This window comes from Oncorhynchus keta, chromosome 25, assembly GCF_023373465.1.
Source record: "Oncorhynchus keta strain PuntledgeMale-10-30-2019 chromosome 25, Oket_V2, whole genome shotgun sequence".
Lineage (NCBI taxonomy): Eukaryota > Metazoa > Chordata > Actinopteri > Salmoniformes > Salmonidae > Oncorhynchus > Oncorhynchus keta.
Genome location: NC_068445.1, coordinates 47,483,192 through 47,555,280, shown reverse-complemented (window position 1 = coordinate 47,555,280; position 72,089 = coordinate 47,483,192).

The window sequence follows — 72,089 nt, the reverse complement described above, 5'->3', positions numbered from 1 at the left end:
CATACCACAGGAACCTCAGGTAGTCACAGGAACCTCAGGTAGTCACGGTGGTCGTTGTCTTCATACCACAGGAACCTCAGGTAGTCACGGTGGTCGTTGTCTTCATACCACAGGAACCTCAGGTAGTCACGGTGGTCGTTGTCTTCATACCACAGGAACCTCAGGTAGTCACGTGGTGGTCAGGTAGTTGTCTTCATACCACAGGAACCTCAGGTAGTCACGGTGGTCGTTGTCTTCATACCACAGGAACCTCAGGTAGTCACGGTGGTCGTTGTCTTCATACCACAGGAACCTCAGGTAGTCACGGTGGTCGTTGTCTTCATACCACAGGAACCTCAGGTAGTCACGGTGGTCGTTGTCTTCATACCACAGGAACCTCAGGTAGTCACGGTGGTCGTTGTCTTCATACCACAGGAACCTCAGGTAGTCACGGTGGTCGTTGTCTTCATACCACAGGAACCTCAGGTAGTCACGGTGGTCGTTGTCTTCATACCACAGGAACCCTCAGGTAGTCACGGTGGTCGTTGTCTTCATACCACAGGAACCTCAGGTAGTCACGGTGGTCGTTGTCTTCATACCACAGGAACCTCAGGTAGTCACGGTGGTCGTTGTCTTCATACCACAGGAACCTCAGGTAGTCACGGTGGTCGTTGTCTTCATACCACAGGAACCTCAGGTAGTCACGGTGGTCGTTGTCTTCATACCACAGGAACCTCAGGTAGTCACGGTGTCACGGTGGTCGTTGTCTTCATACCACAGGAACCTCAGGTAGTCACGGTGGTCGTTGTCTTCATACCACAGGAACCTCAGGTAGTCACGGTGGTCGTTGTCTTCATACCACAGGAACCTCAGGTAGTCACGGTGGTCGTTGTCTTCATACCACAGGAACCTCAGGTAGTCACGGTGGTCGTTGTCTTCATACCACAGGAACCTCAGGTAGTCACGGTGGTCGTTGTCTTCATACCACAGGAACCTCAGGTAGTCACGGTGGTCGTTGTCTTCATACCACAGGAACCTCAGGTAGTCACGGTGGTCGTTGTCTTCATACCACAGGAACCTCAGGTAGTCACGGTGGTCGTTGTCTTCATACCACAGGAACCTCAGGTAGTCACGGTGGTCGTTGTCTTCATACCACAGGAACCTCAGGTAGTCACGGTGGTCGTTGTCTTCATACCACAGGAACCTCAGGTAGTCACGGTGGTCGTTGTCTTCATACCACAGGAACCTCAGGTAGTCACGGTGGTCGTTGTCTTCATACCACAGGAACCTCAGGTAGTCACGGTGGTCGTTGTCTTCATACCACAGGAACCTCAGGTAGTCGGTGGTGGTCAGGTAGTCACGGTGGTCGTTGTCTTCATACCACAGGAACCTCAGGTAGTCACGGTGGTCGTTGTCTTCATACCACAGGAACCTCAGGTAGTCACGGTGGTCGTTGTCTTCATACCACAGGAACCTCAGGTAGTCACGGTGGTCGTTGTCTTCATACCACAGGAACCTCAGGTAGTCACGGTGGTCGTTGTCTTCATACCACAGGAACCTCAGGTAGTCACGGTGGTCGTTGTCTTCATACCACAGGAACCTCAGGTAGTCACGGTGGTCGTTGTCTTCATACCACAGGAACCTCAGGTAGTCACGGTGGTCGTTGTCTTCATACCACAGGAACCTCAGGTAGTCACGGTGGTCGTTGTCTTCATACCACAGGAACCTCAGGTAGTCACGGTGGTCGTTGTCTTCATACCACAGGAACCTCAGGTAGTCACGGTGGTCGTTGTCTTCATACCACAGGAACCTCAGGTAGTCACGGTGGTCGTTGTCTTCATACCACAGGAACCTCAGGTAGTCACGGTGGTCGTTGTCTTCATACCACAGGAACCTCAGGTAGTCACGGTGGTCGTTGTCTTCATACCACAGGAACCTCAGGTAGTCACGGTGGTCGTTGTCTTCATACCACAGGAACCTCAGGTAGTCACGGTGGTCGTTGTCTTCATACCACAGGAGGTAGTCCTCAGGTAGGAACCTCACGGTGGTCGTTGTCTTCATACCACAGGAACCTCAGGTAGTCACGGTGGTCGTTGTCTTCATACCACAGGAACCTCAGGTAGTCACGGTGGTCGTTGTCTTCATACCACAGGAACCTCAGGTAGTCACGGTGGTCGTTGTCTTCATACCACAGGAACCTCAGGTAGTCACGGTGGTCGTTGTCTTCATACCACAGGAACCTCAGGTAGTCACGGTGGTCGTTGTCAGGAACCTCAGGTGGTCGTTGTCTTCATACCACAGGAACCTCAGGTAGTCACGGTGGTCGTTGTCTTCATACCACAGGAACCTCAGGTAGTCACGGTGGTCGTTGTCTTCATACCACAGGAACCTCAGGTAGTCACGGTGGTCGTTGTCTTCATACCACAGGAACCTCAGGTAGTCACGAACCTCAGGTAGTCACGGTGGTCGTTGTCTTCATACCACAGGAACCTCAGGTAGTCACGGTGGTCGTTGTCTTCATACCACAGGAACCTCAGGTAGTCACGGTGGTCGTTGTCTTCATACCACAGGAACCTCAGGTAGTCACGGTGGTCGTTGTCTTCATACCACAGGAACCTCAGGTAGTCACGGTGGTCGTTGTCTTCATACCACAGGAACCTCAGGTAGTCACGGTGGTCGTTGTCTTCATACCACAGGAACCTCAGGTAGTCAGGAACAGGTGGTGGTTGTCTTCATACCACAGGAACCTCAGGTAGTCACGGTGGTCGTTGTCTTCATACCACAGGAACCTCAGGTAGTCACGGTGGTCGTTGTCTTCATACCACAGGAACCTCAGGTAGTCACGGTGGTCGTTGTCTTCATACCACAGGAACCTCAGGTAGTCACGGTGGTCGTTGTCTTCATACCACAGGAACCTCAGGTAGTCACGGTGGTCGTTGTCTTCATACCACAGGAACCTCAGGTAGTCACGGTGGTCGTTGTCTTCATACCACAGGAACCTCAGGTAGTCACTGGTGGTCGTTGTCTTCATACCACAGGAACCTCAGGTAGTCACGGTGGTCGTTGTCTTCATACCACAGGAACCTCAGGTAGTCACGGTGGTCGTTGTCTTCATACCACAGGAACCTCAGGTAGTCACGGTGGTCGTTGTCTTCATACCACAGGAACCTCAGGTAGTCACGGTGGTCGTTGTCTTCATACCACAGGAACCTCAGGTAGTCACGGTGGTCGTTGTCTTCATACCACAGGAACCTCAGGTAGTCACGGTGGTCGTTGTCTTCATACCACAGGAACCTCAGGTAGTCAGGTAGTCACGGTGGTCGTTGTCTTCATACCACAGGAACCTCAGGTAGTCACGGTGGTCGTTGTCTTCATACCACAGGAACCTCAGGTAGTCACGGTGGTCGTTGTCTTCATACCACAGGAACCTCAGGTAGTCACGGTGGTCGTTGTCTTCATACCACAGGAACCTCAGGTAGTCACGGTGGTCGTTGTCTTCATACCACAGGAACCTCAGGTAGTCACGGTGGTCGTTGTCTTCATACCACAGGAACCTCAGGTAGTCACGGTGGTCGTTGTCTTCATACCACAGGAACCTCAGGTAGTCACGGTGGTCGTTGTCTTCATACCACAGGAACCTCAGGTAGTCACGGTGGTCGTTGTCTTCATACCACAGGAACCTCAGGTAGTCACGGTGGTCGTTGTCTTCATACCAGGAACAGGAACCTACCACAGGTAGTCACGGTGGTCGTTGTCTTCATACCACAGGAACCTCAGGTAGTCACGGTGGTCGTTGTCTTCATACCACAGGAACCTCAGGTAGTCACGGTGGTCGTTGTCTTCATACCACAGGAACCTCAGGTAGTCACGGTGGTCGTTGTCTTCATACCACAGGAACCTCAGGTAGTCACGGTGGTCGTTGTCTTCATACCACAGGAACCTCAGGTAGTCACGGTGGTCGTTGTCTTCATACCACAGGAACCTCAGGTAGTCACGGTGGTCGTTGTCTTCTTACCACAGGAACCTCAGGTACCACATACCACAGGAACCTCAGGTAGTCACGGTGGTCGTTGTCTTCATACCACAGGAACCTCAGGTAGTCACGGTGGTCGTTGTCTTCATACCACAGGAACCTCAGGTAGTCACGGTGGTCGTTGTCTTCATACCACAGGAACCTCAGGTAGTCACGGTGGTCGTTGTCTTCATACCACAGGAACCTCAGGTAGTCACGGTGGTCGTTGTCTTCATACCACAGGAACCTCAGGTAGTCACGGTGGTCGTTGTCTTCATACCACAGGAACCTCAGGTAGTCACGGTGGTCGTTGTCTTCATACCACAGGAACCTCAGGTAGTCACGGTGGTCGTTGTCTTCATACCACAGGAACCTCAGGTAGTCACGGTGGTCGTTGTCTTCATACCACAGGAACCTCAGGTAGTCACGGTGGTCGTTGTCTTCATACCACAGGAACCTCAGGTAGGTACCACAGTCACGGTGGTCGTTGTCTTCATACCACAGGAACCTCAGGTAGTCACGGTGGTCGTTGTCTTCATACCACAGGAACCTCAGGTAGTCACGGTGGTCGTTGTCTTCATACCACAGGAACCTCAGGTAGTCACGGTGGTCGTTGTCTTCATACCACAGGAACCTCAGGTAGTCACGGTGGTCGTTGTCTTCATACCACAGGAACCTCAGGTAGTCACGGTGGTCGTTGTCTTCATACCACAGGAACCTCAGGTAGTCACGGTGGTCGTTGTCTTCATACCACAGGAACCTCAGGTAGTCACGGTGGTCAGGTAGTTGTCTTCATACCACAGGAACCTCAGGTAGTCACGGTGGTCGTTGTCTTCATACCACAGGAACCTCAGGTAGTCACGGTGGTCGTTGTCTTCATACCACAGGAACCTCAGGTAGTCACGGTGGTCGTTGTCTTCATACCACAGGAACCTCAGGTAGTCACGGTGGTCGTTGTCTTCATACCACAGGAACCTCAGGTAGTCACGGTGGTCGTTGTCTTCATACCACAGGAACCTCAGGTAGTCACGGTGGTCGTTGTCTTCATACCACAGGAACCTCAGGTAGTCACGGTGGTCGTTGTCTTCATACCACAGGAACCTCAGGTAGTCACGGTGGTCGTTGTCTTCATACCACAGGAACCTCAGGTAGTCACGGTGGTCGTTGTCTTCATACCACAGGAACCTCAGGTAGTCACGGTGGTCGTTGTCTTCATACCACAGGAACCTCAGGTAGTCACGGTGGTCGTTGTCTTCATACCACAGGAACCTCAGGTAGTCACGGTGGTCGTTGTCTTCATACCACAGGAACCTCAGGTAGTCACAGGTGGTCGTTGTCTTCATACCACAGGAACCTCAGGTAGTCACGGTGGTCGTTGTCTTCATACACAGGAACAGGAACCTACCACAGGAACCTCAGGTAGTCACGGTGGTCGTTGTCTTCATACCACAGGAACCTCAGGTAGTCACGGTGGGTGGTCAGGTTGTCTTCATACCACAGGAACCTCAGGTAGTCACGGTGGTCGTTGTCTTCATACCACAGGAACCTCAGGTAGTCACGGTGGTCGTTGTCTTCATACCACAGGAACCTCAGGTAGTCACGGTGGTCGTTGTCTTCATACCACAGGAACCTCAGGTAGTCACGGTGGTCGTTGTCTTCATACCACAGGAAACAGGTAGTCAGGTAGTCACGGTGGTCGTTGTCTTCATACCACAGGAACCTCAGGTAGTCACGGTGGTCGTTGTCTTCATACCACAGGAACCTCAGGTAGTCACGGTGGTCGTTGTCTTCATACCACAGGAACCTCAGGTAGTCACGGTGGTCGTTGTCTTCATACCACAGGAACCTCAGGTAGTCACGGTGGTCGTTGTCTTCATACCACAGGAACCTCAGGTAGTCACGGTGGTCGTTGTCTTCATACCACAGGAACCTCAGGTAGTCACGGTGGTCGTTGTCTTCATACCACAGGAACCTCAGGTAGTCACGGTGGTCGTTGTCTTCATACCACAGGAACCTCAGGTAGTCACGGTGGTCGTTGTCTTCATACCACAGGAACCTCAGGTAGTCACGGTGGTCGTTGTCTTCATACCACAGGAACCTCAGGTAGTCACGGTGGTCGTTGTCTTCATACCACAGGAACCTCAGGTAGTCACGGTGGTGGTCGTTGTCTGGTCGTTGTCTTCATACCACAGGAACATACCACAGGAACCTCAGGTAGTCACGGTGGTCGTTGTCTTCATACAGGAACAGGAACCTCAGGTAGTCTTCATACCACAGGAACCTCAGGTCACGGTGTTGTCTTCATACCACAGGAACCTCAGGTAGTCACGGTGGTCGTTGTCTTCATACCACAGGAACCTCAGGTAGTCACGGTGGTCGTTGTCTTCATACCACAGGAACCTCAGGTAGTCACGGTGGTCGTTGTCTTCATACCACAGGAACCTCAGGTAGTCACGGTGGTCGTTGTCTTCATACCACAGGAACCTCAGGTAGTCACGGTGGTCGTTGTCTTCATACCACAGGAACCTCAGGTAGTCACGGTGGTCGTTGTCTTCATACCACAGGAACCTCAGGTAGTCACGGTGGTCGTTGTCTTCATACCACAGGAACCTCAGGTAGTCACGGTGGTCGTTGTCTTCATACCACAGGAACCTCAGGTAGTCACGGTGGTCGTTGTCTTCATACCACAGGAACCTCAGGTAGTCACAGTGGTAGTCACGGTGGTGTGTCTTCATACCACAGGAACCTCAGGTAGTCAGGTCTTCATACCACAGGAACCTCAGGTAGTGGTGGTCGTTGTCTTCATACCACAGGAACCTCAGGTAGTCACGGTGGTCGTTGTCTTCATACCACAGGAACCTCAGGTAGTCACGGTGGTCGTTGTCTTCATACCACAGGAACCTCAGGTAGTCACGGTGGTCGTTGTCTTCATACCACAGGAACCTCAGGTAGTCACGGTGGTCGTTGTCTTCATACCACAGGAACCTCAGGTAGTCACGGTGGTCGTTGTCTTCATACCACAGGAACCTCAGGTAGTCACGGTGGTCGTTGTCTTCATACCACAGGAACCTCAGGTAGTCACGGTGGTCGTTGTCTTCATACCACAGGAACCTCAGGTAGTCACGGTGGTCGTTGTCTTCATACCACAGGAACCTCAGGTAGTCACGGTGGTCGTTGTCTTCATACCACAGGAACCTCAGGTAGTCACGGTGGTCGTTGTCTTCATACCACAGGAACCTCAGGTAGTCACGGTGGTCGTTGTCTTCATACCACAGGAACCTCAGGTAGTCACGGTGGTCGTTGTCTTCATACCACAGGAACCTCAGGTAGTCACGGTGGTCGGTGGTTGTCTTCATACCACAGGAACCTCAGGTAGTCACGGTGGTCGTTGTCTTCATACCACAGGAACCTCAGGTAGTCACGGTGGTCGTTGTCTTCATACCACAGGAACCTCAGGTAGTCACGGTGGTCGTTGTCTTCATACCACAGGAACCTCAGGTAGTCACGGTGGTCGTTGTCTTCATACCACAGGAACCTCAGGTAGTCACGGTGGTCGTTGTCTTCATACCACAGGAACCTCAGGTAGTCACGGTGGTCGTTGTCTTCATACCACAGGAACCTCAGGTAGTCACGGTGGTCGTTGTCTTCATACCACAGGAACCTCAGGTAGTCACGGTGGTCGTTGTCTTCATACCACAGGAACCTCAGGTAGTCACGGTGGTCGTTGTCTTCATACCACAGGAACCTCAGGTAGTCACGGTGGTCGTTGTCTTCATACCACAGGAACCTCAGGTAGTCACGGTGGTCGTTGTCTTCATACCACAGGAACCTTCGGTGGTCGTTGTCTTCATACCACAGGAACCTCAGGTAGTCACGGTGGTCGTTGTCTTCATACCACAGGAACCTCAGGTAGTCACGGTGGTCGTTGTCTTCATACCACAGGAACCTCAGGTAGTCACGGTGGTCGTTGTCTTCATACCACAGGAACCTCAGGTCACGGTGGTCTGTCTTCATACCACAGGAACCTCAGGTAGTCACGGTGGTCGTTGTCTTCATACCACAGGAACCTCAGGTAGTCACGGTGGTCGTTGTCTTCATACCACAGGAACCTCAGGTAGTCACGGTGGTCGTTGTCTTCATACCACAGGAACCTCAGGTAGTCACGGTGGTCGTTGTCTTCATACCACAGGAACCTCAGGTAGTCACGGTGGTCGTTGTCTTCATACCACAGGAACCTCAGGTAGTCACGGTGGTCGTTGTCTTCATACCACAGGAACCTCAGGTAGTCACGGTGGTCGTTGTCTTCATACCACAGGAACCTCAGGTAGTCACGGTGGTCGTTGTCTTCATACCACAGGAACCTCAGGTAGTCACGGTGGTCGTTGTCTTCATACCACAGGAACCTCAGGTAGTCACGGTGGTCGTTGTCTTCATACCACAGGAACCTCAGGTAGTCACGGTGGTCGTTGTCTACCACAGGAACCTCAGGTAGTCACGGTGGTCGTTGTCTTCATACCACAGGAACCTCAGGTAGTCACGGTGGTCGTTGTCTTCATACCACAGGAACCTCAGGTAGTCACGGTGGTCGTTGTCTTCATACCACAGGAACCTCAGGTAGTCACGGTGGTCGTTGTCTTCATACCACAGGAACCTCAGGTAGTCACGGTGGTCGTTGTCTTCATACCACAGGAACCTCAGGTAGTCACGGTGGTCGTTGTCTTCATACCACAGGAACCTCAGGTAGTCACGGTGGTCGTTGTCTTCATACCACAGGAACCTCAGGTAGTCACGGTGGTCGTTGTCTTCATACCACAGGAACCTCAGGTAGTCACGGTGGTCGTTGTCTTCATACCACAGGAACCTCAGGTAGTCACGGTGGTCGTTGTCTTCATACCACAGGAACCTCAGGTAGTCACGGTGGTCGTTGTCTTCATACCACAGGAACCTCAGGTAGTCACGGTGGTCGTTGTCTTCATACCACAGGAACCCAGGTAGTCACGGTGGTCGTTGTCTTCATACCACAGGAACCTCAGGTAGTCACGGTGGTCGTTGTCTTCATACCACAGGAACCTCAGGTAGTCACGGTGGTCGTTGTCTTCATACCACAGGAACCTCAGGTAGTCACGGTGGTCGTTGTCTTCATACCACAGGAACCTCAGGTAGTCACGGTGGTCGTTGTCTTCATACCACAGGAACCTCAGGTAGTCACGGTGGTCGTTGTCTTCATACCACAGGAACCTCAGGTAGTCACGGTGGTCGTTGTCTTCATACCACAGGAACCTCAGGTAGTCACGGTGGTCGTTGTCTTCATACCACAGGAACCTCAGGTAGTCACGGTGGTCGTTGTCTTCATACCACAGGAACCTCAGGTAGTCACGGTGGTCGTTGTCTTCATACCACAGGAACCTCAGGTAGTCACAGGTGGTCACGGTGTTGTCTTCATACCACAGGAACCTCAGGTAGTCACGGTGGTCGTTGTCTTCATACCACAGGAACCTCAGGTAGTCACGGTGGTCGTTGTCTTCATACCACAGGAACCTCAGGTAGTCACGGTGGTCGTTGTCTTCATACCACAGGAACCTCAGGTAGTCACGGTGGTCGTTGTCTTCATACCACAGGAACCTCAGGTAGTCACGGTGGTCGTTGTCTTCATACCACAGGAACCTCAGGTAGTCACGGTGGTCGTTGTCTTCATACCACAGGAACCTCAGGTAGTCAGGAACCTCAGGTAGTGGTCGTTGTCTTCATACCACAGGAACCTCAGGTAGTCACGGTGGTCGTTGTCTTCATACCACAGGAACCTCAGGTAGTCACGGTGGTCGTTGTCTTCATACCACAGGAACCTCAGGTAGTCACGGTGGTCGTTGTCTTCATACCACAGGAACCTCAGGTAGTCACGGTGGTCGTTGTCTTCATACCACAGGAACCTCAGGTAGTCACGGTGGTCAGGTTGTCGTTGTTCATACCACAGGAACCTCAGGTAGTCACGGTGGTCGTTGTCTTCATACCACAGGAACCTCAGGTAGTCACGGTGGTCGTTGTCTTCATACCACAGGAACCTCAGGTAGTCACGGTGGTCGTTGTCTTCATACCACAGGAACCTCAGGTAGTCACGGTGGTCGTTGTCTTCATACCACAGGAACCTCAGGTAGTCACGGTGGTCGTTGTCTTCATACCACAGGAACCTCAGGTAGTCATGTCCACAGGAACCTCAGGTAGTCACGGTGGTCGTTGTCTTCATACCACAGGAACCTCAGGTAGTCACGGTGGTCGTTGTCTTCATACCACAGGAACCTCAGGTAGTCACGGTGGTCGTTGTCTTCATACCACAGGAACCTCAGGTAGTCACGGTGGTCGTTGTCTTCATACCACAGGAACCTCAGGTAGTCACGGTGGTCGTTGTCTTCATACCACAGGAACCTCAGGTAGTCACGGTGGTCGTTGTCTTCATACACAGGAACAGGAACCTCAGGTAGTCACGGTGGTCGTTGTCTTCATACCACAGGAACCTCAGGTAGTCACGGTGGTCGTTGTCTTCATACCACAGGAACCTCAGGTAGTCACGGTGGTCGTTGTCTTCATACCACAGGAACCTCAGGTAGTCACGGTGGTCGTTGTCTTCATACCACAGGAACCTCAGGTAGTCACGGTGGTCGTTGTCTTCATACCACAGGAACCTCAGGTAGTCACGGTGGTCGTTGTCTTCATACCACAGGAACCTCAGGTAGTCACGGTGGTCGTTGTCTTCATACCACAGGAACCTCAGGTAGTCACGGTGGTCGTTGTCTTCATACCACAGGAACCTCAGGTAGTCACGGTGGTGGTCGTTGTCTTCATCTTCATACCACAGGAACCTCAGGTAGTCACGGTGGTCGTTGTCTTCATACCACAGGAACCTCAGGTAGTCACGGTGGTCGTTGTCTTCATACCACAGGAACCTCAGGTAGTCACGGTGGTCGTTGTCTTCATACCACAGGAACCTCAGGTAGTCACGGTGGTCGTTGTCTTCATACCACAGGAACCTCAGGTAGTCACGGTGGTCGTTGTCTTCATACCACAGGAACCTCAGGTAGTCACGGTGGTCGTTGTCTTCATACCACAGGAACCTCAGGTAGTCACGGTGGTCAGGTAGTCACGGTGGTCGTTGTTCATACCACAGGAACCTCAGGTAGTCACGGTGGTCGTTGTCTTCATACCACAGGAACCTCAGGTAGTCACGGTGGTCGTTGTCTTCATACCACAGTTACCTCAGGTAGTCACGGTGGTCGTTGTCTTCATACCACAGGAACCTCAGGTAGTCACGGTGGTCGTTGTCTTCATACCACAGGAACCTCAGGTAGTCACTGTGGTCGTTGTCTTCATACCACAGGAACCTGAGGTAGTCGCGGTGGTCGTTGTCTTCATACCACAGGAACCTCAGGAAGTCATGGTGGTCGTTGTCTTCATACCACAGGAACCTCAGGTAGTCACGGTGGTCGTTGTCTTCATACCACAGGAACCTCAGGTAGTCACGGTGGTCGTTGTCTTCATACCACAGGAACCTCAGGTAGTCACGGTGGTCGTTGTCTTCATACCACAGGAACCTCAGGTATTCACGGTGGTCGTTGTCTTCATACCACAGGAACCTCAGGTAGTCACGGTGGTCGTTGTCTTCATACCACAGGAACCTCATACCACAGGAACCTCAGGTAGTCACGGTGGTCGTTGTCTTCATACCACAGGAACCTCAGGTAGTCACGGTGGTCGTTGTCTTCATACCACAGGAACCTCAGGTAGTCACGGTGGTCGTTGTCTTCATACCACAGGAACCTCAGGTAGTCACGGTGGTCGTTGTCTTCATACCACAGGAACCTCAGGTAGTCACGGTGGTCGTTGTCTTCATACCACAGGAACCTCAGGTAGTCACGGTGGTCGTTGTCTTCATACCACAGGAACCTCAGGTAGTCACGGTGGTCGTTGTCTTCATACCACAGGAACCTCAGGTAGTCACGGTGGTCGTTGTCTTCATACCACAGGAACCTCAGGTAGTCACGGTGGTCGTTGTCTTCATACCACAGGAACCTCAGGTAGTCACGGTGGTCGTTGTCTTCATACCACAGGAACCTCAGGTAGTCACGGTGGTCGTTGTCTTCATACCACAGGAACCTCAGGTAGTCACGGTGGTCGTTGTCTTCATACCACAGGAACCTCAGGTAGTCACGGTGGTCGTTGTCTTCATACCCAGGAACAGGAACCTCAGGTAGTCACGGTGGTCGTTGTCTTCATACCACAGGAACCTCAGGTAGTCACGGTGGTCGTTGTCTTCATACCACAGGAACCTCAGGTAGTCACGGTGGTCGTTGTCTTCATACCACAGGAACCTCAGGTAGTCACGGTGGTCGTTGTCTTCATACCACAGGAACCTCAGGTAGTCACGGTGGTCGTTGTCTTCATACCACAGGAACCTCAGGTAGTCACGGTGGTCGTTGTCTTCATACCACAGGAACCTCAGGTAGTCACGGTGGTCGTTGTCTTCATACCACAGGAACCTCAGGTAGTCACGGTGGTCGTTGTCTTCATACCACAGGAACCTCAGGTAGTCACGGTGGTCGTTGTCTTCATACCACAGGAACCTCAGGTAGTCACGGTGGTCGTTGTCTTCATACCACAGGAACCTCAGGTAGTCACGGTGGTCAGGTTGTCTTCATACCACAGGAACCTCAGGTAGTCACGGTGGTCGTTGTCTTCATACCACAGGAACCTCAGGTAGTCACGGTGGTCGTTGTCTTCATACCACAGGAACCTCAGGTAGTCACGGTGGTCGTTGTCTTCATACCACAGGAACCTCAGGTAGTCACGGTGGTCGTTGTCTTCATACCACAGGAACCTCAGGTAGTCACGGTGGTCGTTGTCTTCATACCACAGGAACCTCAGGTAGTCACGGTGGTCGTTGTCTTCATACCACAGGAACCTCAGGTAGTCACGGTGGTCGTTGTCTTCATACCACAGGAACCTCAGGTAGTCACGGTGGTCGTTGTCTTCATACCACAGGAACCTCAGGTAGTCACGGTGGTCGTTGTCTTCATACCACAGGAACCTCAGGTAGTCACGGTGGTCGTTGTCTTCATACCACAGGAACCTCAGGTAGTCACGGTGGTCGTTGTCTTCATACCACAGGAACCTCAGGTAGTCACAGGAACCTCAGGTGGTCGTTGTCTTCATACCACAGGAACCTCAGGTAGTCACGGTGGTCGTTGTCTTCATACCACAGGAACCTCAGGTAGTCACGGTGGTCGTTGTCTTCATACAGGAACAGGAACCTCAGGTAGTCACGGTGGTCGTTGTCTTCATACCACAGGAACCTCAGGTAGTCACGGTGGTCGTTGTCTTCATACCACAGGAACCTCAGGTAGTCACGGTGGTCGTTGTCTTCATACCACAGGAACCTCAGGTAGTCACGGTGGTCGTTGTCTTCATACCACAGGAACCTCAGGTAGTCACGGTGGTCGTTGTCTTCATACCACAGGAACCTCAGGTAGTCACGGTGGTCGTTGTCTTCATACCACAGGAACCTCAGGTAGTCACGGTGGTCGTTGTCTTCATACCACAGGAACCTCAGGTAGTCACGGTGGTCGTTGTCTTCATACCACAGGAACCTCAGGTAGTCACGGTGGTCGTTGTCTTCATACCACAGGAACCTCAGGTAGTCACGGTGGTCGTTGTCTTCATACCACAGGAACCTCAGGTAGTCAGTCACGGTGGTCGTTGTCTTCATACCACAGGAACCTCAGGTAGTCACGGTGGTCGTTGTCTTCATACCACAGGAACCTCAGGTAGTCACGGTGGTCGTTGTCTTCATACCACAGGAACCTCAGGTAGTCACGGTGGTCGTTGTCTTCATACCACAGGAACCTCAGGTAGTCACGGTGGTCGTTGTCTTCATACCACAGGAACCTCAGGTAGTCACGGTGGTCGTTGTCTTCATACCACAGGAACCTCAGGTAGTCACGGTGGTCGTTGTCTTCATACCACAGGAACCTCAGGTAGTCACGGTGGTCGTTGTCTTCATACCACAGGAACCTCAGGTAGTCACGGTGGTCGTTGTCTTCATACCACAGGAACCTCAGGTAGTCACGGTGGTCGTTGTCTTCATACCACAGGAACCTCAGGTAGTCACGGTGGTCGTTGTCTTCATACCACAGGAACCTCAGGTAGTCACGGTGGTCGTTGTCTTCATACCACAGGAACCTCAGGTAGTCACGGTGGTCGTTGTCTTCATACCACAGGAACCTCAGGTAGTCACGGTGGTCGTTGTCTTCATACCACAGGAACCTCAGGTAGTCACGGTGGTCGTTGTCTTCATACCACAGGAACCTCAGGTAGTCACGGTGGTCGTTGTCTTCATACCACAGGAACCTCAGGTAGTCACGGTGGTCGTTGTCTTCATACCACAGGAACCTCAGGTAGTCACGGTGGTCGTTGTCTTCATACCACAGGAACCTCAGGTAGTCACGGTGGTCGTTGTCTTCATACCACAGGAACCTCAGGTAGTCACGGTGGTCGTTGTCTTCATACCACAGGAACCTCAGGTAGTCACGGTGGTCGTTGTCTTCATACCACAGGAACCTCAGGTAGGTCAGGTAGTCACGGTGGTCGTTGTCTTCATACCACAGGAACCTCAGGTAGTCACGGTGGTCGTTGTCTTCATACCACAGGAACCTCAGGTAGTCACGGTGGTCGTTGTCTTCATACCACAGGAACCTCAGGTAGTCACGGTGGTCGTTGTCTTCATACCACAGGAACCTCAGGTAGTCACGGTGGTCGTTGTCTTCATACCACAGGAACCTCAGGTAGTCACGGTGGTCGTTGTCTTCATACCACAGGAACCTCAGGTAGTCGCGGTGGTCGTTGTCTTCATACCACAGGAACCTCAGGTAGTCGTGGTGGTCGTTGTCTTCATACCACAGGAACCTCAGGTAGTCGCGGTGGTCGTTGTCTTCATACCACAGGAACCTCAGGTAGTCGTGGTGGTCGTTGTCTTCATACCACAGAATCAGGTAGTCACGGTGGTCGTTGTCTTCATACCGGTTGGACAGGAACCTCAGGTAGTCTGCAGGTTGTATAACTTTTTCATTACATTTCATTATAGTACAAGGAACCTGATTTGTCTAATCTTAGCAATTCTTCTTAGCTAGCTACATAGTCACGGTCCTTGTATCAGGATCAGGTGCATAATTATCGTTGTTTCATACCACAGGAACGTAGCCTTCACTGCTGTCTTCATACCACAGACCCAGGAGCTAGCAAACGGTGGTCGTTGCTTCATACCACAGGAACCTCAGGCATCACTGTGGTCGTTATTCACCACAGGAACTGTACGACGGTGATTAGTTTACTGTTAGCTAGCCACATAATCAGGTAGTCATTCTTCTTAGCTAGCTACATAGCCGGTGGTCCTTGTATCAGGAATAAGGTGCATTAATTATCGTATTGTCTTCATACCACAGGCCCTCAGGTAGTCCTTCACTGCTATTCGCCACAGGAACCTCAGGTAGTCACGGTGGTCGTTGTCTTCATACCACAGGAATTAGCATCACTGTGTCTTCATAGTGCTATTCACTCAACTGTACGACTTGATTAGTTCAGTGTTAGCTAGCTACATAGCTGTCTTTGTTTACCACAGATAATTGTGTAGTTTAGTGTGGTAGCCTTGGAGGTGATTATCTTAACCACTGAGGTTCAGGTAGTCAGCTGGTTTGTCGTCCTTAACGTAGGAGACTCTGCTAGTAGCCAACAGCTAACAGCTAACAGCTAGCCAACGTCTACTGAACAGAACCCAACAACCAGGAACCTCAGGTAGTCGTTGTCTTCATACCACGTGGGTCGCAGGTTCGGTGGTTTGTCTTCAGGTAGTATCACATTTTCATTTCATTACAGTACAACGGTTTGATTTGTTTGATCAGGTAGCTAGCTACATAGCTAGCTACATAGTCCGTCTTTGTTTCAAAGATAACCTGTGTAGTCTAGACCGATTTCTTCTACCACAGGTTAGCTAGCCAGCTATTGTCGTTCTTTTAACTCAAGTCGTAACGTAAACAACACTGCTCAGCTAGCCGGTGGTCGTTGTCTTCATACCACAGGAACAGCAGCACTGTAGAAATTATTACACCACAGGAACCTTGATTCAGTGTAGTGTTGTCAATACCACAGGAACCTACTGCCAGCTAGCCTACTTTAGCAGTACTGTATCATTTTAATCATTTTAGTCAATAAGATTCTTACCACAGGAACCTCAGGTAACTTTCTGAACAGGTAGAGACGTGTAGTCCGCTTGTCATTCAATTTCCTTGCATTAGCGTAGCCTTTTCTGTAGCCTGTCAACTATGTGTCTACCACAGGTCTATCCCTGTTCTAGTCCTGGTCTGCTTCAGACCATACAAACGCGTTGTCTCAGGTAGTCACGGTGGTCATTGTCTTCATACCACAGGAACCTCAGGTAGTCACGGTGGTCGTTGTCTTCATACCACGACCACCCTAACCTGGTGGTCCCAGCGCGTGACAGGAACCACGTGGAGTTCCAGGTCTCTGGTAGCCTCAGGAACTGCCAATCTGCGGCCAACAAGGCAGAGTTCATCTCAGGTATGCCTACCACAGGAACCTCCAGTCCCTTCGTTGTCTTGGCACTGACGGAAACATGGATCACCACAGATAACACTGCACTCCTACTGCTGTCTCCTCATCACAGGAACCCACGTGTTCTCTTCATACCACAGGAACTTCTGGTCACGGGGTGGTGGCACCGGGATCCTCATCTCTCAGGAACCTCAGGTGGTCTTTCATTGTCTTTCTCCCTTACCCATCTGTCTACCACAGGAACCTCAGGTATTCCATGCTGTCACAGTTACCAGCCCTTTCAAGCTTAACATCCTTATCATTTATCGCCCTCCAGGTTCCCTCAGGAGTCACGGTGGAGTTCATCAATGAGCTTGATGCCAGGTAAGCTCCTTTCCTCATACCACAGGAACCTCACCTCTCACAGTTCTGGGCGACTTATACCCAGGAACCCCCACGTCTACCTTTGACTCATTCCGGTCTCTGCCTCCTTCTTTCCACAGGAACCTCAGGTAGTCCTCTTTTGACCTCACCCTCTCACAGGAACCCAGGTACTCACAAGGCAGGCTTCATACCACAGGAACCTCATCTTTACTAGATGCTGTTCTTCCACTAACCTCATTGCAACAGGAACCTCAGGTAGTCCCTCCAAGTCTCCGACCACAGGAACCTCAGGTATCCTTTTCCCTCTCGCTCTCATACCACAGGAACCTCAGGTAGTCACGGTGGTATTGTCTTCATCCCAGGAACCAGGTAGTCACGGTGGTCGTTGTCTCATACCCCAGGAACCTGGTCTCTCCTCTTCCAGGAACCCAGGTAGTCTCTTCCCTCTGCTCAAACTTTCTCCAACCTCATCTCCTGATTCTGCCTACCACAGGAACCCAGGTAGTCACGGTGGTCCTTACTGCAGTCCTTTGACTCATACCCAGGAACCCCAGGTAGTCACGGTGGTCGTTGTCTTCATACCCAGGCTCCAGGTAGTCGGTGACTCATTGTCTTCATACCACAGGAACCTCAGGGCTCCGGTTGCAGCCAGGTAGTTGTCTTCATGAACCTCAGGTAGTCACGGTGGTCGTTGTCTTCATACCACAGGAACCTCAGGTAGTCACGGTGGTCGTTGTCTTTCAGGAACCTCAGGTAGTCCTCCTCTCATACCATTTTCCTCCAGGTGTCTCTGCTGTCTTCATACCACAGCCACTTTCTACCACTCTAAATTCCGGTGGCATCTGCCTCTAACAGGAACCTCAGGTAACGGTGCTCTTTGTCCACCTTCTCCTCCCTCCTGAAGTCCTCCCCGTTGTCCTCCTACCCAGGAACTCTGCAGATGTAGTCAACCATTTTCATACCACAGGAACCTCAGATGACATCCGGTGGTCGTTTGTCTTCATACCACAGGAACCTCAGGTAGTCACGGTGCTGGTTCTTCATACCACAGGAACCCAGGTACACGGTGGTCGTTGTCTTCATACCACTATGGTCTGACCTTTTCTCCCTCTCTCTCCAGATGTCTTCATACCACAGGAACCTCAGGTAGTGACGGCCGGTCGTTGTCCCAACAACCTGCCCGCTCAGGTGTCACCCTATTGTCTTCATCTCCAGGACCAGGTAGTCACGGTGGTCGTTGTCTTCATACCACAGGAACCTCGCTCATCAACTCATCAGGAACCTCACCGCTGGTCGTCCCATACCACAGGAACTTCAGGTAGTCACGCGGTGGTCGTTGTCTTCATACCACAGGAACCTCAGGTAGTCAGTCAGGTAGTCACGGTGGCACCCCTCAGGTTCTGTCTTCATACCACAGGAACCTCACACGGTGGTCGTTGTCTTCGATCCCTCCGATGTGGTCGTTGTCTTCATACAGGAACTCAGTATCCCTTCTGGTCTTTTCTTCTACCACAAACCTCTTCAGCGTGAACCTCAGGTAGTCCGGTGGTCAGCTCATACCACAGGAACCTCAGGTAGTCAGAATGGTCGTTGTCTTCATACCACAGGAACCTCAGGTAGTCACGGTTTCAAGACTAGTCATTCATACCACAGGAACCTCAGGTAGTCACGGTGGTCGTTGTCTTCTCAGGAACCTCAGGTAGTCACGGTGGTCGTTGTCTTCTCCAGGAACCTCAGGTAGTCACTTCATACCACAGGAACCTCAGGTAGTCTCTCCTCTGCTTGTCATCATACCACAGGAACCTCAGGTAGTCACGGTGGTCCTTGATCTTGATACCACAGGAACCTCAGGTAGTCACCCTGGTCCGAGTTGGGCATCATACCACAGGCGCAGGTAGTCACGGTCGTTGTCTTCATACCACAGGAACCTCAGGTAGTCACGGCGTCGTTGTCTACCTGACAGGTCGCTCCTACCAGGTGGCGTGGCGTTGTCTTCTACCACAGGAACCTCAGGTAGTCACGGTGGGTGTCTTCCCCAGGAACCTCTGGTAGTCCGGTGGTCTTATTCTCGCTATACAGGAACCAAGTCACTTGGTTCTGTCATAACCACAGGAACCTCAGGTAGTCACGGTATCATTGCTTATGCAGGAACCGAGGTAGTCACAATTAATCTTGTCTTTCCCCCTTCTGAGTCAGGTGTCTTCATACCACAGGAACCTCAGGCATCTCTGCATGTCTTCTACCACAGACAGGTAGTCAGGTGGATGTCGGATCATACCACAGGAACCTCAGGTAGTCACGGAGTTGTCTCTTACCACAGGAACCCAGGTAGTCACGGACTGCCCGTAGTCCATGATCTTGTCCATCACGGGAACCTCATTGTGTCTTCCTACCCAGGAACCTCAGGTAGTCCGGTGGCGTGTCTCATACCACAGGAACCTCAGGTAGTCACGGTGGTTCTCATACACAGGAACATCAAGTTGCGGTGTCCCGTTCCTGTAGGTTCATACCACAGGAACATCAGGTCACGGTGACCCTGCCTCACAGGAAGGTAGTCGTTGTCTTCATACCACAGGAACCTCCCGTCTTGATTACTGCAACTCGCTGTTGGCTGGGCTACCCTGCCTGTGCCATTAAACCCATACCACACAACTCATCCAGGAACCTCAGGTAGCCCGTCTGGTGTTCAACCTTCCCAAGTTCTCTTCATACCACAGGAACCTCAGGTAGTCACACTGGTCAGTTGTCTTCATACCACAGGAACCTCAGGTAGTCATGGTGGGTTGCTGTGACAGGAACAGGCACGGTGGTCTTGTCTCCAGGCTCTGAGTCAGGCCCTACACCCAAACAGGCACGGTGGTCGTTCATCCACTCTGGCCTGGTTGTCTCCCTACCACAGGAACCTCAGTTCACCGCTCAGCCCAGTCACAAACTCAGGTTCACGCTGCTCTGGCCCCCAATGGTGGAACATACACAGGAACCTCAGGAGTCCAGGACAGCGTTGTCAATCACCACCTTCCAGGGAGACACCTGAAACCCCACCTCTTCAAGGAATACCTCAGGATCACGGTGGGGTAGGAGTACGCAGGGTAAGTAATCCTGTCTCACGGTGGTCGTTGTCCCCCAGGAACCTCAGGTCTCACGGTGGTCGTTGTCTTCATACCACAGGAACCTCAGGTAGTCAGATGCAAGTACCACAGGAACCTCAGGTTCACTGGTTGTCATACCACAGGTGTATCACAATTTGTACCAAGTCGCTCTGGATCATACCACAGGAACCTCAGAGCGTCTGTCTTCATAAATGAACCTCAGGTAGTCACGGTGTAATGTCTTCATAAATGAACCTCAGGTAGTCACGGTGGTCGTTGTCTTCATACCACAGGAACCTCAGGTAGTCACGGTGGTCGTTGTCTTCATACCACAGGAACCTCAGGTAGTCACGGTGGTCGTTGTCTTCATACCACAGGAACCTCAGGTAGTCACGGTGGTCGTTGTCTTCATACCACAGGAACCTCAGGTAGTCACGGTGGTCGTTGTCTTCATACCACAGGAACCTCAGGTAGTCACGGTGGTCGTTGTCTTCATACCACAGGAACCTCAGGTAGTCACGGTGGTCGTTGTCTTCATACCACAGGAACCTCAGGTAGTCACGGTGGTCGTTGTCTTCATACCACAGGAACCTCAGGTAGTCACGGTGGTCGTTGTCTTCATACCACAGGAACCTCAGGTAGTCACGGTGGTCGTTGTCTTCATACCACAGGAACCTCAGGTAGTCACGGTGGTCGTTGTCTTCATACCACAGGAACCTCAGGTAGTCACGGTGGTCGTTGTCTTCATACCACAGGAACCTCAGGTAGTCATGGTGGTCGTTGTCTTCATACCACAGGAACCTCAGGTAGTCACGGTGGTCGTTGTCTTCATACCACAGGAACCTCAGGTAGTCACGGTGGTCGTTGTCTTCATACCACAGGAACCTCAGGTAGTCACGGTGGTCGTTGTCTTCATACCACAGGAACCTCAGGTAGTCACGGTGGTCGTTGTCTTCATACCACAGGAACCTCAGGTAGTCACGGTGGTCGTTGTCTTCATACCACAGGAACCTCAGGTAGTCACGGTGGTCGTTGTCTTCATACCACAGGAACCTCAGGTAGTCGCGGTGGTCGTTGTCTTCATACCACAGGAACCTCAGGTAGTCACGGTGGTCGTTGTCTTCATACCACAGGAACCTCAGGTAGTCACGGTGGCCGTTGTCTTAATATATGCCATTTAGCAGACGCTTTTATCCAAAGCGACTTACAGTCATGTGTGCATACATTCTACGTATGTCTTCATACCACAGGAACCTCAGGTAGTCACGGTGGTCGTTGTCTTCATACCACAGGAACCTCAGGTAGTCACGGTGGTCGTTGTCTTCATACCACAGGAACCTCAGGTAGTCACGGTGGTCGTTGTCTTCATACCACAGGAACCTCAGGTAGTCACGGTGGTCGTTGTCTTCATACCACAGGAACCTCAGGTAGTCACGGTGGTCGTTGTCTTCATACCACAGGAACCTCAGGTAGTCACGGTGGTCGTTGTCTTCATACCACAGGAACCTGAGGTAGTCACGGTGGTCGTTGTCTTCAGGAACCACAGGAACCAGGAAGGTAGTCACGGTGGTCGTTGTCTTCATACCACAGGAACCTCAGGTAGTCACGGTGGTCGTTGTCTTCATACCACAGGAACCTCAGGTAGTCACGGTGGTCGTTGTCTTCATACCACAGGAACCTCAGGTAGTCACGGTGGTCGTTGTCTTCATACCACAGGAACCTCAGGTAGTCACGGTGGTCGTTGTCTTCATACCACAGGAACCTCAGGTAGTCACGGTGGTCATTGTCTTCATACCACAGGAACCTCAGGTAGTCACGGTGGTCGTTGTCTTCATACCACAGGAACCTCAGGTAGTCACGGTGGTCGTTGTCTTCATACCACAGGAACCTGAGGTAGTCACGGTGGTCGTTGTCTTCATACCACAGGAACCTCAGGTAGTCACGGTGGTCGTTGTCTTCATACCACAGGAACCTCAGGTAGTCACGGTGGTCGTTGTCTTCATACCACAGGAACCTCAGGTAGTCACGGTGGTCGTTGTCTTCATACCACAGGAACCTCAGGTAGTCACGGTGGTCATTGTCTTCATACCACAGGAACCTCAGGTAGTCACGGTGGTCGTTGTCTTCATACCACAGGAACCTCAGATAGTCACGGTGGTCATTGTCTTCATACCACAGGAACCTCAGGTAGTCACGGTGGTCGTTGTCTTCATACCACAGGAACCTCAGGTAGTCACGGTGGTCGTTGTCTTCATACCACAGGAACCTGAGGTAGTCACGGTGGTCGTTGTCTTCATACCACATGAACATCAGGTAGTCACGGTGGTCGTTGTCTTCATACCACAGGAACCTCAGGTAGTCGTGTTGGTCGTTGTCTTCATACCGCAGTCACGGTGGTCGTTGTCTTCATACCACAGGAACCTCAGGTAGTCACGGTGGTCGTTGTCTTCATACCACAGGAACCTGAGGTAGTCACGGTGGTCGTTGTCTTCATACCACAGGAACCTCAGGTAGTCACGGTGGTCGTTGTCTTCATACCACAGGAACCTCAGGTAGTCACGGTGGTCGTTGTCTTCATACCACAGGAACCTCAGGTAGTCACGGTGGTCGTTGTCTTCATACCACAGGAACCTCAGGTATTCACGGTGGTCGTTGTCTTCATACCACAGGAACCTGAGGTAGTCACGGTGGTCGTTGTCTTCATACCACAGGAACCTGAGGTAGTCACGGTGGTCGTTGTCTTCATACCACAGGAACCTCAGGTAGTCGTGGTGGTCGTTGTCTTCATACCACAGGAACCTCAGGTAGTCACGGTGGTCGTTGTCTTCATACCACAGGAACCTCAGGTAGTCACGGTGGTCATTGTCTTCATACCACAGGAACCTCAGGTAGTCACGGTGGTCGTTGTCTTCATACCACAGGAACCTCAGGTAGTCACGGTGGTCGTTGTCTTCATACCACAGGAACCTCAGGTAGTCACGGTGGTCGTTGTCTTCATACCACAGGAACCTCAGGTAGTCACGGTGGTCGTTGTCTTCATACCACAGGAACCTCAGGTAGTCACGGTGGTCGTTGTCTTCATACCACAGGAACCTCAGGTAGTCACGGTGGTCGTTGTCTTCATACCACAGGAACCTGAGGTAGTCACGGTGGTCGTTGTCTTCATACCACAGGAACCTCAGGTAGTCACGGTGGTCGTTGTCTTCATACCACAGGAACCTCAGGTAGTCGCGGTGGTCGTTGTCTTCATACCACAGGAACCTCAGGTAGTCACGGTGGTCGTTGTCTTCATACCACAGGAACCTCAGGTAGTCACGGTGGTCATTGTCTTCATACCACAGGAACCTCAGGTAGTCACGGTGGTCGTTGTCTTCATACCACAGGAACCTCAGGTAGTCACGGTGGTCATTGTCTTCATACCACAGGAACCTCAGGTAGTCACGGTGGTCGTTGTCTTCATACCACAGGAACCTCAGGTAGTCACGGTGGTCGTTGTCTTCATACCACAGGAACCTCAGGTAGTCACGGTGGTCGTTGTCTTCATACCACATGAACATCAGGTAGTCACGGTGGTCGTTGTCTTCATACCACAGGAACCTCAGGTAGTCACAGTGGTCGTTGTCTTCATACCACAGGAACCTCAGGTAGTCACGGTGGTCGTTGTCTTCATACCACAGGAACCTCAGGTAGTCACGGTGGTCGTTGTCTTCATACCACAGGAACCTCAGGTAGTCACGGTGGTCGTTGTCTTCATACCACAGGAACCTCAGGTAGTCGCGGTGGTCGTTGTCTTCATACCACAGGAACCTCAGGTAGTCACGGTGGTCGTTGTCTTCATACCACAGGAACCTCAGGTAGTCACGGTGGTCGTTGTCTTCATACCACAGGAACCTCAGGTAGTCACGGTGGTCGTTGTCTTCATACCACAGGAACCTCAGGTAGTCACGGTGGTCGTTGTCTTCATACCACAGGAACCTCAGGTAGTCACGGTGGTCGTTGTCTTCATACCACAGGAACCTCAGGTAGTCACGGTGGTCGTTGTCTTCATACCACAGGAACCTCAGGTAGTCACGGTGGTCGTTGTCTTCATACCACAGGAACCTCAGGTAGTCACGGTGGTCGTTGTCTTCATACCACAGGAACCTCAGGTAGTCACGGTGGTCGTTGTCTTCATACCACAGGAACCTCAGGTAGTCACGGTGGCCATTGTCTTCATACCACAGGAACCTCAGGTAGTCACGGTGGTCGTTGTCTTCATACCACAGGAACCTCAGGTAGTCGCAGTGGTCGTTGTCTTCATACCACAGGAACCTGAGGTAGTCACGGTGGTCGTTGTCATACCACATGAACATCAGGTAGTCAGGAACCTCAGGTAGTCACAGTGGTGGTCTTCATACCACAGGAACCTGAGGTAGTCACGGTGTCGTTGTCTTCATACCACAGGAACCTCAGGTAGTCACGGTGGTCGTTGTCTTCATACCACAGGAACCTCAGGTAGTCACGGTGGTCGTTGTCTTCATACCACAGGAACCTCAGGTAGTCACAGGAACCTCAGGGTCAAGGTGGTTGTCTTCATACCACAGGAACCTGAGGTAGTCACGGTGGTCGTTGTCTTCATCCCACAGGAACCTCAGGTAGTCACGGTGGTCGTTGTCTTCATACCACAGGAACCTCAGGTAGTCGCGGTGGTAGTTGTCTTCATACCACAGGAACCTCAGGTAGTCGTGGTGGTCTTCGCTGACTCGTTAGCAGTAGAACATTGTTGCACGTCTGCTGTGACTGCCAATGGGTTCATCTCGGAATTGGATGAGGACTTTGTGGAGTGTGTTATTCAGGTCTGGTCCACTCAGGAGGACATCGTTGAGGGAAATTAACGATGAGACGCCTCCAGCTTGTCGCTGGAGTCAAACACTAATCTTATTGGACTTGGTTTCTGGGGATGATACACACCACACTAGCTGGCGAGTACAACAAATGACTTGCAGAAATAACTTGACGAGAAAAGTGCCACAAATGAATGACTGAAACAGTAATACAGTAGTTATGTATACATACAACATCATTACAATGGTATAATCTTGTAACATAAAGATATCTAGGCACTCGCATGAACTTAGATGCGTTGAAAAGAAAAGGCCAATTGCATTTCGAAAAGATAGCTAACCCGCTAACACCCAATTAGTTAGCACACATTAGCTTAGCATTATCGCGACTCTAAACACTAGAATAAACATGAAAAAAAAACCTGAAATATCCTAAGTAAGCATAGCTTGAGTTAACAAAAGCATGTACCAAACATTTGAAAACAACGGTAATCTACTCACGGACTTAAGTTGTATCTCCAAGGACTAGTGAGTAAATAAGATGGAGCTCGTCCGTGATGCTGCATCTCTTCCAGTGTTGCCTCTCCAGATCTGATTGGATAGGAAAGAGCTCTGAACAGGAAGTTAGCTGATTTGAAGCGCCAGTGCTCAATTTCGCCACTAGATGGCAGTACAGAACTGTAGAGTAATATAATACTATTGACAAATAGATGTAGAGCTGTCAGAACCAATTATGTTTTTACATTCTGGATTGCTGTAGCTATGTATTGGCCAATGAGAGGCTTTGAAACCACCGGTCGGCCATATTGGCTCTCACCAGTAGGAGCAGTCCTCCATAGGAATGAACATTTACATTTACATTTAAGTCATTTAGCAGACGCTCTTATCCAGAGCGACTTACAAATTGGTGCATACACCTTATGACATCCAGTGGAACAGCCACTTTACAATAGTGCATCTAAATCTTTTTAGGGGGGGGGGGGTGAGAAGGATTACTTACCCTATCCTAGGTATTCCTTGAAGAGGTGGGGTTTCAGGTGTCTCTGGAAGGTGGTGATTGACTCCGCTGTCCTGGCGTCGTGAGGGAGTTTGTTCCACCATTGGGGGGCCAGAGCAGCGAACAGTTTTGACTGGGCTGAGCGGGAACTGTACTTCCTCAGTGGTAGGGAGGCGAGCAGGCCAGAGGTGGATGAACGCAGTGCCCTTGTTTGGGTGTAGGGCCTGATCAGAGCCTGGAGGTACTGAGGTGCCGTTCCCCTCACAGCTCCGTAGGCAAGCACCATGGTCTTGTAGCGGATGCGAGCTTCAACTGGAAGCCAGTGGAGAGAGCGGAGGAGCGGGGTGACGTGAGAGAACTTGGGAAGGTTGAACACCAGACGGGCTGCGGCGTTCTGGATGAGTTGTAGGGGTTTAATGGCACAGGCAGGGAGCCCAGCCAACAGCGAGTTGCAGTAATCAAGACGGGAGATGACAAGTGCCTGGATTAGGACCTGCGCCGCTTCCTGTGTGAGGCAGGGTCGTACTCTGCGGATGTTGTAGAGCATGAACCTACAGGAACGGGACACCGCCTTGATGTTAGTTGAGAACGACAGGGTGTTGTCCAGGATCACGCCAAGGTTCTTAGCGCTCTGGGAGGAGGACACAATGGAGTTGTCAACCGTGATGGCGAGATCATGGAACGGGCAGTCCTTCCCCGGGAGGAAGAGGAGCTCCGTCTTGCTGAGGTTCAGCTTGAGGTGGTGATCCGTCATCCACACTGATATGTCTGCCAGACATGCAGAGATGCGATTCGCCACCTGGTCATCAGAAGGGGGAAAGGAGAAGATTAATTGTGTGTCGTCTGCATAGCAATGATAGGAGAGACCATGTGAGGTTATGACAGAGCCAAGTGACTTGGTGTATAGCGAGAATAAGAGAGGGCCTAGAACAGAGCCCTGGGGACACCAGTGGTGAGAGCGCGTGGTGAGGAGACAGATTCTCGCCACGCCACCTGGTAGGAGCGACCTGTCAGGTAGGACGCAATCCAAGCGTGGGCCGCGCCGGAGATGCCCAATCTCGGAGAGGGTGGAGAGGAGGATCTGATGGTTCACAGTATCGAAGGCAGCCGATAGGTCTAGAAGGATGAGAGCAGAGGAGAGAGAGTTAGCTTTAGCAGTGCGGAGCGCCTCTGTGATACAGAGAAGAGCAGTCTCAGTTGAATGACTAGTCTTGAAACCTGACTGATTTGGATCAAGAAGGTCATTCTGAGAGAGATAGCGGTAGAGCTGGCCAAGGACGGCACGCTCAAGAGTTTTGGAGAGAAAAGAGAGAAGGGATACTGGTCTGTAGTTGTTGATCGAGTGGGATCGAGTGTAGGTTCGAGTGTAGGTTTTTTCAGAAGGGGTGCAACTCTCGCTCTCTTGAAGACGGAAGGGACGTAGCCAGCGGTCAGGGATGAGTTGATGAGCGAGGTGAGGTAAGGGAGAAGGTCTCCGGAAATGGTCTGAAGAAGAGAGGAGGGGATAGGGTCAAGCGGGCAGGTTGTTGGGCGGCCGGCCGTCACAAGACGCGAGATTTCATCTGGAGAGAGAGGGGAGAAAGAGGTCAGAGCATAGGGTAGGGCAGTGTGAGCAGAACCAGCGGTGTCGTTTGACTTAGCAAACGAGGATCGGATGTCGTCGACCTTCTTTTCAAAATGGTTGACGAAGTCATCTGCAGAGAGGGAGGGGGGGGGAGGAGGATTCAGGAGGGAGGAGAAGGTGGCAAAGAGCTTCCTAGGGTTAGAGGCAGATGCTTGGAATTTAGAGTGGTAGAAAGTGGCTTTAGCAGCAGAGACAGAGGAGGAAAATGTAGAGAGGAGGGAGTGAAAGGATGCCAGGTCCGCAGGGAGGCGAGTTTTCCTCCATTTCCGCTCGGCTGCCCGGAGCCCTGTTCTGTGAGCTCGCAATGAGTCGTCGAGCCACGGAGCGGGAGGGGAGGACCGAGCCGGCCTGGAGGATAGGGGACATAGAGAGTCAAAGGATGCAGAAAGGGAGGAGAGGAGGGTTGAGGAGGCAGAATCAGGAGATAGGTTGGAGAAGGTTTGAGCAGAGGGAAGAGATGATAGGATGGAAGAGGAGAGAGTAGCGGGGGAGAGAGAGCGAAGGTTGGGACGGCGCGATACCATCCGAGTAGGGGCAGTGTGGGAAGTGTTGGATGAGAGCGAGAGGGAAAAGGATACAAGGTAGTGGTCGGAGACTTGGAGGGGAGTTGCAATGAGGTTAGTGGAAGAACAGCATCTAGTAAAGATGAGGTCAAGCGTATTGCCTGCCTTGTGAGTAGGGGGAAGGTGAGAGGGTGAGGTCAAAAGAGGAGAGGAGTGGAAAGAAGGAGGCAGAGAGGAATGAGTCAAAGGTAGACGTGGGGAGGTTAAAGTCGCCCAGAACTGTGAGAGGTGAGCCGTCCTCAGGAAAGGAGCTTATCAAGGCATCAAGCTCATTGATGAACTCTCCAAGGGAACCTGGAGGGCGATAAATGATAAGGATGTTAAGCTTGAAAGGGCTGGTAACTGTGACAGCATGGAATTCAAAGGAGGCGATAGACAGATGGGTAAGGGGAGAAAGAGAGAAAGACCACTTGGGAGAGATGAGGATCCCGGTGCCACCACCCCGCTGACCAGAAGCTCTCGGGGTGTGCGAGAACACGTGGGCGGACGAGGAGAGAGCAGTAGGAGTAGCAGTGTTATCTGTGGTGATCCATGTTTCCGTCAGTGCCAAGAAGTCGAGGGACTGGAGGGAGGCATAGGCTGAGATGAACTCTGCCTTGTTGGCCGCAGATCGGCAGTTCCAGAGGCTACCGGAGACCTGGAACTCCACGTGGGTCGTACGCGCTGGGACCACCAGATTAGGGTGGCCGCGGCCACGCGGTGTGGAGCGTTTGTATGGTCTGTGCAGAGAGGAGAGAACAGGGATAGACAGACACATAGTTGACAGGCTACAGAAGAGGCTACGCTAATGCAAGGAGATTGGAATGACAAGTGGACTACACGTCTCGAATGTTCAGAAAGTTAAGCTTACGTAGCAAGAATCTTATTGACTAAAATGATTAAAATGATACAGTACTGCTGAAGTAGGCTAGCTGGCAGTAGCTGCGTTGTTGACACTACACTAATCAAGTCGTTCCGTTGAGTGTAATAGTTTCTACAGTGCTACTATTCGGGGCTAGCTGGCTAGCTAGCAGTGTTGTTTACGTTACGTTGCGTTAAAAGAACGACAATAGCTGGCTAGCTAACCTAGAAAATCGCTCTAGACTACACAATTATCTTTGAAACAAAGACGGCTATGTAGCTAGCTATGTAGCTAGCTACGATCAAACAAATCAAACCGTTGTACTGTAATGAAATGAAATGAAAATGTGATACTACCTGTGACTGCGACCGGGTTGTTGAATTCGATTCAGTAGACGTGTGTGTGGTGACGTTGGCTAGCTGTTAGCTGTTAGCTGTTGGCTAGCTAGCAGAGTCTCCTACGTTAAGGACGACAAATAGCTGGCTAGCGAACCTCGGTAAATTAAGATAATCACTCCAAGACTACACACTCTAAACTACACAATTATCTTGGAAACAAAGACAGCTATGTAGCTAGCTAACACTAAACTAATCAAGTCGTTCAGTTGAGTGAATAGCACTACAGTGATGCTAATCTGTGGGCGTTTGCTAGCGTTTGCTAGCTGCTGGGCGAATAGCAGTGAAGGCTACGTTAGGGCGACGAAATACGATAATTATGCAATTATCTCTGATACAAGGACGGCTATGTAGCTAGCTAAGAAGAAATTGCTAAGATTAGACAAATCAACCGTTGTACTATAATGAAATGTAATGAAAAAGTTATACTACCAGCGGAGCGAAGTGCGATGCGACCGCTCGCTCCAACCCGGAGGAATGTAATGAATGAATGTAATTCTACAGTATTTCAATTAAATGTTTCAAGTTATATATATATATTATTATTATTATTATTATTATTATTATGTTTATGTTTAGCTAACATAATATAAGTGTCTGTTATATAACAAACAAATTCATTTCTAGAATATATATTTACAATTACGTGGTCCTTCTGTAGCTCAGTTGGTAGAGCATGGCGCTTGTAACGCCAGGGTAGTGGGTTCGATTCCCGGGACCACCCATACATAGAATGTATGCACACATGACTGTAAGTCACTTTGGATAAAAGCGTCTGCTAAATGGCATATATATATATATATATTTTTTTTTTAATTATATATATATTTTTTTTATTTACAATTGAGGAGGAGTACCAAGATGGAGGCCCTGTGGCTTCAACACAGCCCCCCGTCGGTCATCCAGGGTTTATACAAATCAGTTGTCAGGACACCTAAAGTGGACATTGCCATAGGCTGGAATGTGAGATGTAATCTATAACTAGATTCGTCTGATATTAGGGTCATTTAAGGATTGTTAGTTTGAGCATCATTATGTCTATATATAGCGCTGCACTTCCTCATTCTGAACTTCTTGATGTGAGTGGGTGTGGCTTCGCGACTATGATCCAACTACCTACCTACCTCATCCTCATATTTATTTTATTTACTTGTTTTGCTCTTTTGCACACCAGTATTTCTACTTGCACATCCTCATCTGCACATCTATCACTCCAGTGTTAATTGCTAATTTGTAATTACTTCGCCACTATGGCCTATTTATTGCCTTACCTCCGTACTCCATTTGCACTCACTGTCTATAGATTTTCCTATTGTGTTATTGATTGTACGTTTGTTTATTCCATGTGTAACTCTGTGTTGTTGTTTGTGTCGCACTGCTTTGCTTTATCTTGGGCCAGGTCACAGTTGTAAATGAGAACTTCGTTCTCAACTGGCCTACCTGGTTAAATAAAGGTGTTCTCAACTGGCCTACCTGGTTAAATAAAGGTGTTCTCAACTGGCCTACCTGGTTACATAAAGGTGTTCTCAACTGGCCTACCTGGTTAAATAAAGGTGTTCTCAACTGGCCTACCTGGTTAAATAAAGGTGTTCTCAACTGGCCTACCTGGTTAAATAAAGGTGTTCTCAACTGGCCTACCTGGTTAAATAAAGGTGTTCTCAACTGGCCTACCTGGTTAAATAAAGGTGTTCTCAACTGGCCTACCTGGTTACATAAAGGTAGAAATAAAGATGTATATATATTTTTTAATGATCCAACTCAGTTACACCTCCGATACTGCCAAAGCCATGTGGGTGTCGGCTATCGCCGGCTATCACTTGATCTGATTGGCCCAAGTGGTTGATTTGTGTAGATCATTGAAAAATAAAATGTGAGGAAATACAAGGGGATGCAGGGAGACACCTGGGTTCAAATAGTATTTTTTTTATTCCTAATATTTTTTTGTGTGTAGGGTTGAGCTTGAAGTGCCAAATGGGCAAGACTTTGCACTATTGAAACTATTCTATCGGTCACGTTGTGCCTGGAAAACCCTGTAAGAGTAAAGTATTTTAAGCAAAACAAGTCCTATCTGAACCCAGTTAGGAGTGATGAGCTGCAGAGGTAGGATAACTCAGTAACAGGCCAGATGACATGGGGTCAAACATCTCTCTCCTCTCTCTCTCTCTCTCTCTCTCTCTCTCTCTCTCTCCCTCTCTCTCTCTCTCTCTCTCCTCTCTCTCTCTCTCTCTCTCCTCTCTCCCTCTCTCTCTCTCTCTCTCTCCCTCTCTCTCTCTCTCTCTGTCCCCCTCTCTCTCTCTCTGTCCTCTCTCTCTCTCTCTCTCTCTCTGTCCCTCCTCTCTCTCTCTCTCTGTCTCTCTCTCTCTCTCTCTGTCCCTCTCTCTCTCTCTCTCTGTCTCTCTGTCCCCTCTCTCTCTCTCTCTCTCTCTCTCTGTCCTCTCTCTCTCTCTCTCTCTCTCTCTCTCTCTCTCTCTCTCTCTCTGTCTCCCTCTCTGTCCCTCTCTCTGTCTCTCTCTGTCCCCTCTCTCTCTCTGTCCTGTCCTCTCTCTGTCCCCTCTCTCTCTGTCCCCTCTGTCCCCTCTCTCTCTCTCTCTCTCTCTCTCTCTCTCTCTCTCTCTCTCTCTCTCTCTCTCTCTCTCTCTCTCTCTCTCTCTCTCTCTCTCTCTCTCTCTCTCTCTGTCTCACATCGGCCTTCATTACTGCTAAATCTGTCATGTGACCGATTGATCAGATAATCATCACTCTGCTCAGGGGTCATCTACAAACCGCCCAATCCTATTAAACATTTACAACTAAAGAGTCTAATTTGATTGGTCCTAAGATTAAAATTATAAAACTAATTTGATTTAATTCCTCAATTCCGGTCCTAAGACACTCATTTTGTGTTGAGGGCTAAACAACACCCGCCCTCACAAAATAGAAATTCCCTGAATCATCTGATGAGATCATTGTTGGACTGCTGTGGTGTTCATGCTTTATATACAGTGGAAGTTTGAGGGTTAAACATTTACAACTAAAGAGTTAATTTGATTGGTCCTAAGATTAAAATTATAAAACTAATTTGACAGACAGACAGACAGACAGACTAAGACACTCATTTTGTGTTGACCTGGCCAAGATAAACAACAGCAGTTTGACACAATAACAAGAATAGTTGCACCTGAATCTTGAATCAATCTGATGAGAATTGCAAAAAAAGGCCATGGTGGTGAAGTAAATACTTTATAGCACAGTAAAAGTTTGAATGGTAGATTTGGTGGAAGAATGTGCAAAGACAGAGATAGAAAGACAGACAGACAGACAGACTAAATAAATAAATAAATACAGTAGGGGGAGAGGTAGTTGTTTGGGCTAAATTATAGGTGGGCTATGTACAGGTGCAGTAATCTGTGAGCTGCTCTGTCAGCTGGTGCTTAAAGCTAGTGAGGGAGACAAGTGTTTCCAGTTTCAGAGATTGTTGTAGTTCGTTCCAGTCATTGGCAGCAGAGAACTGGAAGGAGAGGCGGGCCAAAGGAAGAATTGGTTTTGTGGGTAACCCGAGAGATATACCTGCTGCAGCGCGTGCTACAGGTGGGAGCTGCTATGGTGACCAGCGAGCTGAGATAAGGGGGGACTTTACCTAGCAGGGTCTTGTAGATGACCTGGAGCCAGTGGGTTTGGCAACGAGTATGAAGCGAGGGCCAGCCAACGAGAGCGTACAGGTCGCAGTGTTAGGTAGTATATGGGGCTTTGGTGACAAAATGGATGGCACTGTGATAGACTGCATCCAGTTTGTTGAGTAGAGTGTTGGAGGATATTTTATAGGTGACATCACCGAAGTCGAGGATCGGTAGGATGGTCAGTTTTACAAGGGTATATTTGGCAGCATAAGTGAAGGATACTTTGTTGCGGAATAGGAAGCATTTAGTTGTACTTCTATTTAAGAGCAATTGGAGGTACGGAAGGAGAGTTGTATGGCATTGAATCTCGCTGGAGGGTTGTTAACACAGTGTCCAGAGAAGGGCCAGAAGTATACAGAATGGTGTCGTCTGAGTTGAGGTGGATCAGAGACTCACCAGCAGCAAGAGCGACATCATTGATGTATACAGAGAAGAGAGTCGGTCCAAGAATTGAACCCTGTGGCACCCCCATAGAGACTGCCAGAGGCCCGGACAACAGACCCTCCGATTTGACACACTGAACTCTATCTGAGAAGTAGTTGGTGAACCATGCGAGGCAATCATTTGAGAAACCGAGGCTACTGTGTCTGCCGATGAGGATGTGGTGATTGACAGAGTCGAAAGCCTTGGCCTGGTCAATGAATACGGCTGCACAGTATTGTTTCTTATCGATGGCGGTTAAGATATCATTTAGGACCTTGAGCGTGGCTGAGGTGCACCCATGACCAGCTCTGAAACCAGATTGCATAGCGGAGAAGGTATGGTGGGATTCGAAATGGTCAGTAATCTGTTTGTTAACTTGGCTTTCGAAGACCTTAGAACGGCAGGGTAGGATAGATATAGGTCTGTAGCAGTTTGGGGTCAAGAGTGTCCCCCCCTTTGCAGAGGGGATGACCGCAGCTGCTTTCCAATCTTTGGGAATCTCAGACGACACGAAAGAGAGGTTGAACAGGCTAGTAATAGTAGTGTCAACAATTTTGGCAGATCATTTTTAGAAAGAAAGGGTCCAGATTATCTATTATCTGGATTTGGGAGAAGGCTTGGGCGAGTATCTGTGGGGGGTGCAGTGCTGTTGACCGGGGTAGGGGTAGCCAGGTGGAAAGCATGGCCAGCCGTAGAAAAATGCTTATTGAAATTCCAATTATAGTGGATTTATTGGCGTTGACAGTGTTTCCTGTCTTCAGTGCAGTGGGCAGCTGGGAGGAGGTGTTCTTATTCTCCATGGACTTTACAGTGTCCCAGAACTTTTTTGAGTTTGTGTTGCAGGAAGCAAATTTATGCTTGAAAAAGCTAGCCTTGGCTTTTCTAACGGCCTGTGTATATTGGTTTCTAGCTTCCCTGAAAAGTTGTATATCACAGGGGCAAGAACCAAGGGCTATATCTGTTCCTGCTTCTAAATTTCTTAAGGTCAGGCATTAACTCCGAAGGTTAAGGTTAGGCATTAACTCTGAATGGTTAAGGTTAAGAATTAACTCCAAGTTAACAGCGCTCTAGCAAAACAAAATAATACTTGAAGTTAAAACAGCGCTCTAGCAAAACCAAAGCCTACTTGAAGTTAACAGCGCTCTAGCAAAACCAAAGCCTACTTGAAGTTAACAGCGCTATAGCAAAACCAATGTCTACTTGAAGTTAACAGCGCTCTAGCAAAACCAAAGCCTACTTGAAGTTAACAGCGCTCTAGCAAAACCAATGTCTACTTGAAGTTAACAGCGCTCTAGCAAAACCAAAGCCTACTTGAAGTTAACAGCGCTCTAGCAAAACCAATGTCTACTTGAAGTTAACAGCGCTCTAGCAAAACCAAAGCCTACTTGAAGTTAACAGCGCTCTAGCAAAACCAATGTCTACTTGAAGTTAACAGCGCTCTAGCAAAACCAAAGCCTACTTGAAGTTAACAGCGCTCTAGCAAAACCAATGTCTACTTGAAGTTAACAGCGCTCTAGCAAAGCCAAAGCCTACTTGAAGTTAACAGCGCTCTAGCAAAACCAAAGCCTACTTGAAGTTAACAGCGCTCTCTGTTGCCCCTAGTGGCCGCTTTCCACATCGTCTCCTGATGTCCTCAGACTGTATGGACGTTGAATACTGTATGGGTGGCCTGCCTGAGCAAGACAGGACAACATGGAAAACTCCTTTATTATCTCTCTTTACCCTCTACACTCAAATAAAATTGTATTGGTCACATAACACACGGTTAGCAGATGTTAATGTGAGTGTAGAGAAATGCTTGTGCTTCTGGTTTTGACAGTACTGTAGTATCTAACAAGTAATCTAACAATTTCTCAACAACTACCTTATACACACAAATCTAAAGGGATGGCATAAGAATATGTTCATATAAATATATGGATGAGCGATGGCTGAGCAGCATAGGTAAGATACAGTATATACGTGTAAATGTCTTACTCACGTCTGCCACGGAGAAGCCGCAGTCCTAATTAGCGGGCTGCTAAGGTGTTTGGCTTGTCTGGAAGCAATATGTCGGTGTCCGTGACGTGGCTGGTTTTCTTTCTGTCGTCCGTAATTATCTGTAGACCCTGCCCCATACGTCGCGTGTCTGAGCCGTTGAATTGCAACTCCACTTTGTCACTATACCAATATTTAGCTTGTTTGATTGCCTTGCGGAGAGAATAACTACACTGTTTATATTCTGCCATATTCCCAGTCCGCTTTCCATGGTCAAATGCGGTGGTTTGCACTTTCAGCTCAAATGCTGCGATCCATCCAAGGTTTCTGGTTAGGGTAGGGTTCAATAGTTATAGTGGGTACAACATCTCCAATGCACTTCCTTATAAACTCACTCACTAAGTCAGCGTTTAGATCAATGTTATTCTCTGAGTCTGCCCGGAACATTTCCCAGTCCACGTTATCAAAACAATCTCGAAGCATGGATACTGATTGGTCAGACAAGCGTTGAAAGGTTCTAGTCACGGGTACATCCTGTTTGAGTTTCTGCCTATTGTATGGTAGGAGCAAGATGAAGTCGTGATCGGATTTGCCGAAGGGAGGGAGAGGGAGGGCCTTGTATGCAGTGGGCCAGTATATCGCCTTGTTCTCAAATTTGCTTTGTTAAAATCCCCAGCTACAATAAATGCAGCCTCAGGATATATGGTTTTCAGTTTACATAGAGTGCAGTGAAGTTCCTCGAGGGCCGTCGGCATTTAATTGTAAGGAATTCCAGGTCAGGAGAACAGCAGAATTTGAGTTCCTGTATGTTGTTATTGTTACACCATGAGTCGTTATTCATGAAGCATACACATATCTGGCATTATCATTACAGACCTGCCTAGGCTTGACCTCTAGCATTACCATTACAGACCTGCCTAGGCTTGACCTCTAGCATTACCATTACAGACCTGCCTAGGCTTGACATCTGGCATTACCATTACAGACCTGCCTAGGCTTGACATCTGGCATTACCATTACAGACCTGCCTAGGCTTGACATCTAGCATTACCATTACAGACCTGCCTAGGCTTGACCTCTAGCATTACCATTACAGACCTGCCTAGGCTTGACATCTGGCATTACCATTACAGACCTGCCTAGGCTTGACATCTAGCATTACCATTACAGACCTGCCTAGGCTTGACATCTAGCATTCGCAGTTCGGGACCTGCCTAGGCTTGACATCTGGCATTACCATTACAGACCTGCCTAGGCTTGACATCTAGCATTACCATTACAGACCTGCCTAGGCTTGACATCTGGCATTACCATTACAGACCTGCCTAGGCTTGACATCTAGCATTACCATTACAGACCTGCCTAGGCTTGACATCTGGCATTACCATTACAGACATCTAGCATTACCATTACAGACCTGCCTAGGCTTGACATCTGGCATTACCATTACAGACCTGCCTAGGCTTGACATCTGGCATTATCATTACAGACCTGCCTAGGCTTGACATCTAGCATTACCATTACAGACCTGCCTAGGCTTGACATCTGGCATTACCATTACAGACCTGCCTAGGCTTGACATCTAGCATTACCATTACAGACCTGCCTAGGCTTGACATCTAGCATTACCATTACAGACCTGCCTAGGCTTGACATCTAGCATTACCATTACAGACCTGCCTAGGCTTGACATCTGGCATTACCATTACAGACATCTAGCATTACCATTACAGACCTGCCTAGGCTTGACATCTAGCATTACCATTACAGACCTGCCTAGGCTTGACATCTGGCATTACCATTACAGACCTGCCGAGGCTTGACCTCTAGCATTACCATTACAGACCTGCCTAGGCTTGACATCTAGCATTACCATTTCAGACCTGCCTAGGCTTGACCTCTAGCATTACCATTACAGACCTGCCTAGGCTTGACATCTAGCATTACCATTACAGACCTGCCTAGGCTTGACATCTAGCATTACCATTACAGACCTGCCTAGGCTTGACATCTAGCATTACCATTACAGACCTGCCTAGGCTTGACATCTAGCATTACCATTACAGACCTGCCTTGCCTTGACATCTAGCATTACCATTACAGACCTGCCTAGGCTTGACATCTAGCATTACCATTACAGACCTGCCTAGGCTTGACATCTAGCATTACCATTACAGACCTGCCTAGGCTTGACATCTAGCATTACCATTACAGACCTGCCTAGGCTTGACATCTAGCATTACCATTACAGACCTGCCTAGGCTTGACATCTGGCATTACCATTACAGACCTGCCTAGGCTTGACATCTGGCATTACCATTACAGACCTGCCTCGGCTTGACATCTGGCATTACCATTACAGACCTGCCTAGGCTTGACCTCTAGTATTACCATTACAGACCTGCCTAGTCTTGACCTCTAGTATTACCATTACAGACCTGCCTAGGCTTGACTTCTGGCATTATCATTACAGACCTGCCTAGGCTTGACCTCTAGCATTACCATTACAGACCTGCCTAGGCTTAACATGTAGCATTATCATTACAGACCTGCCTCGGCTTGACATCTGGCATTACCATTACAGACCTGCCTCGGCTTGACATCTGGCATTACCATTACAGACCTGCCTAGGCTTGACATCAGGCATTACCATTACAGACCTGCCTAGGCTTGACTTCAGGCATTATCATTACAGACCTGCCTAGGCTTGACCTCTAGCATTACCTTTACAGACCTGCCTAGGCTTGACATGTAGCATTATCATTACAGACCTGCCTCGGCTTGACTTCTGGCATTACCATTACAGACCTGCCTAGGCTTGACATCAGGCATTACCATTACAGACATCTAGCATTACCGTTGTTGTTTTCACATTATAAACTGAACATGCACATTGAGTCAGGCTAGTTGGTTGTTGTTTTCACATTATAAACTGAACATGCACATTGAGTCAGGCTAGTTGGTTGTTGTTTTCACATTATAAACTGAACATGCACATTGAGTCAGGCTAGTTGGTTGTTGTTTTCACATTATAAACTGAACATGCACATTGAGTCAGGCTAGTTGGTTGTTGTTTTCACATTATAAACTGAACATGCACATTGAGTCAGGCTAGTTGGTTGTTGTTTTCACATTATAAACTGAACATGCACATTGAGTCAGGCTAGTTGGTTGTTGTTTTCACATTATAAACTGAACATGCACATTGAGTCAGGCTAGTTGGTTGTTGTTTTGCCAATACGTCTGTTTGAGTTGAATGTTTCACAGTAACCTGTTGTGTTTTAAATGTTCTTTAGTACATTGTCTTTGAGGATAAAATGTTGATTGTGCAACCTGATTGGAGGCTGTCTCAGCCAGAGAGAGTGAGGGAGAGTGAGGGAGAGACAGAGACAGAGAGAGAAAGAGACAGAGACAGACAGAGACAGACAGAGACAGAGAGAGACAGAGACAGAGACAGAGACAGAGACAGAGAGAGAGAGAGAGAGAGACAGAGAGAGAGAGAGAGAGAGAGAGAGAGAGATCAGCTCTGAAGAAGAGAATAAGAGGAATGTCGTCTATTCAAAGGAGTTTGAAGGCCATGTCACACAATCACATTCACCACTGACATGATTACAATTTGTGATCCAATAAAATGTCCATTGTGACCATTTAAATTGAACATTTTCGCAATAACACACATGTAATGAAAAATAATATGGACAATGTCTGGCCATTTTTTTGAGTTCTGATCGGTCTTCCCATGCAGTAATTCTGCTGAGGGAGATTGTTATTTGTTGCCCGTTGCCAACTTTATTCTTATGTACTCTTCCGGGAAGAGTTTTTTTTAGGAATCTTTGAAAACAAATAGGTAAATAGGTCTAAATTGTAATCAAAAACACGGTAATCAAGTTGGCTGGAAGCAAAGTGTAGAGAATAACAGCAGCAGAAGAAAGACGTAGGTTTTTATTTATTTAAGAGGAATGTACAGAAGTTACAGTTGTGTTGTTGTTCCAAAAACTGCATTTTGTCCCAGTCTTGAACACCCTTGAAATCCCATTATATTTGAGGATTCCTGGGAACAATGATCGAGAAGTGTTTTTTTGGTCGTAGCTGAGGCCTAACTCTGGGGGTGGCGGTGTCTAGGCACTGTTTCACCGACGGGGGAGAAATGTATTATTGGGGCAGGCCCAAATGCCCCCGGGGGGGGGTCCCATATCAAAGGCAACTTGATAGGCTCATACATCATGCTCCATACAAAGAATTCCTAACATTTATTCATTAACAATTTACTATCTGGGAGTGGATGGGTGAAAATGGATATGGAGTTTTCTAATCACTTGTACTTTCCTCCCAGTATTACGGTATGTTTCTGCCTAGTGTCTGACACCAGTGTTCAGCACTGCTTTGAGAGACTAGTCAAGGACCATATCACCTCCACCCTACCTGACACCCTAGACCCACTCCAATTTGCTTACCGCCCCAAATAGGCCCACAGACGACGCAATCTCAATCACACTGCACACTGCCCTAACCCATCTGGACAAGAGGAATACCTATGTCAGAATGCTGTTCATCGACTACAGCTGGTTCTCGACCCCGCCCTGTGCAACTGGGTCCTGGACTTCCTGACGGGCCGCCCCCAGGTGGTGAGGGTAGGTAACAACATCTCCACCATGTTGATCCTCAACACTGGGGCCCCACAAGGGTGCGTTCTCAGTCCTCTCCTGTACTCCCTGTTCACCCATGACTGCGTGGCCATGCACGCCTCCAACTCAATCATCAAGTTTGCGGACGACACAACAGTGGTAGGCTTGATTACCAACAACGACGAGATGGCCTACAGGGAGGAGGTGAGGGCCCTCGGAGTGTGGTGTCAGGAAAATAACCTCACACTCAATGTCAACAAAACAAAGGAAATGATCGTGGACTTCAGGAAAAAGCAGAGGGAACAGCCCCCTATCCACATCGACGGGACAGTAGTGGAGAGGGTGGAAAGTTTTAAGGTCCTCAGCGTACACATCACGGACAAACTGAAATGGTCCAACCACACAGAGCGTGGTGAAGAAGGCGCAGCAGCGCCTCTTCAATCTCAGGAGGCTGAAGAAATTTGGCTTGTCACCAAAAACACTCAAAAAAGTTTACAGATGCACAATCGAGAGCATCCTGGCGGGCTGTATCACCGCCTGGTACGGCAACTGTACCGCACGCAACCGCAGGGCTCTCCAGAGGGTAGTGAGGTCTGCACAACGCATCACCGGGGGCAAACTACCTGCCCTCCAGGACACCTACACCACCCGATGTCACAGGAAGGACAAAAAGATCATCAAGGACATCAACCACCCGAGCCACTGCCTGTTCACCCCGCTATCATCCAGAAGGTGAGGTCAGTACAGGTGCATCAAAGCTGGGACCGAGAGACTCAAAAACAGCTTCTATCTCATGGCCATCAGACTGTTAAACAGCCATCACTAACATTGAGTGGCTGCTGCCAACATACTGACTCATCTCTAGCCACTTAAAAATGAAAGAATTGATGTAATAAATGTATCACTAGATACTTTAAACAATGCCACTTTATATAATGTTTACATACCTTACATTACTCATCTCATATACTGTACTCTATACCATCTACTGCATCTTGCCTATGCCGTTCGGCCATTGCTCATTCATATATCTTTATGTACATATTCTTATTCATTCCTTTACACTTGTGTGTATAAGGTAGTTGTTGTGAAATTGTTAGGTTAGATTACTTGTTCGATATCACTGCACGGTCGGAACTAGAAGCACAAGCATTACACTCGCATTAACATATGTTAACCATGTGTGTATGTGACAAATACAATTTGATTTTATTTTATTTGAGAGGAGTGAAATGTTAAATCACTCAGAAGTCATTTAACCTGATCATAAGATCTTTCGTGTACCACAATGCTAGTAGATATAAATAATATATGCCATTTAGCAGACGCTTTTATCCAAAGCGACTTACAGTCATGTGTGCATACATTCTACGTATGGGTGGTCCCGGGAATCGAACCCACTACCCTGGCGTTACAAGCGCCATGCTCTACCAACTGAGCTACAGAAGGACCAATAACAGTGTTTAGTTCCAGGTAGCTCTGAACAGAGAGCCTTTGATTTAACATTAACCTTCAACATATACAGTACCAGTCAAACGTTTTAGAACACCTAGTCATTCAAGGGTTTTTCTTAATTGAAAAAATATATTTTCTACATTGTAGAATAATAGTAAAGACATCAAAACTATGAAATAACACATATGGAATCATGTAGTAACCAAAACAAACCATTAAACAAATCAAAATATATTTTACATTTGAGATTCTTCAAATAGCCACCCTTTGGCTTGATGACAGCTTTGCACACTCTTGGCATTCTCTCAACCAGCTTCACCTGGAATGCTTTCCCAAACCGTCTTGCAGGAATTCCCACAAATGCTGACCACTTGTTGACTGCTTTACCTTAACTCTGCTGTCCGACTCATCCCAAACCATCTCAACTGGGTTGAGGTCGGGGGATTGTGTAGGCCAGGTCATCTGATGCAGCACTCCATCACTGTCCTTCTAGGTAAAATCACCCTTAGACAGCATGGAGGTGTGTTGGGTCATGGTCCCGTTGAAAAAAAAATGCCCAAACCAGATGGGATGACCTATCGCTGCAGAATGCTGTCGTAACCATGATATTTAGGTGTGCCTTGAATTCTAAATAAATCACAGACAGTGTCGCCAGCAAAGCACCCCCACACCATCACACCTCCTCCTCCATGCTTTCCTTTGGGAACCACACATGAAGAGATCATCTATTCACCCACACCGCGTCCCACAAAGACACGGCAGTTGGAACCAAAAATCTCAAATTTGGACTCAAATCAAATCAAATTGTATTGGTCACATACACGTGTTTAGCAGATGTTATTGCCGGTGAAGGTTAAATGCTTGTGTTACTAGCTTCAACAGTGCAGTAAAGTAATATCTAACAATTTCACAACATATACCCAATACACATAAATTTAAGTAAAGGAATGGAATTAAGAATAAATAAATATATGGATGAGCAATGTCAGAGCGGCATAGACTAAGATACAGTAGAATAGTATAGAATACAGCATATGAGATGAGTAATGTGAGATATGTAAACATTATTAAAGTGACTAGTGTTCCATTTATTAAAGTGGCTAGAGATTTAAAGTCTGTGTATACAGGCAGGCCAAAGGGCAAAGTTCAACCGGTCTAATGTCCATTGGTCTAATGTCCATTGGTCTAATGTCCATTGGTCTAATGTCCATTGGTCTAATGTCCATTGGTCTAATGTCCATTGGTCTAATGTCCATTGGTCTAATGTCCATTGGTCTAATGTCCATTGGTCTAATGTCCATTGGTCTAATGTCCATTGGTCTAATGTCCATTGGTCAACTGTCCATTGGTCTAATGTCCATTGCTCGTGTTTCTTGGCCCAAACAAGTCTCTTCTTCTTATCGGTGTCCTTTAGTAGTGGTTTCTTTGCAACAATTCGACAATAAAGGCCTGATTCACACAATCTCCTCTGAACAGTTGATGTTGAGATGTATCTGTTACTTGATCTCTGTGAATAATTTATTTGGGCTGCCATTTCTGAGGCTGGTAACTCTAATGAACTTATCCTCTGCAGCAGATGTAACTCTGGGTCTTCCTTTCCTGTGGTGGTCCTGATGAGAGCCAGTTTCATCATAGCTCTTGGTCTTCCTTTCCTGTGGTTTTGAGAGCCAGTTTCATCATATGGCAAGAAACTTTAAAAGTTCTTGAAATGTTCCATATTGACTAACCTTCATGTCTTAAAGTAATGATGGACTGTCGCTTTTGCTTATGTGAGCTGTTCTTGCAGCATAACTCTGGACTTGGTGATGAGAGCCAGTTTCATCATAAATAGGGCTATCTTCTGGTACCAACCCTATCTCCTGTATACCAAGCCCTTTCTCCTGTATACCTCCCTATCTCCTGTATTGTCACAACACAACCTTGTCACAACACAACTGATTGGCTCAAACACATTCACTTTTAAGAATGCACACCTGTTAATTGAAATGCATCCCAGGTGACTACCTCATGAAGCTGGTTGAGAGAATGCCAAGAGTGTGCAAAGTTCTTGCAGCCATATTGGCTACTTTGAAGAATCTCAAAGTAAAAATGTAACATATATTTAGAGTTTAGATTTAAAATGGTTGCATTTTAGCCAAATGGGATTTGTATGCTGGCGTTGAGTTATTTGAATTAAACAAATGACAATGGGGTTTCCATTCTGCAATGAATGATTGGATTAGGAGATGAAAGGGTTGGGTTAAAGTTCAATGATGTATGGAGGGGGTTGGGCTGAAGATACTGTAGATATTTTTATTTGAGGGGGTTGGGCTAAGATACTGTAGAGAGTAGATGGGGGTTGGGCTGAAGATACTGTAGAGAGTAGATTTAGAGGGGGTTGGGCAAAGACACTGGAGAGAGTAGAGGGGTTGGGCTGAAGGTACTGTAGAGAGTAGAGGGGTTGGGATGAAGGTACTGTAGAGAGTAGATGCTGGGGTTGGGCTGCAATGAAGTGATTGGATTAGGAGATGAAAGGGGCGGGTTAAGACACTGTAGAGTATAGAGGGGGTTGGGCTGAAGACACTGTAGAGAGTAGAGGGGTTGGGCTGAAAACACTGTAGAGAGTAGAGGGGTTGGGCTGAAGGTACTGTAGAGAGTAGAGGGGTTGGGCTGAAGGTACTGTAGAGAGTAGAGGGGGTTGGGCTGAAGACACTGTAGAGAGTAGAGGGGTTGGGCTGAAGACACTGTAGAGAGTAGAGGGGGTTGGGCTGAAGATACTGTAGAGAGTAGAGGGGTTGGGCTGAAGATACTGTAGAGAGTAGAGGGGTTGGGATGAAGGTACTGTAGAGAGTAGAGGGGTTGGGCTGAAGACACTGTAGAGAGTAGAGGGGTTGGGCTGAAGACACTGTAGAGAGTAGAGGGGTTGGGCTGAAGACACTGTAGAGAGTAGAGGGGTTGGGCTGAAGACACTGTAGAGAGTAGAGGGGTTGGGCTGAAGACACTGTAGAGAGTAGAGGGGTTGGGCTGAAGACACTGTAGAGAGTAGAGGGGTTGGGCTGAAGACACTGTAGAGAGTAGAGGGGTTGGGCTGAAGACACTGTAGAGAGTAGAGGGGGTTGGGCTGAAGACACTGTAGAGAGTAGAGGGGGTTGGGCTGAAGATACTGTAGAGAGTAGAGGGGGTTGGGCTGAAGGTACTGTAGAGAGTAGAGGGGGTTGGGCTGAAGATACTGTAGAGAGTAGAGGGGGTTGGGCTGAAGACACTGTAGAGAGTAGAGGGGGTTGGGCTGAAGACACTGTAGAGAGTAGAGGGGGTTGGGATGAAGGTACTGTAGAGAGTAGAGGGGGTTGGGCTGAAGACACTGTAGAGAGTAGAGGGGGTTGGGATGAAGGTACTGTAGAGAGTAGAGGGGGTTGGGATGAAGGTACTGTAGAGAGTAGAGGGGGTTGGGCTGAAGACACTGTAGAGAGTAGAGGGGGTTGGGATGAAGGTACTGTAGAGAGTAGAGGGGGTTGGGATGAAGGTACTGTAGAGAGTAGAGGGGGTTGGGATGAAGGTACTGTAGAGAGTAGAGGGGGTTGGGCTGAAAACACTGTAGAGAGTAGAGGGGGTTGGGATGAAGACACTGTAGAGAGTAGAGGGGGTTGGGCTGAAGATACTGTAGAGAGTAGAGGGGGTTGGGCTGAAGATACTGTAGAGAGTAGAGGGGGTTGGGATGAAGGTACTGTAGAGAGTAGAGGGGGTTGGGCAAAAGGTACTGTAGAGAGTAGAGGGGGTTGGGCTGAAAACACTGTAGAGAGAAGTCGACTGGAATGTGTTAAGGAGAACAGTAAACCAATCTGTTCCGTTTATTATAAGTACGCTCGGAGTCTTCAGTAAAAGAACCCAGGATGCAACAGTTTTGATGTCTTCACCATTATTCTACAATGTCTCTGCTAGGTAAAGCTCTGCGTTATCTCAGGTCACTGGTCACGATAACAACACCCACCCGTAGCACACGTTCCAGCAGGTATATCTCATTGGTCATCATCAAAGCCAACACCTCCTTTGGCCGCCTTTCCTTCCAGTTCTCTGCTGCCAGTGACTGGAACGAATTGCAAAAATCGCTGAAGCTGGAGACTTACGTTTCCCTCACTAGCTTTAAACATCAGCTATCTGAGCAGCGAACCGATCGCTGCAGCTGTACATAGTCCATCTGTAAATAGCCCATCCAGTCTATCTACCTCATCCACATATTGTTTTTATTTACTTTTCTGCTCTTTTGCACACCAGTATTTCGACTTGCACATCATCATCTGCACTTCTATCACTCCAGTGTTAATCTGCTAAATTGTAGTCACTTCGCTTCTATGGCCTCTTTACTGCCTTTCCTCCTCACGCCATCTTTTATTTCTATTGTGTTATTGACTGTACACTTCTTTATTCCATGTGTAACTCTGTGTTGTTGTTTCTGTCACACTGCTTTGCTTTATCTTGGCCAGGTCGCAGTTGTAAATGAGAACTTGTTCTCAACTGGCCTACCTGGTGAAATAAAGGTGAAGTAAAAATAAAATGTAGAATATAATGAAAATAAAGAAAAACCCTTGAATGAGTAGTTGTTCAAAAACCTTTGGCAGGTAGTGTACGACATGGGAGAATCAATCCACTCTTTGTTTCTTCATTCAATTCCTTTTTCTTTCAACCAGATACCAAATGAATCACTTTGGTGAAACCTCTTTAACAATGTAGCTCCTGATTGAAATATGAAACCTAGAACCTCGTAACCAAAAAGGTGGTTGAATCAAATCTGTCGTTCTGTCCCTGAGCGAGGCAGTTTCCCCGAACTCTGAAGACGTGGAGGTCGATTAAAGGCAACCCTCCAAACCTCTCTGATTCAGAGGGAAACATTTATGTTGAATTCATACAGTTGTATCAACCCTTTCCCTTTTAATAGTGTTGTAGCTGTGGTAAAACCATTATAACTGACTAGGTACCCTTTCCCTTTTAATAGTGTTGTAGCTGTGGTAAAACCATTATAACTGACTAGGTACCCTTTCCCTTTTAATAGTGTTGTAGCTGTGGTAAAACCATTATAACTGACTAGGTACCCTTTCCCTTTTAATAGTGTTGTAGCTGTGGTAAAACCATTATAACTGACTAGGTACCCTTTCCCTTTTAATAGTGTTGTAGCTGTGGTAAAACCATTATAACTGACTAGGTACCCCCTTTCCCTTTTAATAGTGTTGTAGCTGTGGTAAAACCATTATAACTGACTAGGTACCCCCCTTTCCCTTTTAATAGTGTTGTAGCTGTGGTAAAACCATTATAACTGACTAGGTAGCTGTGGTAAAACCCCTTTCCCTTTTAATAGTGTTGTAGCTGTGGTAAAACCATTATAACTGACTAGGTATCCCTTTCCCTTTTAATAGTGTTGTAGCTGTGGTAAAACCATTATAACTGACTAGGTACCCCCTTTCCCTTTTAATAGTGTTGTAGCTGTGGTAAAACCATTATAACTGACTAGGTACCCCCCTTTCCCTTTTAATAGTGTTGTAGCTGTGGTAAAACCATTATAACTGACTAGGTACCCCCCTTTCCCTTTTAATAGTGTTGTAGCTGTGGTAAAACCATTATAACTGACTAGGTACCCCCCTTTCCCTTTTAATAGTGTTGTAGCTGTGTTAAAACCATGATAACTGACTAGATACCACCCTTTTAATAGTGTTGTAACTGTGGTAAAACCATTATAACTGACTAGGTATCCCCCTTTTAATAGTGTTGTAGCTGTGGTAAAACCATTATAACTGACTAGGTATCCCCCCCCTTTCCCTTTTAATAGTGTTATAGCTGTGGTAAAACCATTCTAACTGACTTGGTACCCCCCTTTTAATAGTGTTGTAGCTGTGGTAAAACCATTATAACTGACTAGGTACCCCCCTTTTAATCGTGTTGTAGCTGTGGTAAAATCATTATAACTGACTAGGTACCCCCCTTTCCCTTTTACTGCTCTTAATACAACACTGCCTCTATTTCTAATGCAGTTCTCTGTCTGTCTAGACAAACACCAACAATACTGTGACCTTTAACCTCAGTGTTGGTCTGGTCTGAAGGCCAGTTATGTGTAGTCTTACCAGCCTCTAACCCTAACCCTTGTCCAACATGAGGCCTTTATCATGCTAATGCACGTGTGTGTCAAATCAAATCAAATCACATACACATGGTTAGCAGATGTTAATGTGAGTGTAGTGAAATGCTTGTGCTTCTAGTTCCGACAATGCAGTAATAACCAACAAGTAATCTAACTTAACAATTCCAAAACTACTACCTTATACACACAAGTGTAAGTAAGGGGATAAAGAATATGTACATAATGATATATGAATGAGTGATGGTATAGAGCGGCATAGGCAAGATGCAGTAGATGGTATAGAGTACAGTATATATAGTACATATTGCCCCCGGTGATGCGTTGTGCAGACCTCACTACCCTCTGGAGAACCTTACGGGTTGTGGGCGGAGCAGTTGCCGTAACAGGCGGTGATACAGCCCGACAGGATGCTCTCGATTGTGCAACCAAGTTTGTGAGTGCTTTTGGTGACAAGCCGAATTTCTTCAGCCTCCTGAGGTTGATGAAGCGCTGCTGCGCCTTCTTCACGATGCTGTCTGTGTGGGTGGACCAATTCAGTTTGTCTGTGATGTGTACGCTGAGGAACTTAAAACTTACTAACCTCTCCACTACTGTTCCATCGATGTGGATAGGGGGGTGTTCCCTCTGCTGTTTCCTGAAGTCCACAATCATCTCCTTAGTTTTGTTGACGTTGAGTGTGTGTAACGTCGTTCTTCGTTTGTAGAAAGAGAGTCGGACCGAAATGCAGCGTAGTGGTTACTCATGACTTTAATGAAAAAAGTGACACATGAAATAACTATACAAAATACAAAACAACAAACGGAACGTGAAACCTAATTACAGCCTATCTGGTGAAACTACACAGAGACAGGAACAATCACCCACGAAATACAAAGCGAAACCAGGCTACCTAAATACGGTTCCCAATCAGAGACAACGAGAATCACCTGACTCTGATTGAGAACCGCCTCAGGCAGCCAAGCCTATACAACACCCCTAATCAGCCACGATCCCAAATACTACAAACCCCAATACGAAAATACAATAACATAAACCCATGTCACACCCTGGCCTGACCAAATATATAACGAAAACACAAAATACAATGACCAAGGCGTGACAGAACCCCCCCCCCTAAGGTGCGGACTCCCAGACGCACCTCAAAACCATAGGGAGGGTCCGGGTGGACCCTGTCCATGGTGGCGGTTCCGGCTCGGGACGTGGACCCCACTCCATTAATGTCCTAGTTCCTCCTCTTCGTGTCCTGGGATAATCCACCCTCGCCGCCGACCATGGCCTTATAGTCCTCACCCAGAACCCCACAGAACTGAGGAGCAGCTCGTGACTGAGGGGCATCTCGGGACTGAGGGGCAGCTCGGGACTGAGGGGCAGCTCGGGACTGAGGGGCAGCTCGGGACTGAGGGGCAGCCGGGAACTGAGGGGCAGCCTGGAACTGAGGGGCAGCCCGGAACTGAGGGGAAGCCCAGTACTGAGAGAAAGCCCAGTACTGAGAGGAAGCCCAGTACTGAGAGGAAGCCCAGTACTGAGATGAAGCTCAGGCAGGTAGTGGGCTCCGGTAGATCCTGGCTGGCTGGCGGATCTGGAAGATTCTGGTTGACAAGCAGATCTGGAAGAGACTGGTTGACTGGCAGATCTAGAAGATCATGGCTGACTGGCGGATCTAGCTGCTCTATGCAGACTGACAGCTCCTTGCAGACTGACAGCTCTGGCAGCTCCATGCAGGCTGACAGCTCCTTGCAGACTGGCAGCTCTTTGCAGACTGACAGCTCTTTGCAGACTGACAGCTCTGGCTGCTTCATGCAGACTGACAGCTCTGGCTGTGCTGAACAGACAGGAGACTCCAGTAGCGCAGGAGGGAAGGAAGGCTCTGGCTGTGCTGATCAGGTGAGACGCACAGAAGGGCTGTTGCGTGGTGCTGGAACTGGTGCTACAGGATTGAGGACACGCACAGGAAGCCTGGTGTGGGGAGCTGCTACCGGAGGACTGGTGTGTGGAGGTGGCTCTGGATAGACCGGACCGTGCAGGCGCACTGGAGCTCTTGAGCACCGAGCCTGCCCAAGCTTACCTGGCTCGATGCCCCCTCTAGCCCGGCCAATACGAAGGGCTGGTATGTGCTGCACCTGGCTATGCACCCGCACTGGAAACACTGTGCGCTCCATAGCATAACACGGTGCCTGCCTGGTCTCTCTAGCCCACCGGTAAGCACAGGGAGTTTGCGCAGGTCTCCTACCTGGCATAGCCATACTCCCATTAAGCCCCCCAATAATTTTTGTTGGGCTGCTTTTCGGCTTCCATCCGCGTCACACCGTGCTGCCTCCTCCGCTTTTGCCGCTTCTATTTCCTCCTTGGGGCGGCGATATTCACCAGGCTGAGCCCAGGGTCCTTTTCCGTCCAGTTCCTCCTCCCATGTCCAATTCTCCAAGTGGTGCAGCCTCTCCCACTGCAACTGCTCTTCACGATTAACAGGGAGAGGAGGCTCAGGTCTGACTCCTGACTCATCCACTCTCTCCCTGAGCCCTCCTCCAATAAATATTTGGGGGTTACTTTCGGTTTTCGCTCTGCGCCGCCGTGTCTCTCTTTTCGACTCCATTCGCCTATAGCCCTCTTCGCACTGCTCTAGCGAATCCCAGGTGGGCTCCTGCACTCTCTCTGGGTCGGCCGCCCACCTGTCGATTTCTTCCCACGTCGTATACTCCATGCCTCTGCTGTCCATAACGTCCTCCTTTTTCTGCTCCTGCTGTCGCTGCCTGTAACCACGCCACTCGGTCCGTGTGTGGTGGGTGATTCTGTAACGTCGTTCTTCGTTTGTAGAAAGAGAGTCGGACAGAAATGCAGCGTGGTGGTTACTCATGACTTTAATGAAACAAATGACGATACATGAAATAACTTAATAAATACAAAACAACAAGCGGAACGTGAAACCTAATTACAGCCTATCTGGTGAAACTACACAGAGACAGGAACAATGACCCACGAAATACAAAGCGAAACCAGGCTACCTAAATACGGTTCCCAAACAGGGACAACGAGAATCACCTGACTCTGATTGAGAACCGCCTCAGGCAGCCAAGCCTATACAACACCCCTAATCAGCCGCGATCCCAAATACTACAAACCCCAATACGAAAATACAATAACATAAACCCATGTCACACCCTGGCCTGACCAAATAATAAAGAAAACACAAAATACCATGACCAAGGCGTGACAGTGTGAGGTTATTTTCCTGACACCACACTCCGAGGGCCCTCACCTCCTCCCTGTAGGCCGTCTCGTCGTTGTTGGTAATCAAGCCTACCACTTGTGTCGCCCGCAAACTTGATGACTGAGTTGGAGGCATGCGTGGCCACGCAGTCGTGGGTGAACAGGGAGTACAGGAGAGGGCTCAGAACGCACCCTTGTGGGGCCCCAGTGTTGAGGATCAGCGGGGTGGAGATGTTGTTACCTACCCTCACCACCTGGGGGCGGCCCATCAGGAAGTCCAGTACCCAATTTTGGTTTGGAGGGTACTATGGTGTTAAATGCTGAGCTGTAGTCGATGAACAGCATTCTCACATAGGTATTCCTCTTGCCCAGATGGGTTAGGGCAGTGTGCAGTGTGGTTGAGATTGCATCGTCTGTGGACCTATTTGGGCGGTAAGCAAATTGGAGTGGGTTTAGGGTGTCAGGTAGGGTGGAGGTGATATGGTCCTTGACTAGTCTCTCAAAGCACTTCATGATGACGGAAGTGAGTGCTAGGGCTGGGCGGTAGTCGTTTAGCTCAGTTACCTTAGCTTTCTTGGGAACAGGAACAATGGTGGCCCTCTTGAAGCCATGTGGGAACAGCAGACTGGGATAGGGATTGATTGAATATGTCTGTAAACACACCAGCCAGCTGGTCTGCGTGTGCGTGTGTGTGTGTGTGTGTGTGTGTGTGTGTGTGTGTGTGTGTGTGTGTGTGTTGTGTGTGTGTGTGTGTGTGTGTGTGTGTGTGTGTGTGTGTGTGTGTGTGTGTGTGTGTGTGTGTGTGTGTGTGTGGAGCACTACACAGTAAAAAAAGTGTGATGTCATTCTGAAGTGCTTTTTTCCTGATTGGTATGATCCGGCAGCCATTACGAAAAGTTAGGAGGTGTGGCCTATTTGGGGCGTGGCTGTCAGTTTGTTCGTCTTTTGATCTGGGAAAATGAATGTCATTCAAGGCAATGTGTTTGTAACGGCGTTCTTCGTTTGTCGAAAGAGAGTCGGACCGAAATGCAGCGTGGTGGTTACTCATGTCTTTAATGAAACAAATGACGATACATGAAATAACTTAATAAATACAAAACAACAAGCGGAACGTGAAAACCTAATACAGCCTATCTGGTGAAAACTACACAGAGACAGGAACAATCACCCACGAAATACACAGTGAAACCCAGGCTACCTAAATACGGTTCCCCATCAGAGACAACGAGAATCACCTGACTCTGATTGAGAACCGCCTCAGGCAGCCCAGCCTAAACTAGACACACCCCTAATCAACCACAATCCCAATGCCTACAAAACAAACCAATACGACAACACAATAAACCCATGTCACACCCTGGCCTGAACAAATATATAACGAAAACACAAAATACAATGACCAAGGCGTGACAGTGTTCTACTTTTTTTTCGTCTGTTCACTGCCAGTATTGGATAATCATACTGTGTAAGTTCTGTGATAATCAATGGCCATGAAAGGTTTTCAATGATGAGCTGGTCACAATTTGGTGACAATAACTATAAACCAGCTCATGTGTGAACGTCTTTTGTAATGAAAGTGTTTGGAGTCATTATTTAATGTTATTCAACCAATTTATTATCCCGATTAACAGGAGATCGATTGAACGGCTGGTATGATGAACGAAATACATTTGGATAGATAATTCTGTGGCAAAATAATGGGTTGTACATACAGTGCATTCTGAAAGTATTCAGACCCCTTATCATTTTCCACATTTTGTTACCTTACAGCCTTAATCTAGAAATGATTAAATAACATTTTTACTCATCAATCTACACACAATAACCCATAATGACAAAATAAAAACAGGTTTTTCAGAAATTGAGGTCAGGAGCATCCTGTTTCCATTGATCATCCTTGAGATGATTCTACAACTTGATTGGAGTCCACCTGTGGTAAATTCGATGATTTGACATGATTTGGAAAGGCAGACATCTGTCTTTATAAGGTCCCACAGTTGACAGTACATGTCAGAGCAATAACCAAGCCATGAGGTTGAAGGAATTGTCCGTAGAGCTCCAAGACAGGATTGTGTCGTGGCACAGGTCTGGGGAAGGGTACGAAAACATTTCTTTAGCATTGAAGGTCCCCAAGAACACAGTGGCCTCCATCATTCTTAAATGGAAGAAGTTTGGAACCACCAAGACTTTTCGTTGAGCTGGCCACCCGGCACCACCACAACTACGTTCTACATAACACCACCATAACAACATTCTATATAACACCACCATAACAACATTCTATAGAACACCACCATAACAACATTCTATATAACACCACCACAACAACATTCTATATAACACCACCACAACAACATTCTATATAACACCACCATAACAACATTCTATATAACACCACCATAACAACATTCTATATAACACCATCATAACAACATTCTACATAACAACATTCTATATAACACCACCATAACAACATTCTATATAACACCACCATAACAACATTCTATAGAACACCACCATAACAACATTATATATAACACCACCATAACAACATTCTATATAACACCACCATAACAACATTCTATAGAACACCACCATAACAACATTCTATAGAACACCACCATAACAACATTCTATAGAACACCACCATAACAACATTCTATATAACACCACCATATCAACATTCTATATAACACCATCATAACAACATTCTATATAACACCACCATAACAACATTCTATAGAACACCACCATAACAACATTCTATATAACACCACCACAACAACATTCTATATAACACCACCATAACAACATTCTATATAACACCACCATAACAACATTCTATATAACACCACCATAACAACATTCTATATAACACCACCATAACAACATTCTATATAACACCACCATAACAACATTCTATAGAACACCACCATAACAACATTCTATATAACACCACCATAACAACATTCTACACCACCACAACAACATTCTATATAACACCACCATAACAACATTCTATATAACACCACCATAACAACATTCTATATAACACCACCATAACAACATTCTATATAACACCACCATAACAACATTCTATATAACACCACCATAACAACATTCTATATAACACCACCATAACAACATTCTATATAACACCACCATAACAACATTCTATATAACACCACCATAACAACATTCTATATAACACCACCATAACAACATTCTATAGAACACCACCATAACAACATTCTACATAACACCACCATAACAACATTCTATATAACACCACCATAACAACATTCTATAGAACACCACCATAACAACATTCTATATAACACCACCACAACAACATTCTATATAACACCACCACAACAACATTCTATATAACACCACCATAACAACATTCTATATAACACCACCATAACAACATTCTATAGAACACCACCACAACAACATTCTATATAACACCACCATAACAACATTCTATATAACACCATCATAACAACATTCTATATAACACCACCATAACAACATTCTATAGAACACCACCATAACAACATTCTATATAACACCACCATATCAACATTCTATATAACACCATCATAACAACATTCTATATAACACCACCATAACAACATTCTATAGAACACCACCATAACAACATTCTATAGAACACCACCATAACAACATTCTATAGAACACCACCATAACAACATTCTATATAACACCACCATATCAACATTCTATATAACACCATCATAACAACATTCTATATAACACCACCATAACAACATTCTATAGAACACCACCATAACAACATTCTATATAACACCACCACAACAACATTCTATATAACACCACCATAACAACATTCTATATAACACCACCATAACAACATTCTATATAACACCACCATAACAACATTCTATATAACACCACCATAACAACATTCTATATAACACCACCATAACAACATTCTATAGAACACCACCATAACAACATTCTATATAACACCACCTAACAACATTCTACACCACCACAACAACATTCTATATAACACCACCATAACAACATTCTATATAACACCACCATAACAACATTCTATATAACACCACCATAACAACATTCTATATAACACCACCATAACAACATTCTATATAACACCACCATAACAACATTCTATATAACACCACCATAACAACATTCTATATAACACCACCATAACAACATTCTATATAACACCACCATAACAACATTCTATAGAACACCACCATAACAACATTCTACATAACACCACCATAACAACATTCTATATAACACCACCATAACAACATTCTATAGAACACCACCATAACAACATTCTATATAACACCACCACAACAACATTCTATATAACACCACCACAACAACATTCTATAGAACACCACCATAACAACATTCTATATAACACCACCATAACAACATTCTATAGAACACCACCATAACAACATTCTATATAACACCACCATAACAACATTCTATATAACACCACCACAACAACATTCTATATAACACCACCACAACAACATTCTATAGAACACCACCATAACAACATTCTATAGAACACCACCATAACAACATTCTATAGAACACCACCATAACAACATTCTATAGAACACCACCATAACAACATTCTATAGAACACCACCATAACAACATTCTATAGAACACCACCATAACAACATTCTATAGAACACCACCACAACAACATTCTATAGAACACCACCATAACAACATTCTATAGAACACCACCATAACAACATTCTATAGAACACCACCATAACAACATTCTATAGAACACCACCATAACAACATTCTATAGAACACCACCACAACAACATTCTATAGAACACCACCATAACAACATTCTATAGAACACCACCATAACAACATTCTATAGAACACCACCATAACAACATGCTATACAACACCACCATAACAACATTCTATATAACACCACCACCAGCAAAAAAAATGGCTTATTCATGATGACCTTATTACAGGAAATGGTTGTAACGAGTACAGCCACGTTTTCATCTGCTTCTTAGTGAGAACAAGCTTACAACACAACTATACCTGCTTCTTAGTGAGAACAAGCTTACAACACAACCAGACCTGCTTCTTAGTGAGAACAAGCTGACAACACAACCAGACCTGCTTCTTAGTGAGGACAAGATGACAACACAACCAGACCTGCTTCTTAGTGAGAACAAGCTGACAACACAACACAACCAGACCTGCTTCTTAGTGAGGACAAGCTGACAACACAACACAACTATACCTGCTTCTTAGTGAGAACAAGCTTACAACACAACCAGACCTGCTTCTTAGTGAGAACAAGCTGACAACACAACACTAACAGATAGCAGAGAGTCCCAGAGGAGGACCTGACCTGCTAAACAGCTAACAAGCCTCGTCTCTCCTCTCCTCTCTCCCTCTCTTCTCCTTTGCTCTCCCTCTGTCTCTCTCCACTCCCTCTCTCTTCTCTCTCTCCCTCTCTCCTCTCCACTACTCTGCTAATATCCCTGCTATCACCACTACTAGCCCGCTAGCATAATGAGAAGCGGAGCTGGGGGTTGATTTCACCAATAATTGGGTCTGGGCTCTGTTCTAGTCTGGCCCCCTGATGCCCATAACAGCCTGGCTAAGGTTAATAAAGGCACAGCTCTCAGGTGGGTTCGTGTGTGTGTGTGTGTGTGTGTGTGTGTGTGTGTGTGTGTGTGTGTGTGTGTGTGTGTGTGTGTGTGTGTTTGTGTGTGTGTGTGTGTGTGTGTGTGTGTGTGTGTGTGTGTGTGTGTGTGTGTGTGTGTGTGTGTGTGTGTGTGTGTGTGTGTGTGTGTGTGTGTGTGTGTGTGTGTGTGTGTGTGTGTATGCGTGTGTGTCTCTGTGTGTATGCGTGTGTGTCTCTGTGTGTATGTGTGTGTGTGTGTGTGTGTGTGTGTGTGTGTGTGTGTGTGTGTGTGTGTGTGTGTGTGTGTGTGTGTGTGTGTGTGTGTGTGTGTGTGTGTGTGTGTGTGTGTGTGTATGCGTGTGTGTGTATGCGTGTGTGTCTCTGAGTGTATGCGTGTGTGTCTCTGTGTGTATGTGTGTGTGTGTGTGTGTGTGTGTGTGTGTGTGTGTGTGTGTGTGTGTGTGTGTGTGTGTGTGTGTGTGTGTGTGCGTGTGTGTGTGTGTGCGTGCGAGCGAGTATTCCTGCAGCAGGTTTGGGTTCAGGTGGGGAAAGGCCAGCTAATGGAACGCCCAGAGCAGATGCCACAAGGCACAACCCCGACCCACATGGCTGTTTCATCAACGCCCTGACTGTTATACCAACAGTGGGAAACAGTGAATAAACACTGTGGAGGAGAAGGGCAAAATATTCACTCCAAATTTGTAACTGGCATTCCCGACACAGTGAGATAAAACAGCCTGTTTAGATCAAGGTTAAGTGAATTATTTTCAGAATGTCTGAAACCAATAACATATTAAAACATTCAGTCAGGAAGAGATCAAGGCAAAGACACAAAGTATAAAAAAAGTAAGCAGAAGAGCATCTTGTTTAATGACTCGGCTTTCAGTCTGATGGTCGTGTTACGTTCAACAGTTGATTCGTTGTACACGCGACTACATCTGCCTTAAGCAGATGTTATCCTCCATCTTCTTCTTCTTCATCTCCTCCTCCTCCCCTTAAAACTGACCTTCAAATGTAAATGCCTTCAGCAGAAACCTCCCATTTTTGGGTGGTAGTATAAGTCCCCCCCCAAAAGGTTGTAGGTTGTTTTGTCGTTGTTGTTCTCTACCCAGAGCCCACAAGTAGCTGTTAAAGTCATTGAAAATGGCAGATTTGGTTCATGATAAAGAAGAGCCTAAAATGGAACACAATGGCTGTACTGTAATATACTACACATGACGCCATGACACCATATCGCCATGACGCCATATCGCCATGACACCATATCGCCATATCGCCATGACGCCATATCGCCATGACGCCATATCGCCATGACGCCATATCGCCATGACGCCATATCGCCACGACGCCATATCTCCGCTTCACAGAAGTTCTAAACTTGAGCAAATCAAATCAAGCTTTCTTTGCCACATTCGCCGAATACAACAAGTATTAACTTGGTACAGGCTAGTTGAGGTAATCTGTACATGTAGGTGGGGGAGAGGTGACTATGCATAGATAATAAACAGTAGTACGGGTTAAAGGTCATTTAGGTAGGTAACAAACAGCGAGTAGCAGCAGTTTACAAGAGAGGGGGGTGTCAATGTAAATTGTCCGGTGGTGATTTTTATGAATTGTTCAGCAGTCTAATGGCTTGGGGGTAGAAGCTGTTGAGGAGGCTTTTGGTCCTAGACTTGGGGCTCCGGTACCACTTGCCGTGCGGTAGCAGAGAAAACCGTCTATAACTTAGGTGACTGGAGTCTCTGACAATTTCATGGGCTTTCCTCTGACACCGCCTATTATATAAGTCCTGGATGGCAGGAAGCTTGGTCCCAGTGATGTACTGGGCCGTTCGCATTACCCTCTGTAGAGCCTTATGGTCAGATGCTGAGCTGTTGCCATACCTGGCAGTGATGCAACCGGTCAGGATGCTCTCGATGGTACAGCTGTAGAACTTTTAGAGGATCTGGGGGCCCATGCCAAATATTTTCAGTCTGCTGAGGGGGAGAGAGTCTCCTGTCTTGGTATGTTTGGACCATGATAGTTCGTTGGTGATGTAGACACCAAGGAAGTGGTGAGCTCCTTTGTCTTGCTCACGTTGAGGGAGAGGTTGTTGTCCTGGCCAGTTCTTTGGGCTCCTCCCTATAGACCGTCTCATCATTGTCAGTGATCAGGCCTAACACTGTTGTGTCTTCAGCAAACTTAATGATGGTGTTGGAGTCCCGTTTGGCCACGCAGTCGTGGGTGAACAGGGAGTACAGGAGAGGACAGAGCACGCACTCCTGGGGATCTCCAGTGTTGAGGATCAGTGTGGCAGATGTGTTGCTACCTACCCTCACCACCTGGGGGCGGCCCCGTCAGGAAGTCCACGATCCAGTTGCAGAGGGAGGTGTTTAGTCCCAGGGTCCTTAGCTTAGTGATGAGCTTCGTGGGCACCATGGTGTTGAACGCTGAGCTGCATTCTCACATAGGTGTTCCCTTTGTCCAGGTGGGAAAGGGAAGTGTGGAGTGCGATTGAGATTGCATCATCTATGGATCTGTTGGAGCGGTATGCGAATTGAATTGGAGTGGGTCTAGGGTGCCTGGGAGGATGCTGTTGATATGAGCCATGACCAGCCTTTCAAAGCACTTCATGCCTACTGACGTGAATGCCACGGGGCGGTAATCATTTAGGCAGGTTACCTTGGCTTCCTTGGGCTCAGGGACTATTATGGTGGTCTGCTTGAAACATGTAGGTATTACAGACTCGGTCAGGGAGAGGTTGAAAATGTCAGTGAAGACACTTAACAGTTGGTCCGTGCATGCTTGGAGTACACGTCCTGGTAATCCATCTGATCCTGCGGCCTTGTGAATGTTGACCTGTTTAAAGGTTTTCTTCACACCGGCTACTGAGAGCATTATCACACAGTCATCCAGAACAGCTGGTGCTCTCGTGCACGCTTCAGTGTTGCTTGCCTCGAAGCGAGAATATAAGGCATTTAGCTCGTCTGGTAGGCTTGCGTCACTGGGCAGCTCGCGTCTGGGTTTCCCTTTGTAGTCCGTAATAGTTTGCAAGCCCTGCCACATCCGACGAGCGTCAGAGCCGATGTAGTAGGATTCAATCTTAGTCCTGTATTGACGCTTTGCTTGTTTGATGGTTCGTCTGATTTCTTATAAGCATCCGGATTAGTGTCCAGCTCCTTGAACGCGGCATCTCTAGCCTTTGGCTCGGTGCGGATGTTGCCTGTAATCCATGGCTTCTGATTGGGATATGTACGTACGGTCACTGTGGGGACGACGTCATCGATGCACTTATTGATGACTGAGGTGGTGTACTCCTCAATGCCATTGGATGAACATTTTCCAGTCTGTGCTGGCAAAACAGTCCTGTAGTGTAGCATCCGCGTCATCTGACCACTTCCGCATTGAGCGACTCACTGGTACTTCCTGCTTTAGTTTTTGATTGTAAGCAGGAATCAGGAGGATAGAATTACGGTCAGATTTTCCAAATGGAGGGAGAGGGAGAGCTTTGTATGCATCTCTGTGTGTGGAGTAAAGGTGGTCTAGGATTTGTTTTCCCTGGTTGCATATTTAACATGCTGGTAAATATTTGGTAAAACTGATTTAAGTTTGTCTGCAATAAAGTCCCCCATAAAAATGTTACAGTTTTTAATGTCCTGTTCATAGGATAATCTTAATGGTAGGTCATCAATTGTATTTTCTAACGATTGCACGTTAGCAAAGAGAATGGAAGGCATTGGGAGTTTACTCGCTCTCAGAAGGATCCCCGATCTGTGTCTCCTTTTCCCGGTGTCTTTTCTTCACGCAAAAGGAGTGGATCTGGGCCTGTTCCAGTGAAAGCAGGATATCCTTCTCGTCGGACTCTTTAAAGGAAAACGTTTCTTCCAGTTCGAGGCTTTTCTGATGTCCCGAAGTTATTTCCGGTCATAAGAGATGTAGCAGCAACACAATAAGTAAAAAAATAAGTTAAAAACAAAACGCAAAAAAAAAAAAACTAAATTGCACAATTGGTTGGGAGAATGTAAAACGTCAGCCACGTTCTTCGGCGCCATCTTAAAATACAAAGAGTAGTCGAAGGATGAGACGTTGATCTGAAAGTACCGCTTTGATGTTATGCAAGAAAAACACACACCTACGAGTCCAAACGTGCACTTGACATTTCCATTTTTTTTTTTCAAAAGATTTTTCAATTCATGTCACTTACAGTATCCACGCTTATGATCGTTGTGTTTGATCCGTAGTTACTAGGATGCATTTTATTTATTTTGGTTGTCCTGAACAGAATGAGCCTATGTTAGTCTACTGTGAAGAAGGTTAACCATGGAACACCCACCTGAACACACTCATGATTCCATTCCATACCAAAATTACAAATCGCTTTATCTGAAGTGACTTTTGAAAGCCTAACTCTGTAATATCGTATTTTATAACTTAGCTAGTCATGTCAGCAATAAAACATGCTTTCAAAATGATGCCCACCTGACCCAGATTGAGATTTATAATGGATTTTTGGGGGGATTGCTTAATAAACAACCACAGCAATTGTGTGATGGCGGGGACGCAGGACTGTGTTCCAAACAAACAACTACAAGTGTGCTTCTTCAGTTCCCCAACGGCTCAGCTAGGAGAGCTCAAAAAGCAGCTTATAGATGAAGACTCTTCTTTGAGTTATAAAAGCATTCAACATTACTTACGGGGTGTGCACAGTTTGGAGAGGAGTGAGGCCATTTGGAGACACCAGTTAGACCTCTCACTGAAACCCACCGTTTGGAGAGGACTGAGGCCACTTGGAGACACCAGTTAGACCTCTCACTCAAACCCACAGTTTGGAGAGGACTGAGGCCACCTGAATACACCAGTTAGACCTCTCACTCAAACCCACAGTTTGGAGAGGTGTGGTCACCTGAAGACACCAGTTAGACCTCTCACTGAAACCCACTGTTTGGAGAGGTGTGGTCACCTGAAGACACCAGTTAGACCTCTCACTCAAACCCACAGTTTGGAGAGGTGTGGTCACCTGAAGACACCAGTTAGACCTCTCACTGAAACCCACTGTTTGGAGAGGTGTGGTCACCTGAAGACACCAGTTAGACCTCTCACTCAAACCCACAGTTTGGAAAGGAGTGGCCACTTGAAGACACCAGTTAGACCTCTCACTGAAACCCACAGTTTGGAGAGGACTGAGGCCACTTGGAGACACCAGTTAGACCTCTCACTCAAACCCACAGTTTGGAGAGGAGTGAGGCAATTTGGAGACACCAGTCAGACCTCTCACTGAAACCCACAGTTTGGAGAGATGTGGCCACTTTGAGACACCAGTTAGACCTCTCACTCAAACCCACAGTTTGGAGAGGTGTGGCCACTTGGAGACACCAGTTAGACCTCTCACTCAAACCCACAGTTTGGAGAGGTGTGGCCACTTGGAGACACCAGTTAGACCTCTCACTCAAACCCACAGTTTGGAGAGGTGTGGCCACTTGGAGACACCAGTTAGACCTCTCACTCAAACCCACAGTTTGGAGAGGTGTGGCCACTTGGAGACACCAGTTAGACCTCTCACTGAAACCCACAGTTTGGAGAGGACTGAGGCCACTTGGAGACACCAGTTAGACCTCTCACTGAAACCCACAGTTTGGAGAGGACTGAGGCCACTTGGAGACACCAGTTAGACCTCTCACTGAAACCCACAGTTTGGAGAGGACTGAGGCCACTTGGAGACACCAGTTAGACCTCTCACTGAAACCCACAGTTTGGAGAGGAGTGAGGCCATTTGGAGACACCAGTTAGACCTCTCACTGAAACCCACCGTTTGGAGAGGACTGAGGCCACTTGGAGACACCAGTTAGACCTCTCACTCAAACCCACAGTTTGGAGAGGACTGAGGCCACCTGAATACACCAGTTAGACCTCTCACTCAAACCCACAGTTTGGAGAGGTGTGGTCACCTGAAGACACCAGTTAGACCTCTCACTGAAACCCACTGTTTGGAGAGGTGTGGTCACCTGAAGACACCAGTTAGACCTCTCACTCAAACCCACAGTTTGGAAAGGAGTGGCCACTTGAAGACACCAGTTAGACCTCTCACTGAAACCCACAGTTTGGAGAGGACTGAGGCCACTTGGAGACACCAGTTAGACCTCTCACTCAAACCCACAGTTTGGAGAGGAGTGAGGCAATTTGGAGACACCAGTCAGACCTCTCACTGAAACCCACAGTTTGGAGAGATGTGGCCACTTTGAGACACCAGTTAGACCTCTCACTCAAACCCACAGTTTGGAGAGGTGTGGCCACTTGGAGACACCAGTTAGACTTCTCACTCAAACCCACAGTTTGGTGAGGTGTGGCCACTTGGAGACACCAGTTAGACCTCTGACTCAAACCCACAGTTTGGAGAGGTGTGGCCACTTGGAGACACCAGTTAGACCTCTCACTCAAACCCACAGTTTGGAGAGGTGTGGCCACTTGGAGACACCAGTTAGACCTCTCACTGAAACCCACAGTTTGGAGAGGACTGAGGCCACTTGGAGACACCAGTTAGACCTCTCACTGAAACCTGAAACAGTTTGGAGAGGTGTGGCCACTTGGAGACACCAGTTAGACCTCTCACTCAAACCCACAGTTTGGAGAGGTGTGGCCACTTGGAGACACCACTTAGACCTCTCACTGAAACCCACAGTTTGGAGAGGTGTGAGGCCAGTTGGAGACACCAGTTAGACTTCTCACTCAAACCCACAGTTTGGAGAGGTGTGGCCACTTGGAGACACCAGTTAGACTTCTCACTGAAACCCACAGTTTGGAGAGGTGTGGCCACTTGGAGACACCAGTTAGACTTCTCACTCAAACCCACAGTTTGGAGAGGTGTGGCCACTTGGAGACACCAGTTAAACTTCTCACTGAAACCCACAGTTTGGAGAGGTGTGGCCACTTGGAGACACCAGTTAGACTTCTCACTGAAACCCACAGTTTGGAGAGGTGTGGCCACTTGGAGACACCAGTTAGACTTCTCACTCAAACCCACAGTTTGGAGAGGTGTGGCCACTTGGAGACACCAGTTAAACTTCTCACTGAAACCCACAGTTTGGAGAGGTGTGAGGCCACTTGGCGACACCAGTTAGACCTCTCACTGAAACCCACAGTTTGGAGAGGTGTGGCCACTTGGAGACACCAGTTAGACCTCTCACTGAAACCCACAGTTTGGAGAGGTGTGGCCACTTGGAGACACCAGTTAGACCTCTCACTGAAACCCACAGTTTGGAGAGGTGTGAGGCCACTTGGAGACACCAGTTAGACCTCTCACTGAAACCCACAGTTTGGAGAGGTGTGGCCACTTGGAGACACCAGTTAGACCTCTCACTGAAACCCACAGTTTGGAGAGGTGTGAGGCCAGTTGGAGACACCAGTTAGACTTCTCACTCAAACCCACAGTTTGGAGAGGTGTGGCCACTTGGAGACACCAGTTAGACTTCTCACTCAAACCCACAGTTTGGAGAGGTGTGAGGCCAGTTGGAGACACCAGTTAGACTTCTCACTCAAACCCACAGTTTGGAGAGGTGTGACCACTTGGAGACACCAGTTAGACTTCTCACTGAAACCCACAGTTTGGAGAGGTGTGAGGCCACTTGGCGACACCAGTTAGACCTCTCACTCAAACCCACAGTTTGGAGAGGTGTGGCCACTTGGAGACACCAGTTAGACTTCTCACTGAAACCCACAGTTTGGAGAGGTGTGGCCACTTGGAGACACCAGTTAGACTTCTCACTCAAACCCACAGTTTGGAGAGGTGTGGCCACTTGGAGACACCAGTTAGACCTCTCACTCAAACCCACAGTTTGGAGAGGTGTGGCCACTTGGAGACACCAGTTAGACCTCTCACTCAAACCCACAGTTTGGAGAGGTGTGGCCACTTGGAGACACCAGTTAGACTTCTCACTCAAACCCACAGTTTGGAGAGGTGTGGCCACTTGGAGACACCAGTTAGACCTCTCACTCAAACCCACAGTTTGGAGAGGTGTGGCCACTTGGAGACACCAGTTAGACCTCTCACTCAAACCCACAGTTTGGAGAGGTGTGGCCACTTGGAGACACCAGTTAGACTTCTCACTCAAACCCACAGTTTGGAGAGGTGTGGCCAATTGGAGACACCAGTTAGACTTCTCACTCAAACCCACAGTTTGGAGAGGTGTGGCCACTTGGAGACACCAGTTAGACCTCTCACTCAAACCCACAGTTTGGAGAGGTGTGGCCACTTGGAGACACCAGTTAGACCTCTCACTCAAACCCACAGTTTGGAGAGGTGTGGCCACTTGGAGACACCAGTTAGACTTCTCACTCAAACCCACAGTTTGGAGAGGTGTGGCCACTTGGAGACACCAGTTAGACTTCTCACTGAAACCCACAGTTTGGAGAGGTGTGAGGCCACTTGGCGACACCAGTTAGACCTCTCACTGAAACCCACAGTTTGGAGAGGTGTGGCCACTTGGAGACACCAGTTAGACCTCTCACTGAAACCCACAGTTTGGAGAGGTGTGGCCACTTGGAGACACCAGTTAGACCTCTCACTCAAACCCACAGTTTGGAGAGGTGTGGCCACTTGGAGACACCAGTTAGACTTCTCACTCAAACCCACAGTTTGGAGAGGTGTGGCCACTTGGAGACACCAGTTAGACTTCTCACTGAAACCCACAGTTTGGAGAGGTGTGAGGCAAGTTGGAGACACCAGTTAGACTTCTCACTCAAACCCACAGTTTGGAGAGGTGTGGCCACTTGGAGACACCAGTTAGACTTCTCACTGAAACCCACAGTTTGGAGAGGTGTGAGGCCACTTGGCGACACCAGTTAGACCTCTCACTCAAACCCACAGTTTGGAGAGGTGTGGCCACTTGGAGACACCAGTTAGACCTCTCACTGAAACCCACAGTTTGGAGAGGTGTGGCCACTTGGAGACACCAGTTAGACCTCTCACTGAAACCCACAGTTTGGAGAGGTGTGGCCACTTGGAGACACCAGTTAGACCTCTCACTCAAACCCACAGTTTGGAGAGGTGTGGCCACTTGGAGACACCAGTTAGACTTCTCACTCAAACCCACAGTTTGGAGAGGTGTGAGGCCAGTTGGAGACACCAGTTAGACTTCTCACTCAAACCCACAGTTTGGAGAGGTGTGGCCACTTGGAGACACCAGTTAGACTTCTCACTGAAACCCACAGTTTGGAGAGGTGTGAGGCCACTTGGCGACACCAGTTAGACCTCTCACTCAAACCCACAGTTTGGAGAGGTGTGGCCACTTGGAGACACCAGTTAGACTTCTCACTGAAACTCACAGTTTGGAGAGGTGTGGCCACTTGGAGACACCAATTAGACTTCTCACTCAAACCCACAGTTTGGAGAGGTGTGGCCACTTGGAGACACCAGTTAGACCTCTCACTCAAACCCACAGTTTGGAGAGGTGTGGCCACTTGGAGACACCAGTTAGACCTCTCACTCAAACCCACAGTTTGGAGAGGTGTGGCCACTTGGAGACACCAGTTAGACCTCTCACTGAAACCCACAGTTTGGAGAGGTGTGGCCACTTGGAGACACCAGTTAGACCTCTCACTCAAACCCACAGTTTGGAGAGGTGTGGCCACTTGGAGACACCAGTTAGACCTCTCACTGAAACCCACAGTTTGGAGAGGTGTGAGGCCAGTTGGAGACACCAGTTAGACTTCTCACTCAAACCCACAGTTTGGAGAGGTGTGGCCACTTGGAGACACCAGTTAGACTTCTCACTGAAACCCACAGTTTGGAGAGGTGTGAGGCCAGTTGGAGACACCAGTTAGACTTCTCACTCAAACCCACAGTTTGGAGAGGTGTGGCCACTTGGAGACACCAGTTAGACCTCTCACTCAAACCCACAGTTTGGAGAGGTGTGGCCACTTGGAGACACCAGTTAGACCTCTCACTCAAACCCACAGTTTGGAGAGGTGTGGCCACTTGGAGACACCAGTTAGACTTCTCACTCAAACCCACAGTTTGGAGAGGTGTGGCCACTTGGAGACACCAGTTAGACTTCTCACTGAAACCCACAGTTTGGAGAGGTGTGAGGCCACTTGGCGACACCAGTTAGACCTCTCACTGAAACCCACAGTTTGGAGAGGTGTGGCCACTTGGAGACACCAGTTAGACCTCTCACTGAAACCCACAGTTTGGAGAGGTGTGAGGCCAGTTGGAGACACCAGTTAGACCTCTCACTGAAACCCACAGTTTGGAGAGGTGTGGCCACTTGGAGACACCAGTTAGACCTCTCACTGAAACCCACAGTTTGGAGAGGTGTGGCCACTTGGAGACACCAGTTAGACTTCTCACTGAAACCCACAGTTTGGAGAGGTGTGAGGCCACTTGGAGACACCAGTTAGACCTCTCACTGAAACCCACAGTTTGGAGAGGTGTGGCCACTTGGAGACACCAGTTAGACCTCTCACTGAAACCCACAGTTTGGAGAGGTGTGAGGCCAGTTGGAGACACCAGTTAGACTTCTCACTCAAACCCACAGTTTGGAGAGGTGTGGCCACTTGGAGACACCAGTTAGACCTCTCACTCAAACCCACAGTTTGGAGAGGTGTGGCCACTTGGAGACACCAGTTAGACCTCTCACTCAAACCCACAGTTTGGAGAGGTGTGGCCACTTGGAGACACCAGTTAGACTTCTCACTCAAACCCACAGTTTGGAGAGGTGTGGCCACTTGGAGACACCAGTTAGACTTCTCACTGAAACCCACAGTTTGGAGAGGTGTGAGGCCACTTGGCGACACCAGTTAGACCTCTCACTGAAACCCACAGTTTGGAGAGGTGTGGCCACTTGGAGACACCAGTTAGACCTCTCACTGAAACCCACAGTTTGGAGAGGTGTGGCCACTTGGAGACACCAGTTAGACCTCTCACTGAAACCCACAGTTTGGAGAGGTGTGGCCACTTGGAGACACCAGTTAGACTTCTCACTGAAACCCACAGTTTGGAGAGGTGTGAGGCCACTTGGAGACACCAGTTAGACCTCTCACTGAAACCCACAGTTTGGAGAGGTGTGGCCACTTGGAGACACCAGTTAGACCTCTCACTGAAACCCACAGTTTGGAGAGGTGTGAGGCCAGTTGGAGACACCAGTTAGACTTCTCACTCACACCCACAGTTTGGAGAGGTGTGGCCACTTGGAGACACCAGTTAGACTTCTCACTGAAACCCACAGTTTGGAGAGGTGTGAGGCCAGTTGGAGACACCAGTTAGACTTCTCACTCAAACCCACAGTTTGGAGAGGTGTGGCCACTTGGAGACACCAGTTAGACTTCTCACTGAAACCCACAGTTTGGAGAGGTGTGAGGCCACTTGGCGACACCAGTTAGACCTCTGACTCAAACCCACAGTTTGGAGAGGTGTGGCCACTTGGAGACACCAGTTAGACCTCTCACTCAAACCCACAGTTTGGAGAGGTGTGGCCACTTGGAGACACCAGTTAGACTTCTCACTCAAACCCACAGTTTGGAGAGGTGTGGCCACTTGGAGACACCAGTTAGACCTCTCACTCAAACCCACAGTTTGGAGAGGTGTGGCCACTTGGAGACACCAGTTAGACCTCTCACTCAAACCCACAGTTTGGAGAGGTGTGGCACTTGGAGACACCAGTTAGACTTCTCACTGAAACCCACAGTTTGGAGAGGTGTGAGGCCACTTGGCGACACCAGTTAGACCTCTCACTGAAACCCACAGTTTGGAGAGGTGTGGCCACTTGGAGACACCAGTTAGACCTCTCACTGAAACCCACAGTTTGGAGAGGTGTGGCCACTTGGAGACACCAGTTAGACCTCTCACTGAAACCCACAGTTTGGAGAGGTGTGGCCACTTGGAGACACCAGTTAGACCTCTCACTCAAACCCACAGTTTGGAGAGGTGTGGCCACTTGGAGACACCAGTTAGACCTCTCACTGAAACCCACAGTTTGGAGAGGTGTGAGGCCACTTGGCGACACCAGTTAGACCTCTCACTCAAACCCACAGTTTGGAGAGGTGTGGCCACTTGGAGACACCAGTTAGACTTCTCACTGAAACCCACAGTTTGGAGAGGTGTGGCCACTTGGAGACACCAGTTAGACCTCTCACTCAAACCCACAGTTTGGAGAGGTGTGGCCACTTGGAGACACCAGTTAGACTTCTCACTCAAACCCACAGTTTGGAGAGGTGTGGCCACTTGGAGACACCAGTTAGACCTCTCACTCAAACCCACAGTTTGGAGAGGTGTGGCCACTTGGAGACACCAGTTAGACCTCTCACTCAAACCCACAGTTTGGAGAGGTGTGGCCACTTGGAGACACCAGTTAGACTTCTCACTCAAACCCACAGTTTGGAGAGGTGTGGCCACTTGGAGACACCAGTTAGACTTCTCACTCAAACCCACAGTTTGGAGAGGTGTGGCCACTTGGAGACACCAGTTAGACCTCTCACTCAAACCCACAGTTTGGAGAGGTGTGGCCACTTGGAGACACCAGTTAGACTTCTCACTGAAACCCACAGTTTGGAGAGGTGTGAGGCCACTTGGCGACACCAGTTAGACCTCTCACTGAAACCCACAGTTTGGAGAGGTGTGGCCACTTGGAGACACCAGTTAGACCTCTCACTGAAACCCACAGTTTGGAGAGGTGTGGCCACTTGGAGACACCAGTTAGACCTCTCACTGAAACCCACAGTTTGGAGAGGTGTGGCCACTTGGAGACACCAGTTAGACTTCTCACTCAAACCCACAGTTTGGAGAGGTGTGGCCACCTGGAGACACCAGTTAGACTTCTCACTCAAACCCACAGTTTGGTGAGGTGTGGCCACTTGGAGACACCAGTTAGACCTCTGACTCAAACCCACCGTTTGGAGAGGTGTGGCCACTTGGAGACACCAGTTAGACCTCTCACTCAAACCCACAGTTTGGAGAGGTGTGGCCACTTGGAGACACCAGTTAGACCTCTCACTCAAACCCACAGTTTGGAGAGGTGTGGCCACTTGGAGACACCAGTTAGACCTCTCACTGAAACCCACAGTTTGGAGAGGTGTGGCCACTTGGAGACACCAGTTAGACCTCTCACTGAAACCCACAGTTTGGAGAGGTGTGAGGCCAGTTGGAGACACCAGTTAGACTTCTCACTCAAACCCACAGTTTGGAGAGGTGTGGCCACTTGGAGACACCAGTTAGACTTCTCACTGAAACCCACAGTTTGGAGAGGTGTGGCCACTTGGAGACACCAGTTAGACCTCTCACTCAAACCCACAGTTTGGAGAGGTGTGGCCACTTGGAGACACCAGTTAGACCTCTCACTCAAACCCACAGTTTGGAGAGGTGTGGCCACTTGGAGACACCAGTTAGACTTCTCACTGAAACCCACAGTTTGGAGAGGTGTGAGGCCAGTTGGAGACACCAGTTAGACTTCTCACTCAAACCCACAGTTTGGAGAGGTGTGGCCACTTGGAGACACCAGTTAGACTTCTCACTGAAACCCACAGTTTGGAGAGGTGTGAGGCCACTTGGAGACACCAGTTAGACCCCTGACTCAAACCCACAGTTTGGAGAGGTGTGGCCACTTGGAGACACCAGTTAGACCTCTCACTCAAACCCACAGTTTGGAGAGGTGTGGCCACTTGGAGACACCAGTTAGACCTCTCACTGAAACCCACAGTTTGGAGAGGTGTGGCCACTTGGAGACACCAGTTAGACCTCTCACTGAAACCCACAGTTTGGAGAGGTGTGAGGCCAGTTGGAGACACCAGTTAGACTTCTCACTCAAACCCACAGTTTGGAGAGGTGTGGCCACTTGGAGACACCAGTTAGACTTCTCACTCAAACCCACAGTTTGGAGAGGTGTGGCCACTTGGAGACACCAGTTAGACCTCTCACTCAAACCCACAGTTTGGAGAGGTGTGGCCACTTGGAGACACCAGTTAGACTTCTCACTCAAACCCACAGTTTGGAGAGGTGTGGCCACTTGGAGACACCAGTTAGACCTCTCACTCAAACCCACAGTTTGGAGAGGTGTGGCCACTTGGAGACACCAGTTAGACCTCTCACTCAAACCCACAGTTTGGAGAGGTGTGGCCACTTGGAGACACCAGTTAGACTTCTCACTCAAACCCACAGTTTGGAGAGGTGTGGCCACTTGGAGACACCAGTTAGACTTCTCACTCAAACCCACAGTTTGGAGAGGTGTGGCCACTTGGAGACACCAGTTAGACCTCTCACTCAAACCCACAGTTTGGAGAGGTGTGGCCACTTGGAGACACCAGTTAGACTTCTCACTGAAACCCACAGTTTGGAGAGGTGTGAGGCCACTTGGCGACACCAGTTAGACCTCTCACTCAAACCCACAGTTTGGAGAGGTGTGGCCACTTGGAGACACCAGTTAGACTTCTCACTGAAACCCACAGTTTGGAGAGGTGTGGCCACTTGGAGACACCAGTTAGACCTCTCACTCAAACCCACAGTTTGGAGAGGTGTGGCCACTTGGAGACACCAGTTAGACCTCTCACTCAAACCCACAGTTTGGAGAGGTGTGGCCACTTGGAGACACCAGTTAGACCTCTCACTGAAACCCACAGTTTGGAGAGGTGTGGCCACTTGGAGACACCAGTTAGACCTCTCACTGAAACCCACAGTTTGGAGAGGACTGAGGCCACTTGGAGACACCAGTTAGACTTCTCACTCAAACCCACAGTTTGGAGAGGTGTGGCCACTTGAAGACACCAGTTAGACTTCTCACTGAAACCCACAGTTTGGAGAGGTGTGAGGCCAGTTGGAGACACCAGTTAGACTTCTCACTCAAACCCACAGTTTGGAGAGGTGTGGCCACTTGGAGACACCAGTTAGACTTCTCACTGAAACCCACAGTTTGGAGAGGTGTGAGGCCACTTGGCGACACCAGTTAGACCTCTCACTCAAACCCACAGTTTGGAGAGGTGTGGCCACTTGGAGACACCAGTTAGACTTCTCACTGAAACCCACAGTTTGGAGAGGTGTGGCCACTTGGAGACACCAGTTAGACCTCTCACTCAAACCCACAGTTTGGAGAGGTGTGGCCACTTGGAGACACCAGTTAGACCTCTCACTCAAACCCACAGTTTGGAGAGGTGTGGCCACTTGGAGACACCAGTTAGACTTCTCACTCAAACCCACAGTTTGGAGAGGTGTGGCCACTTGGAGACACCAGTTAGACTTCTCACTGAAACCCACAGTTTGGAGAGGTGTGAGGCCACTTGGCAACACCAGTTAGACCTCTCACTCAAACCCACAGTTTGGAGAGGTGTGGCCACTTGGAGACACCAGTTAGACCTCTCACTGAAACCCACAGTTTGGAGAGGTGTGAGGCCACTTGGCGACACCAGTTAGACCTCTCACTGAAACCCACAGTTTGGAGAGGTGTGGCCACTTGGAGACACCAGTTAGACCTCTCACTGAAACCCACAGTTTGGAGAGGTGTGAGGCCAGTTGGAGACACCAGTTAGACTTCTCACTCAAACCCACAGTTTGGAGAGGTGTGGCCACTTGGAGACACCAGTTAGACTTCTCACTGAAACCCACAGTTTGGAGAGGTGTGAGGCCAGTTGGAGACACCAGTTAGACTTCTCACTCAAACCCACAGTTTGGAGAGGTG